At 50.0% G+C, this 60,948-nt stretch overlaps 1 protein-coding gene and 2 pseudogenes across 1 annotated transcript; 2 read left to right on the forward strand and 1 right to left on the reverse strand.

Moving 5' to 3' along the window:
* Positions 1 to 2,722: 2,722 nt before the first annotated feature.
* Positions 2,723 to 11,517, reverse strand: LOC138916306 (scavenger receptor cysteine-rich domain-containing protein DMBT1-like; annotated as a pseudogene).
* Positions 11,518 to 26,021: 14,504 nt separating this feature from the next.
* LOC111769627 (scavenger receptor cysteine-rich domain-containing protein DMBT1-like) lies at positions 26,022 to 36,166 on the forward strand (annotated as a pseudogene).
* Positions 36,167 to 36,764: 598 nt separating this feature from the next.
* LOC111772889 (carbohydrate-binding protein AQN-1-like) lies at positions 36,765 to 60,327 on the forward strand. The gene is made up of 3 exons (XM_070228101.1): positions 36,765 to 36,822; positions 58,053 to 58,188; positions 59,997 to 60,327. The coding sequence occupies exons 1-3, from the start codon at positions 36,765 to 36,767 to the stop codon at positions 60,208 to 60,210; spliced, it is 408 nt and encodes a 135-aa protein (XP_070084202.1). The 3' UTR covers positions 60,211 to 60,327.
* Positions 60,328 to 60,948: the final 621 nt, after the last annotated feature.

The following is a 60,948-nucleotide window of genomic DNA, read 5'->3' on the forward strand; positions in this document are numbered from 1 at the left end:
GCTCCTGACCCAGACGAAGCAGGGAAAAGCAGGCAGGTAATCAGGGAGGCGGGTAAAAAGGTGGAAACGGGTGTTCCAGGCAAGGGAACAGCATGTGCAAATGGACTCAGGCAGGAGAATCCCTGGCACATTTGGGCGACATCAGTGTAGATGGAGCAGGGAGACAAGGGAACCAATCAGACAAAGGGAGTGAACCATGGAGAGCCCTAGAGATAGTGCTGAGGTGTGGGATGTGTGCCCAGAACCTCCTGAGAAGTCACTCAATGGTGCCGAGGCTGGGACAGACACTACATTTCCTTGACGACCCTGGCTAAAGTGGAGAATGGGGGGAGGGGGGCCTGAAGCTGCTCTGCGGCAGGAAACCAGAGGGGACAGGAGGTGAGGGTGGGATGGAGAGGAAGGTCTCAAGGAGCCAGGAGTGTGCTGGGAACACTTAGAGAAGGTTCACCAGGAGCTCAGGAGCCGGCGATCAGGAGCTTCTGCTGGTTGCACACCAAGCTCAGCCAGGAAGCAGGTCCCATCCCACCCACACTGCCCAGGGTCTAGTGCCCGAGGGGAGAGGCAGGGCCTACACGGGTGGCTGGCCTCTCCATGGGACAGACCAGAGACCGGAATCTCATGCTGGGCAGGCTACTGAAGGACAGAGAGGAGCCTAGAGAGAGGCCTAGCTCTCCTTGGGGTGGGACATCAGCTGCAGGGGCTCCCACGTGCTGGGAAAGGCACAAGGGACAAACATGCCCTGCACGATCCAAGGGCAGTGGCAGAGAGGGGCAGCCAGGCAAGGCGATGGAGATCATGGCGCTTACCAGGGGTCGTTGCATATTGTCCTAAAAAGGAATAGAGGAAAAGCATCAGTACCTAAAGTGTGCCTGGAGAGAGGAGATGAGAGGGGCACAGCCACGCCACACATAGTCTGACCCCCTCAGTGAGTGCATGTGGGGTCCACTGAGTCTGTGCTGTGGAGCCTGTGTTGTTAGCAGGAGACCTAAGTGGGTTTCCCCAGCTCTTCCCTCAGCCCCATTGTTACTTGGGGGTCATCATCAGTGTCACAGCCAGGATCATTACACCACCATTTATTCATCATTTCCTACTTTTTGGAATTGTTCTAAGAGTTTACACACATCACCCATTTAAATTCTCTGCTCCCCGTTGGAGGCAAGTACGATCACGATCATCTTCTCTTAGTAAACGAGGAGGCTGAAACTCAGAGAGGTTAACTCACTGCTAAAGGTCACAGAGCAAATGAGAGAGAAGAACACACTCACGACTCCAGCTGTGTGTCCAGCATAATGGCCCCAGGGCCCAGAAGCTCACCAGAGATAAAGTGGCCTATGAATGGTCTCCTGGAGTGAACAGACCAAGGGAACAAGCTCCTGCCTGCCCCCAACCCCTGAACTGATCGACAGACACCATCAGCCGCCTGTCTTTAGCTCTCACTTAGTAGCAGGTCACAGGTGAATGGGCCTTCCAAGGATGGCATCACGTGGAACCTGAGCAAATGACTCCAGCATCTTCGTGGTGGGTGCAATAATGGGAGAACCAGCCTCGGTTCCGGCACTGCCAGAGAGTAGATTCCGTTCCTGAGCACGCCACGTCATCCAGGGTGATGGGGCCAGAGCCAGAGCCAAAATAGGCGTTTCCCAGGGCTGATACTGCATCACCGCACCCCAGCTGTCTGCAGACCACCTGGGCATCCTGAATGTCCCAGGAATCATCACAAACTGTCCCCCAGTTGCCACCATGGTAAATTTCCACACGCCCGGCACATGCACCAGAGGAGGAGTTGAAGTTGACTAATCTCAAGCTGGCGTCTGAAAGACATGCCGTAAATATGATGGCCATGGCCCACAACACATCTCCAAGACCAAATAACCCATGGGCCTTTCCTCATCCCCAAAGTCACCAAATGGCACTGGCCACGGTACAGACAGCTCCATGAGGGAGCTGGAAGGAGCTCCAGAAGTCACTAGAGCTCAGACCCCTCCAGCCTCCAGGGGAGGTGTGGGCTCAGCAAGGAGAGTTAGTAGGTCCCCCAGGGAGTTGGTGGCAAGCCCAAGGCCAGGTGTTTCCCCTATTCTCCACACCTGGCTGCCCTGGCTTACCACAGTCACGGTCAGAGATAGGGAGAACGGGCAGCACATTGCTGAAACCCTTCTTGGGTTTCCTGTGGGAACCACAATGCACGCAGAGGAGGGAGCTGTGAAAATACACTGAGCCTCAAAGCTCACGTCTAGTTTGCACTCACCTCTTGCAAAGGGGTTATACCAAGCAGAATAGCGAGTGTTTTGGACACCGACATCACTTGGGAATCGAAAAATCATTCGATTGTCAGGAGATGTGAATATTCGCCTGGTGCCATTACAAATTTTCCCCAGCAAATTACGGCTATTGAGTGATCCATCCATAACTGCAACAGCTGTATATCTCCAGCCTGTATGAGAAAACGGATTCATGTCAACCTCGAAGGTCCTATTGCTCCTATATTTTATAGATAGTTTGGACTTTATCGTTCATGCTATTGAATCTAAGATTTTCTTCTTGCTCTTCCTCAATCAAATCAAAGGACTCCCCAGTATTGCCTCATGCTTCATGGGAAGGATCAGAGCAACCTGAAATCTAGTCCAAGGCACACGAGAGCAAAAACCATCCCAGCCCAGGACACAGTCCGAACCACAGGATGTGTGGAGGAGGACACATCCTTCCCCAGAAGACTGAGTGTCACTTACTGCACATGGTTGAAGCCCAGGTTTATGCGATAGCCAGAGTTCACGTCTATCTCCCAGACACACTCCGCGTTGTTGGGGTAATATCCAGGATAGGAAGGGCTGGAAAATGTCCCCCCGGCATGGAATAAGAAGCCACCACAATTTGAAGAGTGTCCTAGAGAGGAGAGAGGGAGGGACATTGTCATTGTGGTGGGTCTTCAGGCGCGTTGTGACGTCGTCTGGGTAAGAGTCCTCAGGTTTCATCCTCTGCACTTAGAACGTGACTCCATTTTTCCTTAAACAAGCTGACTCTCTGGCCTGGCCATAGGCCACCCCACATTAGGGGCGTTGACTCCCCCATTGGGCCTGGAACAGTGATTCTCTGGCGAGAGGTGACCCAAGCTTCAGAGGGAGCATGTATCACCTTGTGGCACAAATGCCAAGAAAGCAACAAAGTGATTGTTGGCACTGTTCAATCGGTCACAGGGAGGGAGGTGGGGATTAATCTTGGCTGAGCAGAGAGCTGGCCCAGGGAGAGCACCCTGGAACGCTACATTTTCCCTCGTGTCTCCTGGGAGCAGGAGATTCGGCCACTTGACAAGAAGCCTCATAAAGCGGGGTCGGGAGCAGGGCTTCTGCCACAGAAGGCCTGGGCTTGTGTCTTGGCCCTGCTCTTATCAGCTCCATGATCTTAAGCAAGTAACTTAACTGCTCTGCCTCAGTTTCCTCATCTGAAAAATGGGGGTGATAATGGAACCCGCCTCATCAGATTCTTACAGGTACCCAATGAGACAATATCTGTAAACCCTTAGAACAGAGCCCGGCTCATAATAGTTAGCCCCAAACAATATTAGCTATCATTATTTACCAGAGAGGGATAAGTAACATTAAGCATTCATAATTTTTGTTGGTTGGTTTATTTTAATAGACCATTTAAAAATATTTATGTACTCAGAGAACATATAAATTAAAACTGTTTTTTTCCTTATTCATAACTCTTTCTGTTTATTTTTCTGAAGTGTACAATTCAATGGTGTTCATATAGTCAGAGCTCTGCAGCCATCACCACAGTCCCTTTTAGAAAATCTTCATCACTCTGAAGAGAGACCTGCGCCCTTAGCAGTCACTCTCCATTTTCCCTCAATACTCTCAGCCCCAGGCAACCACAAATCTGCTTTCTGTCTCCACAGATTTGCCCATTCTGACATCTCACACGGATAGAAGCACAGTTTGTGGTCTTCCGTGACCGGCTTCTTTCACTTAACAGAACGTTTTCAAAGTTCATCCATGTTGTAGCATCCATCAGGACTGAACTTCTTTTCATTGACAAATACCAGTCCACTGTATGGGTAACCACGCTTGGTTTATCCATTCGCCATGATGAACATGTGGGTTGTTTCCACTTTGGGGCTGTTAGGAGTAATACTGCCATCTATGAACATTGTATGTAAGTTTCTGTGTGGACTTATGCTGTCCTTTCTGAGAATATGCCTAGGAGTGTAACTGCTGTGTCCATGGCAACTCTATGTTCACCTTTCTGAGGAAGCGCCGAACTGTTTTCCACGGCAGCCGTACCATTGTCCATTCCCAGCAGCAGCATGTGAAGCTGCACTTGCCCCACAGCCTGGCCAACCGCGTTATCTGACTTTTTGATTCTGGCCAACCTACCGGGTGAGAAGTGGCATCCCTTTGTGGCTGTGATTTGCATTTCCCCATGGCTAATGATGTTAGGCATATTTTCATGAGCTTTCTGACTGTTTGTGCATCTTCTATGGAGAAATATCTTGTCAGATCCTTCAATCATTTTTTAATTGGGTTATTTGACTTTTATTATTAGTGAAAAGTCTTTATATATTCTAGATTCGTCTCTTATCAGATGTATGATTTGCAAATATTTTCTCTTATTCTTTGGAAAAACAGTGTTTCTTAAAGAGAATTTGGCCTTTAAAATATTCCTACCCAGAAGTTCTATTTCTACAGTGGGAAATAATCCAGGATAAGGCCAAAGTTTTAGAGACAAGGATATGCATTACAGATTTCTAAAAATATAATAAAGACAATTATAAAATAAAATAAAAATATTATTCTATGCAAATTATGTAAGTATATAAAATTTAATGAGAAAGAATAAATTCTTTCATCCTACGATTATTAATTGCTTAATAAATCATGGTATATACATACAAAGGAAAAAATGTGCAGCCAATTAACTTTATGGTGTAAAATAATCTCAATGCTATCAAAATACTATCTTTAAGGCAATGAAAAAGTATTTATTACATACTCAAATGAAAAAGGATATTACAAAATAGGTTGTAAAGCTTGCTGTAATTTGTGCGTGTGTGTGGTATGTGTATGTGGAACATACATAAAAACACCGACAGTAATTATATATGCATCCATTCATTCATTTCTTCGTTGATTCTTTCTACAAACACTTATGGAACGACAGACAGGACACTAGATTAAGGTTGCAATCATGAAAAAGGCAGACATGGTTCCTGCCCTCAGGACGTGCATAGTTTGGCAGGAAAGACAAGCATGTAGTGCAAACATACTTCTCATGTTGTAATTCCCCAGCTTAACACTTTTCAACAGCTCCTGCTGCTCTTAAGATAAAGTCAGCATGTTAACCTGTGTGCAAAGATCCAGATGATCTGGCCCTCGCCCAGCTCTCTGACAGTCCCTCCCGCCACCACCTCTCGAACTCATTCGAAAAGCCACGCTCCTTCCCGCCTGGGCCTTCAAAGCGTTCCTTCTGACTGGAGGCGTTTCAGCAGAGGACCCTGCTTCTCTTGTAGGCCTCAGCACAAGGGTCCCTTCATAAGGAACTTCCCCTAATCTCTCCATGACGAAAAGTCTCTACTAATATGGGCTCTTTCAACACTGTCACAACTGTCGTTAGATGGTTAATTTGGTATTTAGTATTTAATACCATGAGCTACCTGAGGGAGATCAGATTCTCTTTTTCATCATTCTGTAATTTTACAATAGTTCTTAATGGCAATGTGACCATACACAAAACAAAGACCTTAAAATACTTAGCGTAATGAGTTAGTATTGAATAAGAAGATTCTATGCACCAGGCACTATGCTAAATTTAGACCGGTAAATCTGTTTGTGTCTTAAAGGAAAATGCGAGAAAGCATGTGAAGATTTATTTATAAAAATATTTCTCAGCACAGGGTCATTCAGAACAACACAGAAATAGAAACAACTTGAATATCCAACAATTGGGGATTAAAAAATTTGTGGGCATGGCTGTGCAATGGAATACAATGCAGGCACTTAAACTGATGGCAAGAGAAGATTCAATGACATGAAAAAGTCACCATATCATTTCTTAAGAGCAACGGACAACTATGGAACCATATCCATGTCATGGGGTAAAAATTACTTGAAAAATCAGGATTATTAGTGAAATTCTCCATTTATCCCAAAACTTTAGAGATACTACAAGAAAAATAAGCCTTTAGTTCTATTCTCTGAAGAAGCACTTCTCTCACTTCCTTAAAAGGAGGGGAGGTAGATTTCCTTCGTTAAACCAGAAGTCATCGGCCTGCCAGGACAGACACAAAGGCTGCACGGGCACAGCCTGGATGTGGGCTGGGTGTGCCCACACTGGGTGCAGGGTGTGGAGGGGCAGCCGGGGCTGGCTGTGCGAGCAAAATGAGGTGGGCTGTGCCTTTGTAGGCATCTGCTGCATGGAGAGCCAAGCATGGACTAAGACGTCCATGCCCGACGGTCCAGGTGGGAAAAAGTGATACTTAACCTCAGCGCTTGTAGGCAATGGGTGCCACCAATCTAGGAAGAAAATGAAGCGATTTTAGCATTAAGCATTTAGCATTTTAGTAGATCCTAAGTAGATCCTTTAGTAGCATTAAGTAGATCCTTTTAGTAGATCCGTTTTCAATTCCATGGTCATTAGTTGGACAGAGAAAGGTAGATGCTTGTCCTTACTGTGGAAGGCCCTTGACCCTCTCGATGTGCACTGGGAATGGCCAAGGAGGGCAAGCCCTTCCCAGTGAACTGAGCACTGAATATTTTCACTACCCCTTAAATAACACTAGGGGGTGGCTCTCTCCGAGGGAAGGAATTCTTTAGCAGACAAATATTTGTAGGTGGGTACTCGGCCCTGTTTCTAAAATGGTCACATTCTCCATGGGATGGCTAGGACAGTCGTCTTCATCTGAAATCAGCAGAGGCCACAGGGGCTGTCCAGCCTGAGCTCAGTGAGAGCAATGGTTCTGGGGACTCGGCTGGTCACCAGAAGCAAGTCCAGGCCGTTGAGGAGAAATCATTGCCCAGGAGGAGGCTGCCCCTCTCCTCCTCGCTCTGGAAACCTGACAGAGCAGAATTCCAGGGAGGACTCTGACTGAGTCAGGCGGCTGCGACTCACCTGGGATAGTGGAAGAGATTAGAGCATCTGTAAGACGGAGAGGAAACAAGTCAGCCTCCGAGCCCAGGACATGTGGGAACAAGTCCCCTGGGATGCTAAGAAGGAGAAATGCCTGTCCCTGCATCACTGAGAAGGGCTTTCTGGGTGTTGGCCAGCAGACCTGAAGAGGAGACATACATCTCAGGGGACAGTCTCCACAAAGAGATGTTGGGGAATTTGAGCTTATACCTTCATGTCCATTAAACCCTATTTGCTCCGGTGCCACCTACAGAAGATGCTACAGCCCACCCAGAACGTTCAGGGACAGCAAGGGCTATCGGTGAAGTGATCAGGGAAGCTGCCACCTTCCAGCGAAGCTCAGGGTGAGAGGAGATCCTGAAAGAGGTGCCAAGTAGAGAAAACCACACATTAGAATAGAGGCCCAGTATCTTGGAGGACCACCTGAGCAGCGATGCAGGAATCCTGCCCATGACCACAGTTGTGCGAGAGCCAGCAGTTAATTAATTACCCCATATATAGTCCAAATGAATGCACCCACCATGGGGTGAAGGTGGACCATTATCCAATTGCAAAGCTGTGCCCTGAAAAGCAAGCAGGGAAGGGAGCAGAGACGTAATATCCAACCCAGGTCTAAGGATGCCCAAATAGGGGAAAACACTGCTTGAAGCCTGATGGAGGCGAGCAGTAATGGAACCCCCAAGCCACACTGAGCACCCCCTGGGGTAGAGTTGCATGGAGACCAGTGGCAGGCCAAGGTGGTGACAGCGTTTGGAGCTTGTGGTCCCCTGTGTGGTCCTGCCTGGGTTCTCCCAACTGCTAGGAGATCAACGAAGCTGGGCCAGATGCCTGTGGTACAGGCATTCTCCACTCCTCTTCCCAGAACGGCAGCCCGTCGCCTGACAGCCAGGACCCAGGTCCTGGCAGGACTCCCGAGGACTCCCGGGCTTCCCCTGAGATCCCAGAGGTGGCCCTTTGCCGAGCATCGGGACAGGGAGCCCGCTCGAGACAGGTGGCTGGCCCCTCAAGATCAGACCAAAGCCATGGGCTTCAGAGCCTGCTCCCTCTGTCCCACCCCACCCACAGTGCCAACGATAAGCAAGGGCACACCCTGAACCTCCTCCCATCACTCTCCCACCCAAAATGGACCCCGAAGCAGAGAGGGAGCCCCAGGGAGTGCAGACAGGAAGACTGACCCAATGGCGATGCCACATCTCAGGTTGTTATGGGCCACGGGGCTGGAAGTGCAACAGAGGGAAGGTAGAGTTACAAGTCATGTCAAGAAGGACTCAAAAAAGGCTTTGGTTGGCCTCATGACAACAGTCCCATGTGTGGAGCCCGCCACTTGCTGCCTGTGTGTGCCACACCAGCCACCTGCTCAGTGACCCCCCCCTTGGGACCAAGGCCCTGCTGCACATCAGCCTGCTCCCGCCCCTCTCTAAGCCTGGCATGTCCTCTTTGCCGTGGGAAGACCTTTGCTGCTGCCCTCCTCTGCGTCATGGACTCGCTGGTGCTCCCGAGGGCATGCCCAGTATCTGCAGCTTGCACAGAAAAGTCAGGGGCTGCAGAGGGTGGACATTGAGCCCATCAGGTATCCTGCTACACGGAACCCATGATGACTCAGCCCCTTCCTATCCCTTGGGTACCATCCCTGACACTTTAGGATGCCAGTGGGACCCTGCTGGAACTGAGGGTGCTGCAAGGAGCGAGGGTTGGAGGGAATGCGGCCTGCTCCAACAGCCCACCAACAGAAGGCCAGCGGTGATCAACATTCTCCTCCCACAAAAGCCCCCTCAGCCTGGGTGGTACCGGGGCAAAGGTCCCAGCACATGTGGCTGTTTCCCTGAGTTGCTTGTGACGCTACCAAAGTGTTGGAGGAAAGCTCGGATTGCCTGATGGGAAGACGAACGTCTTGGGAGTCCCATGATGAGTTAAGGAGCAGGTGTCGGGCGTCTTGGTGACAGAGGGGAAAAGCCACGTGACCCGTAGGTTCTGCCAAGAGCAGTGGTTCATCTAGAGTGAGGGGAAAAGGGACAGGTGGCCAGGGAGAACAGGGACATCCTGATGAAGCCACTGGGTACTTACTCGGCAGGGCTGTGGTTGGGGGCTGAACAGCTGTGAGAAAGAGAAGGAAAGTCAGACCCAAAGAGCACAGGGGCCCCCCTGGACTCCAAGCTTGAGCAGACTCAGCGGGGATAGGCTGAGCTGCAGCTGCTCACGTGCCCCCCGCGTGGACACTGCCAGCCACCACCTGCAGCTCTCGGGGCCTCCGGGAGCTCCACCCTCTGTCCCACCCCCAAGGCCTGCCTGGCTGTGCCCGAGGGCCTCCTTCCCACAAGAGGAAAGCCCCTTGCCGAGCCCAGGACAGGCCACCCCGGCCGCGGCGTGGACGCCCCACGCGAGCAGCAAGGGGGAGTCCCAGCAGCTCTGGAGGAAGACCCCTTTGCCGCAGCCCAGGGACAATGTTTTGGAGACTGATTGAGGCGTCCCCGAGTCTCTGCTCAGGATCGAGCTCCAGCTCCAGGGCCCTCACTGGCTCGTGAGCATTCTGTGCTGCAGGCACTTGCCATGCCCTACACCCCACCCCACTTCTCTGCTGCTCCTAGTGCCCTCCCCAAGTCACAGTCTAGCCACGAATCCTGTCCTCTGAGTTGGCTTCTGGCAAGACCCAAAGCGATGCTCCCATCAAGGAGTGAGGGCGCTCCACTGTCCAACCGCCCCTGCCAAAGCCGTGTGCCCCCAGAAGGAAGCCCCAGAGAAAACCAGGTGTGGACCCGGCAGTCAGTCCTGCCGAGAAGGCGGGGGCTCGCTTGGTCTGCCCACGCACGGCGCGGTGGACGCTTTCTGGGACCCACTGTGCGGTCATTGCTCCCAAGCAGTCCTGGTGCCTCACGGTTGGCCAAAGAGGAGAGATCGAGCTGTAGGGGCCAGCTGCCCCTAGGAAACCTCAGAGCTGCACAGGATCTCTGGGAGAGGCTGGGGTGGGGAGGGGCCCTAGAGTGGGAAGTGCGTCCGTTCTCAGCAAACGTCCCGCCAGAAGGGGGTCCGGGGATCTCGGAGGCCCACCTGAGCAGACGACACCGGCATCCTCGTCGTGACCACAGTTGTGGCTGTTCCAGCCGTTGTGGGTGCAGCTCCACAGGTAGGACTCCTGGCCTGAGCAGCGCACGTCGTCCAGGACAATTGGCCCCGAGCCCTGACCGAAGTGGGCACTTCCTGGGGCTGACGTGGCCCAGCCACAGCCCAGCTGCCGGCACACCACATTGGCATCATTGGTGTCCCAGTCGTCGTCGCACACGGTGCCCCATGAGCCTCGGTACAGGACCTCCACCCGGCCCTGACACCTGTCATCTCCGTTCACCAGCCTCAGGGCCAACCCTGATTCAGTCCCTAGGGGGAGCACAAGAACACCTCCTCTGTGTCTGGCTTGAGGACCCGGGCCTAAGGCACATTCCACACTCAGGGGAGATCCTCACAGCTTCGTTTCCGGGGCCAGCTGCCACCTTGGCAGGTGCCCAGAGGGGAATCTTCTTCACAGGGAAAGGAGCAGAGACACACTGTGCAGCTGGGGTCTCAGGAGGCCCAAATAGGGAGAACTACCCTGTGAGGGCCACTGGAGGTGGGCAGGAAAGGAACCCCCAAGCCACATTGGGCACCCCTTGGGGTGGAGCTCCGTGGGGATCGGTAGCAGGCCAAGCCCATCACCCTGTTTGGAGCTTGTTGACTCATGTGCGGTCCTGCCTGGGTTCTGCCAAGTCCCAGCAAACGAGGGGACCCGTCAAGAAGCCAGAGGCTTGCTTGGTCTGCCCACGGGGAGGTGGACGCTCTCTGGGACCCACTGTGGTCATTGCTCCCAAGCATTCATGGTGCCCCATGGCTCGCCAAAGAGGAGAAGGGAGCTGAGCCCACCGTTCCCCCGGAGGCTGCGCAGTAGGGGCCAGCTGCTCCCAGGATCACGGGCGGCACAGGATCTCTGGGAGAGGCTGGGGTAGGGAGGGGCTCTGGAGTGGGAAGTGCATTTGTTCTCAGCAAAGGTCCCACCAGAAGGGGGTTTGGGGATCTCAGAGGCCCACCTGAACAGATGACACCGGCATCCTCGTGGTGACCACAGTTGTGGCTGTTCCAGTCGTTGTGGGCACGGCTCCACAGGTTGGACTTGTATCCTGAGCAGCGCATGTCGTCCAGAAAAATATACCCTGAGCCCTCACCGAAGTGGGCACTTCCCGGGGCCGACATGGCCCGGCCACAGTCCAGCTGCCTGCACACCACGTTGGCATCATTGTTGTCCCAGTCGTCATCACACACAGTGCCCCACCAGCTTCGGTACAGGACCTCCACCCGGCCTTGACACGGGTCACCTCCATTCACCAGCCTCAGGTCTGAACCCGATTCGGTCCCTAGAGGAAGACACAGCATTCCTCTTGTAAGTTCCTCGTGAGAGACAAGGTCTCAGACCTCTAAAGAATTCCTAATTTTTCCCGTTACACAAAGATCCTTGAGAGAATCAGTAACTAGGTTGGATCCATAACACTCCTTGAATTAGGGTGCTTCACCGTTAAAGGTACAGTGACTGCTCTGCCAAAACCCAATCCACCAGAGCTGAAGGAAAAGAATACCTCTCAGGTGGATCCTGGAGAGGACCTGGAAACTATTCACAGGTTCCCTCACTGAGCACACATGGGCAGAGCTCCAACTTGCTTGAATCTGGGACGCATGAATGCTCATGCTGAAGAGTAGCCTGATGCCCCAGGATGTCATAGCAGGAGCGCTGACACTCGTCTGGGGCTCTGAGCTTGGCTTAGAGAGCATTTCACCACTGGTCCTCTTGGCCCCACAGCCGGGTCTTTGGGGCCACTTTGGCCAGGGTCAGCACAGAGGAGTTCTGATGGGAGCACTGGCACTGTGGACAAGAGACGGATCCCACTGGACACTGAACCAAAACACACTGATTCTTGGAGACCCCATGTTCAGGCTGACCACTCCTCACAGGAGGATGGACCAAGAAGGAGGCTCCCACTCAAGCCAGGCTCCCTGGTTCACATGGGATGTCCCTTTGCACAACATGCTCACAACACTCACTCTCACCCCATCCCCTAAAAGTTTCCCTTGAATGAGAGTCACACCCTTGGTACACTCCGCATCATGAGCTTCAGAGAAGGACCCATATGAAACTATCCATTACCTACTGCAGCCGGAGTCTCAGTGCTTGTTATAGTAGTCCCTACATATACAGATTGTAGAAGGGGAAAGAAACAGAAGCTACAAAGTGAGGACTCCTCTGAGGCACTCAAGGACCGAAAATAAAGTAGAATCTGCCAAGGAGATGTTATTTAGGCCTTGAATTTTATTTTGGTGTGTGACTTTGCAAAAGTCAAGAAACCCGTTTAGACTCGAGGTCTTCCACTCTAAAAGACTGTTTTTGGGGGCAATATCTCTGCGACAACATATGGACCCTGGTTCTGACCTTCCCACAGGGACCTATGCAGGGCTCCAGGGGTGGATACAAAAGACTCTTCCCATCCCGATGCTTCTGATTGATTTCTCTTGTCTAATCATTGGCTAGTACATATGGTATTGACATGTGTACCATCAGGATTCCCAGCTGATGCATGCTGACTCCTGGGCAGGGACCTTGGTGTGGAGGCTGTCCTTCCTCTTGTCCCAGGGCCAAAGATTCCCCAGGAGATGGGCAGTGACTTTCCTTCCCAAAGCTGAGTTGCCAGAACCTCAGGCTATATTGACTGTACCTCCCAGCGCTCCCACTACAGGCCCCCAGGGGGATGCCCGAGACCTCTGATGCCAACAAGCTGAAGGAACACGGGTCCTCTATGTTGAGAAGGAACCAAAGTGGCCTAATATGGGCTCAGGAAAGGGCACAGGCAAGGATGCTGGCCCAGCTGGTTTGCACCTGCCTTTCCAGGCCCTGCAGCCAGAGACCCAGCACCACAGCCCCGCCAGGGGTCAGCGTGCATCATTCAGACCACAGTCTGGGCACTGAGCATGGGTAACAGGACCTCCCTGGAGACAGGACTCCAACCTCCAGCCTGGACGTCCTTGGAGATGCCTCTGCTGCTTGATTCCTTCCCAACCTCAGGGACATTGTCCGTGGAAAGGATACCCATTCAGGCCTGAGGCCTTGTTCAGAGGGCCCCCCTTTGGGACCGGAGTACTCCCACCTCTTACACCTTTGGCACCCCTTCTGGATCAGAGATCACCTATGGGTGCAGTGGCATAATGAACCCAACAGGGATTCCATGAAACAAATGCCTTCCACAGCAGCTGTCGGTGGTGCCTCCGTGGAAATCAAGGAAACTACAAAACAGAGAAAAGAAGAGGTCATTCGATGCTGCCCCTCATTTGGGGAGGGCTGGCCCTCTGCTTCCTCAGCTCTAAAGCAAGAGGTGGATGCAGAGTTTCAGAAGCCCCACCCACTCCTAAAAGGCTATGTTTCTTTCTTGTGAAACTCATCTCTTGGTCACTTTGCCAGCGCTCGTTCAATGCTGAGATGCCACCAGGGACATTCTTTGCTCCTGTCATCATCCTCCCACCCCCTCTGCTTCCACAGTCGCCATCCAAAAACTCACCCCGTTGATTAACATCCCCGCCTGATTCACAAGATTGGACTTCAAATACTAACCGCCTACTTCTGTGGCTCAAACACACCCTCAAATGACAAATGTCTACTGTCGCTGAGATATCCCTGAAAGGTGGTACCAACTAGGAAGGATGACAGTTTCCAAAAACGCATCCTCAAATGCTGAAATAAACCCGCTCCAAAGTGACAGCTTGGAGGGCCACATTCTCTTGGGGAGCCCATACTCCTGTGGTGGTTGGATTACCAGGGTCACATTCTACGCATGGTGGCGTGTGCACAGCCCAGGCCACATGGCAAATGCCAGACGTTGCTCTGAAGATGGACAATTTAACTAGAAACTGCCCCTTGGCGGACACACACCGGGCAGTATCCTCGGAGTTTCTTTGTGGCTTTAAGGACCCCTTGGTGCCCGAGCACCGACAGCACTCTGTGAACCAGGGAGGAATGCGGCACTGGGATTTGCTTGGTTGAGCCAGGGAGAATTTCTCTCTTCCGCTGAGGATGTAAATACCTATTGCTTGTCATGTAATCCTCAGTATTGAGAACACACTGGTTACTCCTCATTCCGATTCTGGTATAGATTTAAGAGTGAAGGACCAGAAGTCCCCCATCCTTCTCCCCTCCTTTAAAAGGAGAAGAAAGGGCCCCTTAGGAAGGCATTGGGTCATCTCAGGACGGGGACGGCCATGATGCTGCTCATCGGAAGGTGTCCAGTGGGTGATTGTGTCAGCAAGTTCTGAAGGGGACTGAGTTTGAAACCCGCCTTCACTACCTCCAGCTTCGGAATTTAGGCTAGTCACTTGCGCTCTCTGGGCCTCCATTGCTTTATCTGTGAAAAAAGGACAGTGAAACCAGATCTCTGACCTCAAAGAAGACATGACTTTGAGTACTTCAAAGCATTATGCGCATGCCCCATGTTCTGGACAGCAGGAGCCCCTGTCCTCAGAGTAGCACAGGTGACAGCATGAGGCGATGCCTGCACTACCTGAGGACATGACTCCAGCATCTTCCCTGTGGCCACATTCATGGTTGTACCACTCGCTGTGGGGGCAGCTTGACAGGTAAGGCTCCCATCCCGAGCGGTACAGTGCACCCAGGAGAATATTCCCTGAGCCCTGACCAAAGTGGGCCCCGCTCAGGGCTGACACTGAATGGCCACAGCCGAGCTGCTGACAGACGACATCTGTGTCCTGGGCGTCCCAGCTGTCATCACACACGGTGCCCGTAGCTTTGGTCCAGGACCTCCACCCCGCCCTGACAGCGGTCGCCTCCATCACCAGCCTCAAGGGAAAGCAGCATCAACACAGTGGATAGCCCTCGTCTTCACGGTTTCCATCCCTGGTTTTTACCACCCGGCACTGCCTGTTCTCAACCTTCCTCTGACTCCTGCCCCGTCTCCTTCACTGATTTTTCTCCTCTCTCGGGACCACACGTATGGCTGCTCTCCCAAGCACTGTCTCAGCCCTCTTCTTACTCTATCTTTTCCCACTAAAGGACCTCATGTACTCTGAGAGCTCTCCAGGAAGAGGACCCCAAATCCGCCTCTCCAGGGCTGATCAGCCCTGACAACCCCAGTCTTAACTTCTACACCAACATTGTCAACGGCCTCCTGGATACCCCACCCCCCACCCCATGCTCAACACAGACCCTCTCCTCCTACTCGGTGCCCAATCCCATGCTGAGACACCTCGGAAAGCATTTTTAGGAAGACACAGATGTCAACTGGTAACTAAACTCTGGGACTGGGAGGTTGTGGGACCCAAGGCCATCCCCAAGGGCTCAGGAGGGGCTGCTGCAGAGAATCCTGCTGGGTTTTGGATATAGGACAGGAAGGACCTCCTCTGACGGGGTCCACCTGGGCCCTCAGCCCCTTCCTTGCAAAGGTCCACGCTGACCAGAACACAAGCCCAGGGCCTCCATGCCAGCCTCTGCACAGCCGCACGTCTTTCCTAAAATCTCTGCCCCCCAGGCTGCCCCACTGACCTAAAGTTGAGTGCTCATAAGAATCAGCTAGGACGTTTGAATGCAGGTCCTTGGAATTCTCCTCATCCCCCTCTAGAGACTGATTGCTAGCGTTTGAGGTGGGGCTCAGCAATCTGCATTTTTATATAACCAAGAATAAGGATGGTCTCTAGACCACACACTGAGCACCTGAGCTGCATGGCCCAGGACTGAATGCAGGTTTCATGTTTGTGATGTAACTACGGAAGCATGACTTTGCCAAGACTTTCCAAAGGAAGTGACAGAAGATATGTGCATATATTTTAAGAGCTACTTGCTCTTGCTTATTTTTTCTTAATGCCTATATTTGCCTTCATGTCAAGTGAACTTAGGTTTTCAGCATTTTGCCAAATGGTTCTTGGCTACATCGTAGGTCAGACTTGTTGATATAAAGACTTTTCCACAAGTGCATTGCTAGCCTTAACACGCCTTTCACAATGGCCTCGATCTCCTTTCCACCTTATTTGGCCAGAACCAGTCCTCCCAGGACGCTTCTAAGCAGGAGAAACCACAGCGTGGACTCGCTCTGTGCTGTTTCAGGGGATCATGTTCCCTGCCTTCAGGGACTTAGGGTCTTACTGAAAGACAGACTCTAATCAGCTGATCACTCAATTATAATCAGATCTGTGATAAGTGCTGTAGCCATTTACCAGCCATCAGAGAGAGCAGTCCCGAGAACGTCACAGGTGAACTGAGGCCCAGAGCCGGTGTGGGAGTGAGCCAGACAGAGCAGGAAGGAAGAGTGTTTCTCAGGGAGTCACTGTCACTGCTGTCAGGAGCTTGAGGGGACAGATACAGACTTAGATTGATGGTAGCCACCCTCCCCCAGCAGTCAGATGCTGCCCTCCTCCATGGTTTAGCCATCCTCAGATCATATCCAGCCAGGGTAGTGCCCTGATGGGTAGTTATATGTGGGTCCCATTTCCCAAATTGTGCCCTTGACACAATTTCTGAAACTCTAGAGAAAAAAGACTTCTGAGGAAGGAAGTTTTGGAAGTGTTGCCTGCCATTGGCGGCGGAAGCCCTTTTGTCTTCTGGGGGAAATGCGTGACGAGCAGGTGTGGGGACAGCTGCAGTTGGTCGCAGTTCCTGTTTGCCTTCTACGTCCTCGTCGGAATCTGGATGAAGATGGAGGCAAATCCAGAGGTCCATCCATGAGTAAATCTCTGGGGCTCATCCTTGGTCATGTCTTGAACTGACCTGCTAAGCAATGGGCAATCTGGCACAGTCTCCACCTGTGGCACCCTCTCCCTTTGTACCACCCACGTAGCTGGCCATTTGCTTGGGGACATTGAGACTCCACAGAGAGGGCTCTGATTAGGCTCCCATCCACCAAATCCTTAAACCCCACTCTCTGGGAGAGACTCTATGGCAGAGAAGAGACAGTACCCGAGAGGCTGAAATCACCTGGCTGCTTATGACAGATGAAAGGTGAAAATCTTCTTAAAGATGAAAACCACGATGATGAAAAGGTTCTTACCCTGGAATGGTGCTGCAAAATCCATGGAAAAACAGTATGGAATCTTAGTCAAGGCTGCCGGGTGACTTCCCTTTGAGAACCCAATTTGGCGAGTTTATGGAAAGTAGATTAGCGTGGACCACCTTCCTTGCAAGGACTACAGGGAGTGGCTGGTAGCAGGCAGCGGCTGTGACAAAAGGCAGCACAGGATGATAGGTAACAGCATGGACAGTAGAGTTGGGGTCTGGGTGTCCCTGGGCTACCTTTATAGCGTCTGTGCCTCAGTGTCCTCACATGTAAGTGAGGATGGGGTTGGGGGAAGGATTAAATGAGACCTTGCATATAAATAGCAAGACATGGAATTCTCTTCACCAGCCACGAAGATGCAATAACTCTTCAGTAGACATTTGCTTCAGTTCCAGAGCACTTTCCAGAGCGCTGTTGGAGCCACGACACAATCTCCTTAGGCTTCTCTTCCAGAGTCACGGGAGTGGCACAGCTGGTAGATATTGGTTAGGTTGATGATACTCTGCTTTTTTTTAATGCAAAGCTCTTCAGTCTTACCCCAATAGAGCTCTAATGTGCACCATGTCCAAATGTGCACAATAGGTGCTTTGGGAGATTTGGGGCAATGGCTGAGTCCAGATGGAAAGGTACCAGCTCCCTCGGAAAGGGACTAGGTCTTTGTGGAATGTCTTGAGAGATGTCTTTGTGGCTTTTCCTAGTTGGTCCCTCTGACAGCTTGACTTTCTTGGACACTTATCCCCAGTGGCAGGGAAGAGTCTGTTTCCGCATCTAGAAAACAAATAAGCGGAAGCTTCTTTCTCCACATGATTTACCCCCATTCCTCAACTGGCAGCCAGCATCATCTACAACTATGTGGCCGATTATTGGAAGAGTGCAAGTGGGTGTCAGTAAAACTGTGCAAAAGAGTTTATTCAGAGTGCATGGACATAGCACAACTGGAGACAACTTCAATGTTCTGTTTAATGTAATGGATGAGTATTGTCAAGACCTGGGAGCTCAGAGCTTCTGATTCTGATGCAGATTCTGACACTGACTGCCCTGAGACTAAGCAAGATGCCTAGAGCCTGTCCAGCGGAGTTGCATGGTGTCATGTGTATGGTGTTCAAGTAGCAGAGTTTTGAATGTAGGAGTCTCTCAGGCCTGTCTGTCAGCTTGTCCTTGAATGTGGGAGCAGGGATGGTGTGTCAGAAATGAGGAGGGGGTGTTCTGGTGCAGATGTTTCCAGTTTTGTGGCCTCTGTTGAAAGAATATTCCGGCTGTCTGTTTCTGTTATGAATTTCTTCTTCATGTTCAGGGTGTGTAGCCACCGGCCTCAGTGGCCCTCTTGTGGCCATCAACAGCGTGGAGCAGGGCAGCTGGAAGAGACCATTGTGGACCCCACGTTCAGGGTGTAGAGACAGGGGGTGGCGTTCTCTCACAGCCAGTACCCCACCGACCTGTGGTTCCGTGAGAGAAATTCAGGTCTCTGGCCGCTGACTGCTGATCCTGGCTGGCCTTGCATTTCAACAGTAGCTGAGAAGGTTCGCAGATGCCTTAGCCCTCCCTGTGTCAGGAAGCAAGAAAAAAAGGATTATGAAAGCAACCTTCCTAGAAATTCCCGTAAGAATTTAAACATAGCAGATCTCTTTGTATTAAGGACATTGTGGTACATGAGCCTCATAAAAGATGAAAGTGAACCATTGCACGCCCCTTAGCAAAATGCGGTGGTCCAAGTTCTTGCTGCCAAATATCATGGATGAAATCCTTTGCGTGGAGGTGGGTGAGAGCACTATGTTTTATTTCTGCACTTAGAATTATATTACTGACTCCTTGATTCTTGGATCTGAGGAAATTCATCTAAGATATTGTCATCTGAAGCCTCGTAGTGTGAGATTTCAGGTGTACAGTCAATTTCACCATTATCGTCAGCATCCAGGGTGCTGTTTTCTGTCTCTTTGCATTTATCTTCTGCTTCACCAATTATTGTGAAACATCTTCCTTCATCAATTTTCTTCTCTCTGCCATTGTGAATAGAAAATGAAAAATTCTGGATTCCTAACTGCATTCATGAAAGCAAAAAGCACACTGTAATGACAATTTCTCCAGCCTTTAAAAAAATACCTTCTTGAAAGATAATGCAATATTTTGGGCACTGAGGAATGATGGTCTATTTCACCATTTCATCTTCCTTCTATGCAATGCCACCACTCTTCCATATTCTGATCATGTGTCTTTTTTATAATAGTAATTGATGAATTAATAAAGGACGAGCTATTTCCTTGAATGATGAAGTAGAAGCACGTTTCAAGATACAGGAAAATGAGATCACTGAGAATCCATAATGCATCTTGGATTTGCACAAGGGTCCAATGAATCCAGATAGTGACTGTAAGATAGAATGAGGTTCGTTCCAGTTTTTAAATGAATAAATATACTTTTTGAACTTGGGAGACCTTTCAAAATATGTAAAAGCCATGAAATATCAATCATCACAAATATTGTCAAACCTGTTTAACAAAAGATACTCAAAAACTAAAATTGAGTCCAATGGACCTGACGGTACACTGAGAGTTAACCTGAAGTGACGGGGACGTGGAGAGCTTTAGTGTGGCCTCACTGATGATAAAGATCCAGAGTTCTCCAGATTTGGGGTTTCTTGAAGATAGAGTGAAAATTTCTCAGGGTATGGATCAGAAGGAACAGGAGATCTGACATCCAAATATGTACTTATTTATGGGGCACGGAGCGGCTGTTGACTCTAGTCAAATTTCAGACTCAAGGGTGATTCAACAGCCCCCCGAAATCCCTGACCCCTGCTTAAGCTCCCTCTCTTGTCCAGCCTTTCTTTCTGAGCATAGATTGCGTCCTGTGACTATAAACTGTAGTGTTAGAGGGGCTGGAATAGACACATGTACTCTATTACATATAAAATTATTGAGCATCTCGTATCCAACCCACTTGTTTTAATCTCCTATTGCAAAACCCCAAACCTTAGCAAGAACACTGGAGGCACACAAACCTAAGATCAAACCACAGGGCCACCTGGCATGATTGTGAGTTGAAGCTCTAGTCAGTATCAGCAGGAGATCATTTACCAACAGCAGACCCTCCTATCTAAGATGAATTTGGTTTCTTTCTAGGTTCGTGGAACCCGCAGACTACCACTTATGGTAGGACCTTTCTCCTTCCTTGTCTTCCCGGGGTTTTGCTCATTGGCTGGGTCTGTCAGGTCTGCTGCTGCTGCTGTTGGCTAGTTGAGGGTGAGTTTAATCTTGGTCATGGAGCAAGTGCCTGCCCTTGAGAAAGCAGGGATGGAGAGGGAAGGGTCAAGGGGTGCCAAGATTCTAGGCACATCCCAGCTGAGCACTCAACCAGTCCCATCTTTCATTCTCCTTCCTTCTTGTCTCCCCTCACACCCATCCATCCATCCATTCATCCATCCACCCATTCATCCATCCATCCATCCATTCATCCATTGCACGACATTGTCTTCAGTCTCGTGTCAGGAGTTATATGAGAGTCAGTGCCTCTCCTCACTGGAGTGACAGTCTTGAAGATAGCTGATATCCTCCCAGGGCTTGTTATTTACCCTGCACAAAAGTATTTTCATACATCAAATGAGTTAATGTATTTAAAAAGCACTTAAAATACTGCCTGGCACATAAGGCTCAACTAATGCACATAATTAATGCTGTTATCGTGAAATCTTCCCAACAGCACTTTGCTGTGAGAAGTATTATGACCCCATTTTGCACATGGGGAAACTGGGACACAGTCAGGTAAGTTGTCAGTAGTTCCACGTCTAAGGTCACAGGGTGGGTAAGTGTGTGGGCAGAGATTCGAATCCGAAACAGGTGCCTTTGCCTTTGTGCGTGCTTCTTACTAAATGTATCCGTCTCTCCTTCTTCTCCACTGTGAGAGTGTGACATTGCTCCGAATTTGACATGTCAGGGTCCTTTACGGGCTCACTTAGCACAGCTGACCCTGCCAGAGCGTTCTTGGCTCCATGAGTTGAGGCCGCTCCCTGCCCTTTCAGAGCACGCCCTGAGAGCTGAGAGCGTGCCCGGGAGAGACTCGAGGGGCAGCTTTCTGGGGATTGACGCCCAGCAAGTGCCAGGCTGAGGCAGGGAAACTGAGAGCTCTTCCGCATTCTCAGGAGTTACCAGAAGGGGGCAGCAAGGAGGGCTGACGAAGTCCAAATGCACCTTGGGAATACCCCAGAGACAGTCCAATTTGCCTTCCCTCCCTCCTTACCTGACCCCTCCTCTTACAAGAGACACAGCAACCACCTGTCCCCTTATCTTCCATCCCATTCCAACCTCTCTGGTCACTCCCTGACCACAAGTCTCTCAGACCCTCAAACTAACTGGTGAAAAGCCAGAGTGAGGATTTGGCTCCTTCTGTCAGGATGTTGGGCTGGATCCCTGACGACCTGCTGCCTGTTTTCCTTGGATAATCAGTGATTTAGCAGGACCGTGTCAAGCAGGAACAGTGTACCTCCTGACTCCCTAGGTGTGGTCATCTTCATGGTGAGACTTAGGCTGTCTAAGATCCTCACAGGTGGCTTAAGAGGGTAGGTCGAGGCCCAGTCTTGGACGAATGCTGTCTTAGACTTGATTCTGATGCGAGTGGACAGTACCTTGAGGTGTTTTGAGCCAGAAAGTGACTTGAAGATATCTGCACTTTCTAAAGATAAAATTTGGGACAGTCTGAGGGAGAGAGATAAATCATCTCAGCATGGGCATGGGCACCCAGTAGGCCCTCCACAAATGCTGGTTGAATCAATGAAGGTGAATGAACTAGAGAAAGGAGGGGCAGGGGTAGGGAGATCAGTGGGAGGCCCCGGAGTAGGCCAAGTTCAAGAGAAGAAAGGTCTAGCCTGACAAAGTGGTGGGGGGAATAAAAGGAAAGACGACCTTGGCAATAGGTTGGATCTAAGAGGTGAGGAGAAGGAATAATCAAAGATGACAAGCTAATTTCCAGCACAGTTGAAGGGGAGCACGGTGATGTCATTGACTGAAATGGAGGAGAGAGTCTGTGTTGAGCATGGGGTGGTGGGCTGGGGTATCCAGGAGGCGTTGACAGTGTTGGTGTAGAGGTTAAGACTGGGGTTGTCAGGGCTGATCAGCCCTGGAGATGTGGATTTGGGGTCCTCTTCCTGGAGAGCTCTCAGAGTACATGAGGTCCTTTAGTGGGAAAAGATAGAGTAAGAAGAGGGGTGAGACAGTGCTTGGGAGAGCAGCCATACGTATGGTCCCGAGAGAGGAGAAAAATCAGTGAAGGAAACGGGGCAGGAGTCAGAGGAAGGTTGAGAACAGGCAGTGCCGGGTGGTAAAAACCAGGGATGGAAACCGTGAAGACGAGGGCTATCCACTGTGTTGATGCTGCTTTCCCTTGAGGCTGGTGATGGAGGCGACCGCTGTCAGGGCGGGGTGGAGGTCCTGGACCAAAGCTACGGGCACCGTGTGTGATGACAGCTGGGACGCCCAGGACACAGATGTCGTCTGTCAGCAGCTCGGCTGTGGCCTTTCAGTGTCAGCCCTGAGCGGGGCCCACTTTGGTCAGGGCTCAGGGAATATTCTCCTGGGTGCAGTGTACCGCTCGGGATGGGAGCCTTACCTGTCAAGCTGCCCCCACAGCAGGTGGTACAACCATGAATGTGGCCACAGGGAAGATGCTGGAGTCATGTCCTCAGGTAGTGCAGGCATCGCCTCATGCTGTCACCTGTGCTACTCTGAGGACAGGGGCTCCTGCTGTCCAGAACATGGGGCATGCGCATAATGCTTTGAAGTACTCAAAGTCATGTCTTCTTTGAGGTCAGAGATCTGGTTTCACTGTCCTTTTTTCACAGATAAAGCAATGGAGGCCCAGAGAGCGCAAGAGACTAGCCTAAATTCCGAAGCTGGAGGTAGTGAAGGCGGGTTTCAAACTCAGTCCCCTTCAGAACTTGCTGACACAATCACCCACTGGACACCTTCCGATGAGCAGCATCATGGCCGTCCCCGTCCTGAGATGACCCAATGCCTTCCTAAGGGGCCCTTTCTTCTCCTTTTAAAGGAGGGGAGAAGGATGGGGGACTTCTGGTCCTTCACTCTTAAATCTATACCAGAATCGGAATGAGGAGTAACCAGTGTGTTCTCAATACTGAGGATTACATGACAAGCAATAGGTATTTACATCCTCAGCGGAAGAGAGAAATTCTCCCTGGCTCAACCAAGCAAATCCCAGTGCCGCATTCCTCCCTGGTTCACAGAGTGCTGTCGGTGCTCGGGCACCAAGGGGTCCTTAAAGCCACAAAGAAACTCCGAGGATACTGCCCGGTGTGTGTCCGCCAAGGGGCAGTTTCTAGTTAAATTGTCCATCTTCAGAGCAACGTCTGGCATTTGCCATGTGGCCTGGGCTGTGCACACGCCACCATGCGTAGAATGTGACCCTGGTAATCCAACCACCACAGGAGTATGGGCTCCCCAAGAGAATGTGGCCCTCCAAGCTGTCACTTTGGAGCGGGTTTATTTCAGCATTTGAGGATGCGTTTTTGGAAACTGTCATCCTTCCTAGTTGGTACCACCTTTCAGGGATATCTCAGCGACAGTAGACATTTGTCATTTGAGGGTGTGTTTGAGCCACAGAAGTAGGCGGTTAGTATTTGAAGTCCAATCTTGTGAATCAGGCGGGGATGTTAATCAACGGGGTGAGTTTTTGGATGGCGACTGTGGAAGCAGAGGAGGTGGGAGGATGATGACAGGAGCAAAGAATGTCCCTGGTGGCATCTCAGCATTGAACGAGTGCTGGCAAAGTGACCAAGAGATGAGTTTCACAAGAAAGAAACATAGCCTTTTAGGAGTGGGCGGGGCTTCTGAAACTCTGCATCCACCTCTTGCTTTAGAGCTGAGGAAGCAGAGGGCCAGCCCTCCCCAAATGAGGGGCAGCATCGAATGACCTCTTCTTTTCTCTGTTTTGTAGTTTCCTTGATTTCCACGGAGGCACCACCGACAGCTGCTGTGGAAGGCATTTGTTTCATGGAATCCCTGTTGGGTTCATTATGCCACTGCACCCATAGGTGATCTCTGATCCAGAAGGGGTGCCAAAGGTGTAAGAGGTGGGAGTACTCCGGTCCCAAAGGGGGGCCCTCTGAACAAGGCCTCAGGCCTGAATGGGTATCCTTTCCACGGACAATGTCCCTGAGGTTGGGAAGGAATCAAGCAGCAGAGGCATCTCCAAGGACGTCCAGGCTGGAGGTTGGAGTCCTGTCTCCAGGGAGGTCCTGTTACCCATGCTCAGTGCCCAGACTGTGGTCTGAATGATGCACGCTGACCCCTGGCGGGGCTGTGGTGCTGGGTCTCTGGCTGCAGGGCCTGGAAAGGCAGGTGCAAACCAGCTGGGCCAGCATCCTTGCCTGTGCCCTTTCCTGAGCCCATATTAGGCCACTTTGGTTCCTTCTCAACATAGAGGACCCGTGTTCCTTCAGCCTGTTGGCATCAGAGGTCTCGTGCATCCCCCTGGGGGCCTGTAGTGGGAGCGCTGGGAGGTACAGTCAATATAGCCTGAGGTTCTGGCAACTCAGCTTTGGGAAGGAAAGTCACTGCCCATCTCCTGGGGAATCTTTGGCCCTGGGACAAGAGGAAGGACAGCCTCCACACCAAGGTCCCTGCCCAGGAGTCAGCATGCATCAGCTGGGAATCCTGATGGTACACATGTCAATACCATATGTACTAGCCAATGATTAGACAAGAGAAATCAATCAGAAGCATCGGGATGGGAAGAGTCTTTTGTATCCACCCCTGGAGCCCTGCATAGGTCCCTGTGGGAAGGTCAGAACCAGGGTCCATATGTTGTCGCAGAGATATTGCCCCCAAAAACAGTCTTTTAGAGTGGAAGACCTCGAGTCTAAACGGGTTTCTTGACTTTTCCAAAGTCACACACCAAAATAAAATTCAAGGCCTAAATAACATCTCCTTGGCAGATTCTACTTTATTTTCGGTCCTTGAGTGCCTCAGAGGAGTCCTCACTTTGTAGCTTCTGTTTCTTTCCCCTTCTACAATCTGTATATGTAGGGACTACTATAACAAGCACTGAGACTCCGGCTGCAGTAGGTAATGGATAGTTTCATATGGGTCCTTCTCTGAAGCTCATGATGCGGAGTGTACCAAAGGTGTGACTCTCATTCAAGGGAAACTTTTAGGGGATGGGGTGAGAGTGAGTGTTGTGAGCATGTTGTGCAAAGGGACATCCCATGTGAACCAGGGAGCCTGGCTTGAGTGGGAGCCTCCTTCTTGGTCCATCCTCCTGTGAGGAGTGGTCAGCCTGAACATGGGGTCTCCAAGAATCAGTGTGTTTTGGTTCAGTGTCCAGTGGGATCCATCTCTTGTCCACAGTGACAGTGCTCCCATCAGAACTCCTCTGTGCTGACCCTGGCCAAAGTGGCCCCAAAGACCCGGCTGTGGGGCCAAGAGGACCAGTGGTGAAATGCTCTCTAAGCCAAGCTCAGAGCCCCAGACGAGTGTCAGCGCTCCTGCTATGACATCCTGGGGCATCAGGCTACTCTTCAGCATGAGCATTCATGCGTCCCAGATTCAAGCAAGTTGGAGCTCTGCCCATGTGTGCTCAGTGAGGGAACCTGTGAATAGTTTCCAGGTCCTCTCCAGGATCCACCTGAGAGGTATTCTTTTCCTTCAGCTCTGGTGGATTGGGTTTTGGCAGAGCAGTCACTGTACCTTTAACGGTGAAGCACCCTAATTCAAGGAGTGTTATGGATCCAACCTAGTTACTGATTCTCTCAAGGATCTTTGTGTAACGGGAAAAATTAGGAATTCTTTAGAGGTCTGAGACCTTGTCTCTCACGAGGAACTTACAAGAGGAATGCTGTGTCTTCCTCTAGGGACCGAATCGGGTTCAGACCTGAGGCTGGTGAATGGAGGTGACCCGTGTCAGGGCCGGGTGGAGGTCCTGTACCGAAGCTGGTGGGGCACTGTGTGTGATGACGACTGGGACAACAATGATGCCAACGTGGTGTGCAGGCAGCTGGACTGTGGCCGGGCCATGTCGGCCCCGGGAAGTGCCCACTTTGGTGAGGGCTGAGGGTATATTTTTCTGGACGACGTGCGCTGCTCAGGATACAAGTCCAACCTGTGGAGCCGTGCCCACAACGACTGGAACAGCCACAACTGTGGTCACCACGAGGATGCCGGTGTCATCTGTTCGGGTGTGCCTCTGAGATCCCCAAACCCCCTTCTGGTGGGACCTTTGCTGAGAACAAATGCACTTCCCACTCCAGAGCCCCTCCCTACCCCAGCCTCTCCCAGAGATCCTGTGCCGCCCGTGATCCTGGGAGCAGCTGGCCCCTACTGCGCAGCCTCTGGGGGAACGGTGGGCTCAGCTCCCTTCTCCTCTTTGGCGAGCCATGGGGCACCATGAATGCTTGGGAGCAATGGCCACACAGTGGGTCCCAGAGAGCGTCCACCGCCCCGTGGGCAGACCAAGCAAGCCTCTGGCTTCTTGATGGGTCCCCTCGTTTGCTGGGACTTGGCAGAACCCAGGCAGGACCGCACATGAGTCAACAAGCTCCAAACAGGGTGATGGGCTTGGCCTGCTACCGATCCCCACGGAGCTCCACCCCAAGGGGTGCCCAATGTGGCTTGGGGGTTCCTTTCCTGCCCACCTCCAGTGGCCCTCACAGGGTAGTTCTCCCTATTTGGGCCTCCTGAGACCCCAGCTGCACAGTGTGTCTCTGCTCCTTTCCCTGTGAAGAAGATTCCCCTCTGGGCTCCTGCCAAGGTGGCAGCTGGCCCCGGGAACGAAGCTGTGAGGATCTCCCCTGAGTGTGGAATGTGCCTTAGGCCCGGGTCCTCAAGCCAGACACAGAGGAGGTGTTCTTGTGCTCCCCCTAGGGACTGAATCAGGTTTGGCCCTGAGGTTGGTGAACGGAGGTGACCGGTGTCAGGGCCGGGTGGAGGTCCTGTACCGAGGCTCATGGGGCACCGTGTGCGACGACGACTGGGACACCAACGATGCCAACGTGGTGTGCCGGCAGCTGGGCTGTGGCCAGGCCACATCAGCTCCGTGTTGTGCCCACTTCGGTCAGGGCTCGGGGCCAATTGTCCTGGACGACGTGCGCTGCTCAGGCCACGAGTCCTACCTGTGGAGCTGCACCCACAACGGCTGGAACAGCCACAACTGTGGTCACGACGAGGATGCCGGTGTCGTCTGCTCAGGTGGGCCTCCGAGATCCCCGGACCCGCTTCTTGCGGGACGTTTGCTGAGAACGGACGCACTTCCCACTCTAGGGCCCCTCCCCACCCCAGCCTCTCCCAGAGATCCTGTGCAGCTCTGAGGTTTCCTAGGGGCAGCTGGCCCCTACAGCTCGATCTCTCCTCTTTGGCCAACCGTGAGGCACCAGGACTGCTTGGGAACAATGACTGCACAGTGGGTCCCAGAGAGCGTCTGCTGCGCCGTGCGTGGGCAGACCAAGCGAGCCTCTGCCTTCTCAGCAGGACTGACTGCCGGGTCCACACCTGGTTTTCTCTGGGGCTTCCTTCTGGGGGCACACGGCTTTGGCAGGGGCGGTTGGACAGTGGAGCACCCTCACTCCTTGATGGGAGCATCGCTTTGGGTCCTGCCAGAAGCCAACTCAGAGGACAGGCTTCGTGGCTAGACTGTGACTTGGGGAGGGCACTAGGAGCAGTAGAGAAGTGGGGTGGGGTGTAGGGCATGGCAAGTGCCTGCAGCACAGAATGCTCACGAGCCAGTGAGGGCCCTGGAGCTGGAGCTCGATCCTGAGCAGAGACTCGGGGACGCCTCAATCAGTCTCCAAAACATTGTCCCTGGGCTGCGGCAAAGGGGTCTTCCTCCAGAGCTGCTGGGACTCCCCCTTGCTGCTCGCGTGGGGCGTCCACGCCGCGGCCGGGGTGGCCTGTCCCGGGCACGGTAAGGGGCTTTCCTCTTCTGGGAAGGAAGCCCTTGGGCACAGCCAGGCAGGCCTTGGGGGTGGGACAGAGGGTGGAGCTCCCGGAGGCCCCGAGAGCTGCAGGTGGTGGCTGGCAGTGTCCACGCGGGGGGCACGTGAGCAGCTGCAGCTCAGCCTATCCCCGCTGAGTCTGCCCAAGCTTGGAGTCCGGGGGGGCCCCTGTGCTCTTTGGGTCTGACTTTCCTTCTCTTTCTCACAGCTGTTCAGCCCCCAACCACAGCCCTGCCGAGTAAGTACCCAGTGGCTTCGTCAGGATGTCCCTGTTCTCCCTGGCCACCTGTCCCTTTTCCCCTCACTCTAGATGAACCACTGCTCTTGGCAGAACCTACGGGTCACGTGGCTTTTCCCCTCTGTCACCAAGACGCCCGACACCTGCTTCCTAACTCATCATGGGACTCCCAAGACGTTCGTCTTCCCATCAGGCAATCCGAGCTTTCCTCCAACACTTTGGTAGCGTCACAAGCAACTCAGGGAAACAGCCGCATGTGCCGGGACCTTTGCCCCGGTACCACCCAGGCTGAGGGGGCTTTTGTGGGAGGAGAACGTTGATCACCGCTGGCCTTCTGTTGGTGGGCTGTTGGAGCAGGCCACATTCCCTCCAACCCTCGCTCCTTGCAGCACCCTCAGTTCCAGCAGGGTCCCACTGGCATCCTAAAGTGTCAGGGATGGTACCCAAGGGATAGGAAGGGGCTGAGTCATCATGGGTTCCGTGTAGCAGGATACCTGATGGGCTCAATGTCCACCCTCTGCAGCCCCTGACTTTTCTGTGCAAGCTGCAGATACTGGGCATGCCCTCGGGAGCACCAGCGAGTCCACGACACAGAGGAGGGCAGCAGCAACGGTCTTCCCACGGCAAAGAGGACATGCCAGGCTTAGAGAGGGGCGGGAGCAGGCTGATGTGCAGCAGGGCCTTGGTCCCAAGGGGGGGTCACTGAGCAGGTGGCTGGTGTGGCACACACAGGCAGCAAGTGGCGGGCTCCACACATGGGACTGTTGTCATGAGGCCAACCAAAGCCTTTTTTGAGTCCTTCTTGACATGACTTGTAACTCTACCTTCCCTCTGTTGCACTTCCAGCCCCCTGGCCCATAACAACCTGAGATGTGGCATCGCCATTGGGTCAGTCTTCCTGTCTGCACTCCCTGGGGCTCCCTCTCTGCTTCAGGGTCCATTTTGGGTGGGAGAGTGATGAGAGGAGGTTCAGGGTGTGCCCTTGCTTATCGTTGGCACTGTAGGTGGGGCGGGACAGAGGGAGGAGGCTCTGAAGCCCATGGCCTCGGTCTGATCTTGAGGGGCCAGCCACCTGTCTCGAGCAGGCTCCCTGTCCCGATGCTCGGTAAACGGCCACCTCTGGGATCTCAGGGGAAGCCCGGGAGTCCTCGGGAGTACTGCCGGGACCTGGCTCCTGGCTGTCAGGCGACGGGCTGCCGTTCTGGGAAGAGGCGTGGAGAATGCCTGTACCACAGGCATCTGGCCCAGCTTCGTTGATCTCCTGGCCGTTGGGAGAACCCAGGAAGGACCACACAGGGGACCACAAGCTCCAAACGCTGTCACGACCTTGGTCTGCCACTGGTCCCCATGCGGCTCTACCCCAGGGGGTGCTCAGTGTGGCTTGGGGGTTCCATTACTGCTCGCCTTCATCGGGCCTCAAGCAGTGTTTCCCCTCATCTGGGCATCCTTAGACCTGGGTTGGATATTACGTCTCTGCTCCCTTCCCTGCTTGCTTTTCAGGGCACAGCTTTGCAATTGGATAATGGTCCACCTTCACCCCTTGGTGGGTGTATTCATTTGGACTATATATGGGGTAATTAATTAACTGCTGGCTCTCGCACAACTGTGGTCATGGGCAGGATTCCAGCATACCTGCTCAGGTGGTCCTCCAAGATACTGGGCCTCTATTCTAATGTGTGATTTTCTCCCCTTGGCACCTCTTTCAGGATCTCCTCTCACTCTGAGCTTCGCTGGAAGGTGGCAGCTTCTCTGATCACTTCACCGATAGCCCTTGCTGTCCCTGAACGTTCTGGGTGGGCTGTAGCATCTTCCGTAGGTGGCACCGGAGCAGAGAGGGCTTAATGGACATGAAGGTATAAGCTCAAATTCCCCAACATCTCTTTGTGGAGACTGTCCCCTGAGACATATGTCTCCTCTTCAGGTCTGCTGGCCACCACCCAGGAAGCCCTTCTCAGTGGTGGAGGGACAGGCATTTCTCCTTCTTAGCATCCCAGGGGACTTGTTCCCACATGTCCTGGGCTCAGAGGCTGACTCGTTTCCTCTCTGTCTTACAGATGCTCTAATCTCTTCCACTATCCCAGGTGAGTCGCAGCCGCCTGACTCAGTCAGAGTCCTCCCTGAAATTCTGCTCTGTCAGGTTTCCAGAGCGAGGAGGAGAGGGGCAGCCTCCTCCTAGGCAATGATTTCTCCTCAACGGCCTGGACTTGCTTCTGGTGACCAGCCGAGTCCCCAGAACCATTGCTCTCACTGAGCTCAGGCTGGACAGCCCCTGTGGCCTCTGCTGATTTCACATGAAGACGACTGTCCTAGTCATCCCATGGAGAATGTGACCATTTTAGAAACAGGGCCGAGTACCCACCTACAAATATTTGTCTGCTAAAGAATTCCTTCCCTCGGAGAGAGCCACCCCCTAGTGTTATTTATGGCGTACTGAAAATATTCAGGGCTCAGTTCACTGGGAAGGGCTGTGGACCCTCGCCTCCTTGGCCATTCCCAGTGCACATCGAGAGGGTCAAGGGCCTTCCTATAGTAAGGACAGGGATCTACCTTTCTCTGTCCAACTAATGACCATGGAATTGAAAACGGATCTACTAAAAGGATCTACTTAATGCTACTAAAGGATCTACTTAGGATCTACTAAAATGCTAAATGCTAAACGTTAAAATGGCTTCATTTTCTTCCTAGATTGGTGGCACGCATCGCCTACAAGCGCTGAGGTTAAGTATCACTTTTTTCCACCTGGACCGTCGGGCTTGGAAGTCTTAGTCCATGCTTGGCTGTCCATGCAGCAGAGGCTTACAAAGGCACAGCCCACCTCATTTTGCTCGCACAGCCAGCCCCAGCTGCCCCTCCACACCCTGCACCCAGTGTGGGCACACCCAGCCCACATCCAGGCTGTGCCCGTGCAGCCTTTGTGTCTGTCCTGGCAGGCCGATGACTTCTGGTTTAACGAAGGAAATCTACCTCCCCTCCTTTTAAGGAAGTGAGAGAAGTGCTTCTTCAGAGAATAGAATTAAAGGCTTATTTTTCTTGTATTATCTCTAAAGTTTTGGGATAAATGGAGAATTTCACTAATAATCCTGATTTTTCAAGTAATTTTTACCCCATGACATGGATATGGTTCCATAGCTGTCCGTTGCTCTTAAGAAATGATATGGTGACTTTTTCATGTCGTTGAATCTTCTCTTCCCATCAGTTTAAGTGCCTGCATTGTATTCCATTGCACAGCCATGCCCACAAATTTTTTAATCCCCAATTGTTGGATATTCAAGTTGTTTCTATTTCTGTGTTGTTCTAAATGACCCTCTGCTAAGAAATATTTTTATAAATAAATCTTCACATGCTTTCTCACATTTTCCTTTAAGACACAAATAGATTTACCGGTCTAAATTTAGCATAGTGCCTGGTGCATAGAATCTTCTTATTCAATACTAACTCATTACGCTAAGTATTTTAAGGTCTTTGTTTTGTGTATGGTCACATTGCCATTAAGAACTATTGTAAAATTACAGAATGATGAAAAAGAGAATCTGATCTCCCTCAGGTAGCTCATGGTATTAAATACTAAATACCAAATTAACCATCTAACGACAGTTGTGACAGTGTTGAAAGAGCCCATATTAGTAGAGACTTTTCGTCATGGAGAGATCAGGGGAAGTTCCTTATGAAGGGACCCTTGTGCTGAGGCCTACAAGAGAAGCAGGGTCCTCTGCTGAAACGCCTCCAGTCAGAAGGAACGCTTTGAAGGCCCAGGCGGGAAGGAGCGTGGCTTTTCAAATGAGTTCGAGAGGTGGTGGCGGGAGGGACTGTCAGAGAGCTGGGCGAGGGCCAGATCATCCGGAGCTTTGCACACAGGTTAACATGCTGACTTTATCTTAAGAGCAGCGGGAGCTGTTGAAAAGTGTTAAGCTGGGGGATTACAACATGAGAAGTATGTTTGCACTACATGCTTGTCTTTCCTGCCAAACTATGCACGTCCTGAGGGCAGGGACCATGTCTGCCTTTTTCATGATTGCAACCTTAATCTAGTGTCCTGTCTGTCGTTCCATAAGTGTTTGTAGAAAGAATCAACGAAGAAATGAATGAATGGATGCATATATCATTACTGTCGGTGTTTTTATGTATGTTCCACATACACATACCACACACACGCACAAATTACAGCAAGCTTTACAACCTATTTTGTAATATCCTTTTTCATTTGAGTATATAATAAATACTTTTTTCATTGCCTTAAAGATAGTATTTTGATGGCATTGAAATTATTTTACACCATAAAGTTAATTGGCTGCACATTTTTTCCTTTGTATGTATATACCATGATTTATTAAGCAATTAATAATCGTAGGATGAAAGAATTTATTCTTTCTCATTAAATTTTATATACTTCGATAATTTGCATAGAGTAATATTTTTATTTTATTTTATAATTGTCTTTATTATATTTTTAGAAATCTGTAATGCATATCCTTGTCTCTAAAACTTTGGCCTTATCCTGGATTATTTCCCACTGTAGAAATAGAACTTCTGGGTAGGAATATTTTAAAGGCCAAATTCTCTTTAAGAAACACTGTTTTTCCAAAGAATAAGAGAAAATATTTGCAAATCATACATCTGATAAGAGACGAATCTAGAATATATAAAGACTTTTCACTAATAATAAAAGTCAAATAACCCAATTAAAAAATGATTGAAGGATCTGACAAGATATTTCTCCATAGAAGATGCACAAACAGTCAGAAAGCTCATGAAAATATGCCGAACATCATTAGCCATGGGGAAATGCAAATCACAGCCACAAAGGGATGTCACTTCCCAGCCGGTAGGTTGGCCAGAATCAAAAAGTCAGATAACGCGGTTGGCCAGGCTGTGGGGCAAGCACCACCTCACAAGCTGCTGCTGGGAACGGACGACGGTGCGCCTGCCGTGGGAAACAGTTCGGCGCTTCCTCAGAAAGGTGAACATAGAGTTGCCATGGACCCAGCAGTTACACTCCTAGGCATATTCTCAGAAAGGACAGCATAAGTCCACACAGAAACTTACATACAATGTTCATAGATGGCAGCATTACTCCTAACAGCCCCAAAGTGGAAACAACCCACATGTTCATCATGGCGAATGGATAAACCAAGCGTGGTTACCCATACAGTGGATTGGTATTTGTCAATGAAAAGAATTTCAGTCCTGATGGATGCTACAACATGGGTGAACTTTGAAAACGTTCTGTTAAGTGAAAGAAGCCGGTCACGGAAGACCACAAACTGTGCTTCTATCCGTGTGAGATGTCAGAATGGGCAAATCTGTGGAGACAGAAAGCAGATTGGTGGTTGCCTGGGGCTCAGATACGGAGGGAAAATGGGGAGTGACTGCTAAGGGCGCAGGTCTCTCTTCAGAGTGATGAAGATTTTCTAAAAGGGACTGTGGTGATGGTTGCAGAGCTCTGACTATATGAACACCATTGAATTGTACACTTCAGAAAAACAAACAGAAAGAGTTATAAATAAGGAAAAAAAAGTTTTAATTTATATCTCCTCTGAGTACATAAGTATTTTTAAATGGTCTATTAAAATAAACCAACCGACAAAAATTTTGAATGCTTAATGTTATTTATCCCTCTCCGGTAAATAATGATAGCTAATATTGTTTGGGGCTAACTATTATGAGCCGGGCTCTGTTCTAAGGGTTTACAGATCTTGTCTCATTGGGTACCTGTAAGAATCTGATGAGCCAGGTGCCATTATCACCCCCATTTTTCAGATGAGGAAACTGAGGCAGAGCAGTTAAGTTACTTGCTTAAGACTATGGAGCTGATAAGAGCAGGGCCAAGACGTAAGCCCAGGCCTTCTGTGGCAGAAGCCCTGCTCCCGACCCCGCTTTATGAGGCTTCTTGTCAAGTGGCCGAATCTCCTGCTCCCAGGAGACACGAGGGAACATGTAACGTTCCAGGGTGCTCTCCCTGGGCCAGCTCTCCGCTCAGCCAGGATTGATCCCCACCTCCCTCCCTGTAACGGATTGAACAATGCCAACAATCACTTTGTTGTTTTCTTGGCATTTTTGCCACAAGGTGATACATGCTCCCTCTAAAGCTTGGGTCACCTCTCGCCAGAGAATCACTGTTCCAGGCCCAATGGGGGAGGCAGAGACTCAGGTCAAGGCCCCTAACGTGGGGTGGCCTATGGCCAGGCCTGAGAGTCAGCTTGTTTAAGGAAAAATGGAGTCACGTTCTAAGTGCAGAGGATGAAACCTGAGGACTCTTACCCAGACAACGTCACAACGCGCCTGAAGACCCACCACAATGACAATGTCCCTCCCTCTCTCCTCTCTAGGACACTCTTCAAATTGTGGTGGCTTCTTATTCCATGCCAGTGGGACATTTTCCAGCCCGTCCTATCCTGGATATTACCCCAACAACGCGGAGTGTGTCTGGGAGATAGACGTGAACTCTGGCTATCGCATAAACCTGGGCTTCAACCATCTGCAGTAAGTGACACTCGGTCCTCTGAGGAAGGATGTGTCCTCCTCCACACACCCTGTGGTTCGGACTGTGTCCTGGGCTGGATGGTTTTCGCTCATGTGCCCTGGACTAGATTTCAGGTTGCTCTGATTCCTATCACGAAGCATCAGGCAATACTGGGGAGTCCTTTGATTTGATTGAGGAAGAGCAAGAAGAAAATCTTAGATTCAATAGCATCACTGATAAAGTCCAAACTATCTATAAAATCTAGGAACAATAGGACCTTCGAGGTTGACATGAATCCGTTTTCTCATATAGGCTGGAGATAAACAGCTGTTGCAATTATGGATGGATCACTCAATAGCAATAATTTGCTGTGGAAAATTTGTAATGGCACCAGGCGAATATTCACATCTTCTTACAATCGAATGATTGTTCGATTCCCAAGTGATATCAGTGTCCGAAACACTGGCTATTCTGCTTGGTATAACCCCTTTGCAAGAGGTGAGTGCAAACTAGACGTGAGCTTTGAGGCTCAGTGTATTTTCACAGCTCCCTCCTCTGCGTGCATTGTGGTTCCCACAGGAAACCCAAGAAGGGTTTCAGCAATGTGCTGCCCGTTCTCCCTATCTCTGACCGTGACTGTGGTAAGCCAGGGCAGCCAGGTGTGGAGAATAGGGGAAACACCTGGCCTTGGGCTTGCCACCAACTCCCTGGGGGACCTACTAACTCTCCTTGCTGAGCCCACACCTCCCCATCTGGATGGTGGAGGGGTCTGAGCTATGTGATGTCTGCAGCTCCTTCCAGCTCCCTCATGGAGCCGTCTGTACCGTGACCAGTGCCATTTGGTGACTTTGGAGATGAGGAAAGGCCCGTGGGTCACTTGGTCTTGGAGATGTGTTGTGGGCTATGGCCATCATATTTATGGCATGTGTCTTTCAGACGCCAGCTTGAGATTAGTCAACTTCAACTCCTCCTCTGGTGCATGTGCCGGGCGTGTGGAAATTTACCATGGTGGCAACTGGGGGACAGTTTGTGATGATTCCTGGGACATTCAGGATGCCCAGGTGGTCTGCAGACAGCTGGGGTGCGGTGATGCAGTATCAGCCCTGGGAAACACCTATTTTGGCTCTGGCTCTGGCCCCATCACCCTGGACGACGTGGTGTGCTCAGGAACGGAATCTACTCTCTGGCAGTGCCGGAACCGAGTCTGGTTCTCCCATAACTGCGCCCACCACGAAGATGCTGGAGTCATTTGCTCGGGTTCCACGTGATGTCATCCTTGGAAGGTCCATTCACCTCTGACCTGCTACTAAGTGAGAGCTAAAGACGGGCGGCTGATGGTGTCTGTCGCTCAGTTCAGGATTTGGGGGCAGGCAGGAGCTTGTCCTTTTGGTCTGTTCACTCCAGGAGACCATTCATAGGCCACTTTATCTCTGGTGGGCGTCTGGGCCCTGAGGCCATTATGCTGGACATATAGCTGGAGTCATGAGTGTGTTCTTGTCTCTCATTTGCTCTGTGACCTTTAGCAGTGAGTTAACCTCTCTGAGTTTCAGCCTCCTCGTTTACTAAGAGAAGATGATCGTGATCGTACTTGCCTCCAACGGGGAGCAGAGAATTTAAATGGGTAATGTATGTAAACTCTTAGAACAATTCCAAAAAGTAGGAAATGATGAATAAATGATGGTGTAATGATCCTGGCTGTGACGCTGATGATGACCCCCAAGTAACAATGGGGCTGAGGGAAGAGCTGGGGAAACCCACTTAGGCCTCCTGCTAATAACACAGGCTCCACAGCAAGGACTCAGTGGACCCCACATGCACTCACTGAGGGGGTCAGACTCTGTGTGGCGTGGCTGTGCCCCTCTCATCCCCTCTCTCCAGGCACACTTTAGGGACTGATGCTTTTCCTCTATTCTTTTTTAGTACACTATGCAACGACACCTGGTAAGCACCATGATCTCCATCGCCTCGCCTGGCTGCCCCTCTTTGCCCCTGACCTGGGCTGTGCAAGGTGTGTTTGTTCCAGCATGTGGCAGCCCCTGCAGCTGATGTCCCACCTCAAGGAGAGCTGGGCCTCTCTCTAGGCTCCTCTCTGTCCTTCAGTAGCCTGCCCAGCATGAGATTCCGGTCTCTGGTCAGTCCCATGGAGAGGCCAGCCACCCAGGTAGGCCCTGCCTCTCCCCTCGGGCACTAGACCCTGGGCAGTGTGGGTGGGATGGGGCCTGCATCCTGGCTGAGCTCGGTGTGCAACCAGCAGAAGCTCCTGATTGCCGGCTCCTGAGCTCCTGGTGAACCTGCTCTGAGTGCTCCCAGCACACTCCTGGCTCCTCGAGACCTTCCTCTCCATCCCACCCTCACTCCCTCTCCCCCTGGCTTCCTACAGCAGAGCAGCTTCAGGCCCCCCTCCCCCCATTCTCCACTGTAGCCAGGGTCGTCTAGGAAATGCAGTGTCTGTCCCAGCCTCGGCACCTTTGAGTGACTTCTCAGGAGGTTCTGGACACAGATCCCACAGCTCAGCACTATTTCTAGGGCTCTCCATGGTTCACAACCTTTGTCTGATTGGTTTCCTTGCCTCCCTGCTCCATCCACACTGATGTCCCCCAAACGTGCCAGGGACTCTCCTACCTGAGTCTGTTTGCACATGCTGTTCCCTCTGCCTGGTACACCCCTTTCCACCTTTTTACCTGCCTCCCTGATTACCTGTCGGCTTTTCCCTGCTTCATCTGGGTCAGGAGCCAAAGCTCTGGGCTCCCACCATTGCCTGGGTTTTGCATGGTCACAGCCCCATCCCACTACTTTGGGGTTCGCTCTTTTCCATCGTCTCCTGCAGGCTGTGAGCTCCATGAGGGCAAGGCCTGTATCCAGCGTCCCTCTGTGAGCCCAGGGTTGGCACATTCTGGCCCAGGGGAAGCCAGCACTCAGCAACTGCGTCAAGAATGCCAGGAAACTGGTCATTGTCTTTTCTCTTTGTCAACAGCTCCTGTTTACAACATCACCCTTACACCCAGAGAGTTCTGAGCTCCTGACAAATCCCCTTTCCCTTCCCCTCAGAGGCAGGGACACTGGGTTGGCGATGACGAGAATGAGGAGAGGCTCCCTAAGTGCAGCCTCCCTGGCAGGGGGCCCACTGGCCCTCGGTGGCCGGTCTGGGTCCAGGCCCCCTCCTGTCAGGATCCATCTTGGGTGTTGTTTAAAAATTTCCCCCAGTGACTGTGCAGTGTGCTCTAGGGGCATCAGCATTTCCATTTTGTTCTGACAGCAAATTATTCCTGCAGAGCCTTCTTGTCCCGACCTTCAGGGCACTTTTCCAGGCCATCCTGTCCTGGGAACTATCCGAACAACGCCCAATGTGTCTGGGACATTGAAGTCCAAAACAACCACCGCGTGACTGTCGTCTTCAGAGACGTCCAGTGAGTGAGGGTGCAAAGCAGAGCATGGGGGACCTCGCAGGCCTTCTGGAGGGAATGAACGGGCACCTGCTGGCCCTCAAGAACATGCGACATGGGGTGTGGGGGACTCTGACAGCAGCTGAAGGTGTTGACATTTTGGGGAGATGGTTACATGGGCAAATTAATACATTTACTAAATAAATAAGTAATGAAAACCAAAGGTATTTAAATACATGGAATGGGGAAAGAAGGGAGAGAACTGAGATATATTTGATTACAGTGGAAGTTACGTTATTGTAGCGATACATGTAGAACACGCATATGTACCCATACTTACATAGGTATAGAAATCGTTATAGATAAATGTTTGTATATGTGTGTGAAGACACATACATACATATGTATATTCCCAGCTCTGCCCACTCAGAGGGTCTAGAAGCAATGATGCCCCATAGTAACGAGCATACCCAGCACCATACTTTGGTTTTTAAATACCATGTCCCACTTAAAGGAACAAAGAATCCTTGCAGAAATGGCTGATTCCGAGGATGAGGAAGTATAAAATACGCCCGTAACATCTTCTTGCACCGGAAAATAAGCAAGTGCACAAGGAATGAGGGCAACGTGTTAAAAAGACACAGGAGCCACCTAGAAGAAGCCTCAACTGGTCAAAAATGGTATAAATTGAACATCAAATAAAGAATGATAATAACGGACTGGAACCCATGGAATAAAATTGCAACCCACAACTTCATAGCGATATTAATATAATAGTAATAAATCAATAAGACAGCAGAAAGGGGAAACGCTTCCTTACGGTAGAAGGCCAAGTAATCAATGGAAAGAATGATGGAAATAGAAAATGACCGTTTGGTAACTCTCTCCCTCATCTGAGATATTCAGGCTGGAGTTGTCTGAACTCAAACAGCAGTAGCCAGTAGAAGCCAGTGCTAGTGAGGGAGGTTGAAATAGAAAAAGGATATTGGCAAGATCTCTAATATCTTCCCACAAAATGCTAATCAACTGCAAAGGCAGAGATGGGCCTTTGCCATGGAGACGCCTGACGGCCGCCAGCATGAACAGGTGAGGAAGGGTAGGGCCACCATGGGAGGGACGGGTCAACGTCACGTGCCCCCTGACGTGACGCACTAATGGAGCAGAGCCTCATTCCCATGAGTTTCCTGCCAAGAAACGTCAGACGGACCCAGATGGAGGGCCGTCCTGCTCACTGCAGGGCCCGCACGCTTCAAAACTATCAAGGGCGTGACAGGCAGGCAGAGACCAGGGAATCTTTCAGATTCACAAACGCTAAAGAGACGCGATAACTAAGTACAACGTGTGTCTCTGAGTGGCATCTGGACCAAAATGAAGGAGACATGCGGGGGACAGATGGCAGAGTCCTAATGGGGTCTGAGGCCTGGACCGGGGGTCCTCTCAGAGTGGATTTCTTGAGTTAGTGGTGATGCGGGAAGGTGTCTTTGTTTGGGGAAAACGCATGCTGGTGTCATGGCTCAACTTAGCAACATTTTGCTTTTGGGGAACTTGTCGCCCTGTTTCCTTTGGGGGCTGGAAGTCTCTATTATAGGAAGCTGTTCCATCATTTTTCACTCTAATAAAGAAGAACTCCTGTAAAAGCCTACCTTGGCCCCTCTCCTGTCTTTAAGGAAACAGAATGCTCTTCTGATCTCAGACAACAGAGGGGTTGTTCACTCCACTTTCACCCTGGTCTCCAAGGCATGCGGAAGGCAGCTGCCCAGCAGCCACTTGAAATCCTACGGCGAATCCTGTTCCTGGCTCACGACCACTAGCATGTCTGGCATGGGGTTCTGCCCAAGGTGGGGGCTCCTTACCAGGCAGGTTTGAAGACATCAGGGAGGATTCCAGCTAATCAGACAGACGTTTGTGTGGCAGGATCTCCCAGAGGTCGAAGCTCCAGAGTGAGGGGGGGAGGCCTGTGGGGGCCTCCATGGCCTCTGGCAGCCGAGGACTCAGCCTGGGGCTGCTGCTCAAAGGAAAAGGGAGAGGTCAAGGGCCAGCACGGCCACTGAGCTGAGTCAGGTCCTTCCACTGAGGTCTGAGGTGAGTGTGGAGTCAGCCGAGGACAGAGAGGGTGAGGCGGTTTCACGCCATCCTCCATTCACAGCCACTGAGAGGTCTTCACGGTAAGGGGGCTGAGAGGGCAGACACCCCACTGAGGCTTTCCTGTGTTCTGACGGAGTTAGACTCTCTCCATCCACCTGACCCCTCCACCCTTGGACCGTTAGAGCCTTCTGCGTATGTGGCTGTAGGAGGCAAAGCGGAGAACTTTCGCCTCCTAGCACTTGTCCTCTGTTGACGGTGGAGATATAGCAGGGTGAGGTTGGCCTGAGGTGCCTGTGGTCGTGCCAAGTTTGGACTCTTCTTGCTTATGGTGGTGGGCGGGGGGCACTGAGACTGTGCAATGCCAGGAGCTCACCAGGGGGGCACAGGAACCTCTCAGACAGAGAGCCACGGTGATCTCTTGACATGTCGCATCCCTCCCACGTGGCCTCCTATGTGGTGTCAGCAGAGGAGTGGAATTGGTAGGAGGAGTTAGGAAGCTCCTGGAAGTCAGGACCTATAAACTCTTTGTGAAAGCCTCTCACTAGGTTGGCAGGGGACCTGTTGACACTGTTGCATGAGGTTGGCCATCTAGCCAATAAGACCTCTGTCCCCTCTCCTTGGACCACTGGATGCTCATTTATACTTGCCTTGGACTCTGGTGAGGGACCAACTCATCCCTATTTTCCTGGGACCATCTTGGTTTTTGTTCTGCAAGTCTCATGTCCTGGGAATGCCCTCAGTCCCACACAAACTGGGAGGTTTGGTTACCCTGGATGACCAAGGCTGCAGGAGAGCAGGGGTCCAGGTTCCCATGACAACCAGCAAATGCAGCAGACTGGATGGAGACTGAGGCTGGAGCCCTGGCCAAAGCTGCAGCAGCCAGGTGGCTCCTGCCTGTCTTGAGCCATGTACACGGGACTTTGGGAGACTGCCCTTGGTCAGGGTGGTGTCTGCTCATTTTCCTGATTTTGCTCTCTAGGGGCAGAGACTCAGATGGGTGAGAAGACTTAAGGTTTTACTCAGGACTGGACTGAGACCCTGAGTTACAATAACCTGGGCCTTCGTCTGTATGTGTGTGTGTGTATCCAGAGTAGACTGGATTTGAGGAACTGGTGAAGACCTCTCCTTATTCACCCTCCAAGGTGGGAGAAATAATGTCACCTCTGACCTCCAAGAGAAATGGAAAAGGGAAAGTCTCTGGAGGGGGATGGGCACCCATGGGCTGGGAGTCACAGGACCAATGGCAAGCCCACCTCAGGAAGAGGTTCCTGGAAGGAAGGCCAGCTCCTGGGTTGACTTCTTTGTGAAGGGTGGGTCAAACTCAAAGAGGAAAGGTGTTTGGCATCGTCTGCCCTTTTCAGGAGGACGGGCTGGGAACTGCACCCGGGCTGCATCAGCGAAGCCACGGGCACCAACCCCGGCCCTGGGCTGAGCTTCGTGGGAAGGACGGACAGCCAGATGAGTCCCAGGGCTTGTCTTTCAGACCCACGCTCAGTTTGTAACTGGGTCTGCAACGTGCGCCGAGCTCTCCCTGTAGCACAGGAAAGAAATTGACATCACTCCTGGAGATAAATCGCTAGAGCAGAATTAAGGTTTGGGTTGTCAGGGAGGCAAAACTTTATCCTACCCTCTTAGGGTTTCATTGGGCTGGGCCAGTGAATTGAATTGACAGAAGACAGCACAGCAGGAGAAAAGCTTGCAAATCTGTATTACACAAGATTTACGTGACATGGGAACCTTCATGAGGCATGAAGACCAAAGAAACAGGGAAACCTACTTGCTTTCATATGAAGTTGAAACAAAAGACGCAGTTTTGAGAAAGTCATTAGACCTTGCGGGGAGGCTGAAGGAAGATGGGAACTATTTTAACAGGATCTGTTTGTATAAAATTCTCTCCATCTCAGCTTCTCGTCCTTGATAAGAATGTTCCTTCCTTCTGGCACAGGGAGAACGTCTCTCAAGGGCAATTTCATCTCCTGCTTTTAAGAGAAAGAAGGAAGGTCAGAGTGTTTTTCTTTATTTGCTGTTTTACGAGTGCCTGTAACTCAAAATAGTCATAATGGGGCTGGCCCGGTGGCCTAGTGGTTAAGTGCCGTGAGCTCTGCTTTGCGAACCTGGGTTCATGGTTTTGGATCCTGGGTGCGGACCTACGCCACTCATCAGCCATGCTGTGCTGGCGATCCACATACAAAACAGAGGAAGATTGGCACAGATGTTAGCTCAGGGCCAATCTTCCTCAACCAAAAAGAAAAACGAAAGATTGGCAACAGGTGTTACCTCAGGGGTAGCCTTCCTCAGCAAAAAAAAAAAAAATCATTATGCCAGATTGTCATATTTTGGGGTAGCATGCTCTGAATTTATTCAGGATCAATGATAAAAACAGGTTCAAGACATAAAATTGCTTAGTCGTATTAGAAACTAAGTAGTTTTCAAACTTTACAGTCACTCGGAGCTCCTTTGCTTGGCCTGGTGCAGGGCAGCGGTTCACAGGGGTTGACAATCCTCTCCTCTCCACCTGTGCCTCTGACACAAGTGCCTTCCCAGCCACTTCGAGAAACACTCTGACTTTGGGTGAAGAGACTGCATCGAGCTCCTCCTAGCAAAACCTCCCTGCATTCCCACACAGCACTGTGGATACCACAGAAAAAAAGGGAAAGCTCATTATGGCTTCAAACAGAAGGACAATGCTTCCAAGGTCCAGTAACATTGACGAAACACAAATGGCCAGCAGGGTGAAGCTCAGGGTCACCGGGGGAGCTGAGAGCTCCTGCGTCCCCAGCTGACGCCCTGGAATGGCCCAGAGCCGACTACGCAGTCAGGGAGTGATGTGCGTTGAACCACCTGCCTCCAACTGGCTGAGGGAGGTGGATGAAATCCTTCTGCCCAACCTGGCGCCACCACCGTGGGAGGAAGAGGACACACACAGACCAGAAGCTTCTGCATCTCTGACTAGATCTGCCCTTTCTTCAGTATCTCTGCAGTGGTTCCATTGGTTCTGGGCTCTGAGCCCAGGAGAGAGCCATGTGGAGGCAACTGTGAAACCATAGAGACTGGAGAGGGGAGCGTGGGGCTGAGGGTGGGCAGGGTCAGGGGAGTAGAGGCAGAGACACAGGGACTCCTAAAAACATCCCGCTCCAAACAGATCTGTAAATCAACGTTAAAACACGTGGAATGAATGAAATGATCAGCATCACGGCCAACAAAATCAACGATTGGAACAGAAATTCACTTCAGATTAATTTGTTTTGCAACTGTTTTTATTGAGGTAAAATTCATATAACAAAATACTGTATGAACCACCTTAAAGTGTATAATTCAGTGGAATTTAGTACAATCATGATCTTGTGCAAAGACCACCTCTATCTACTTCCGAACCGTTTCCATCACCGCTGATCAAAGCCTGTTCCCATGAAGCGCTCATCTCCACTCCTCCCTCCCCACCAGGCCCTGGCAACCACAATCTGCTTCAGTCTCTGTGGATGTACCCCATCACTCCAGATTAATTTTAGAGAGCAATCCTGCAAAGACTTCAGTAAGAATCTTGAAGATGACCAAAGGTTTGTTGAAGGTGCATCTTCAGTTGTTTTTTTTAAATAACTTGATTTGCAATAATTTCAGACTCAAGGAAAAGTTGTGAGAATTGCACAGAGAACTCTCGTATTGCCCTAAGTCAGATCCCCACAATCAGCATCTCGCTGCCTTTGCTCCCTCACCCTCTCTCCGTCTCTATTATTCCCGTTCCGTTAGTCTTTTCTCTGAACCACTTGAGGGTAAGCTGTAGACAAGCTGCCCCGTCACCCCTGAGGCAGCCAGCATGGATTTCCCCAAACAAAGACACCTACCTGCATCACCACTAATTCAAGAAATCCACTCTGAGAGGACCCCCGGTCCAGGCCTCAGACCCCATTAGGACTCTGCCATCTGTCCCCCGCATGTCTCCTTCGTTTTGGTCCAGATGCCACTCAGAGACACACATTGCACTTAGTTATCGCGTCTCTTTAGCGTTTGTGAATCTGAAAGATTCCCTGGTCTCTGCCTGCCTGTCACGCCCTTGATAGTTTTGAAGTGTGTGGGCCCTGCAGTGAGCAGGACGGCCCTCCATATGGGTCCGTCTGACGTTTCCTGGCAGGAAACTCATGGGAATGAGGCTCTGCTCCATTAGTGCGTCACGTCAGGGGGCACGAGACGTTGACCCGTCCCTCCCATGGTGGCCCTACCCTTCCTCACCTGTTCATGCTGGCGGCTGTCAGGCGTCTCCATGGCAAAGTCCCATCTCTGCCTTTGTAGCTAATGAGCATTTTGTGGGAAGATATCAGAGATTTTGCCAATATCCTTTTTCTATTTCAACCTCCCTCACTAGCACTGGCTTCTACTGGCTACTGCTGTTTGAGTTCAGACAACTCCAGTCTGAATATCTCAGATGAGGGAGATAGTCACCAAATGGTGATTTTCTATTTCCATCTTTCCACATGGATTAGTTGGCCTTCTACTGTAAAGATGCATTTCCCGTTTCTGCTATTTTATTGATTGATTAGTATTTATTAATATCGGTATGAAGTTGTGGGTTGCAATTTTATTCCAGGGGTTCTAGTCTGTTATTATCATTCTTTATTTGATGTTCAATTTATACCATTTTTGACGAGTTGAGGCTTCTTCTAGGTGTGTCTTTCTTAGATGTTTCAAACATTCTTTGTGCACTTCCTTATTTTCTGGTACAAGAAGATGTTCCAGGTACATTTTGTACTTCACGTACCTCAACCCTTGGAATCAGCCATTTCTCCAAGGAGTCTTCATTCCTTTCAGAGGGATTTGGTATTTAGAAACCAAAATATAGTGCTGGTAAATTCACACACATATCCGTGCATATGTCTATAACTATTTATATACCTACGTTTGTATGAGCACATATGTATGTTAATATGTATATATCACTATGATAACATAACTTCCATTATAATCCAGTACATCTCAGTTCTTTCTATGCTTTCCGCATTCCATGTATTTAAATACCTTTGGTTTTCATTGATCTCAATATATTTACTTATTTGCTTAGTAAATGTGTTAATTTGCCCATGTAATCAACTCCCAAAAATGTCAACACCTTCAGCTGCTGTCAGAGTCCCTCACACCCTGTGTCCCATGTCTAGGGCCAGCAGGTGCTGCCTCCACTGTGCCCCCTCCTTCCACAGCACCCTGCGCCCTTGGCCCTGATGGACAGGGCGCTGATGCCTCTCTGTGGCAGCACTTCCTGCCCTGCATTGGGTTCCAGCTCCCGCATATCGGGAAATAAAGAGAAGGAGAGGATGGCTCAGAAGAGGGCGAGCTGTCAGTTCTCTTTTAAAAGAAAATAATTAAATTGCTAAATATCAGCAGTACAACAGGTGGATATGTCATATAATCAATTGGAAATGCTAGAAATATAAAAGCACTCATTGAAATAAAAGCTGGAGTAGATGGGATGCACTCTAGGTTGTACGCGCCCCAAGACCAAAGTGACGATTTGGAGGATACTTTGGAATTAATCTAAAATGAAGCACTGAGAGATAAAGAGATCTTTTTTAAAGAAGGGCATGTAGAGGATGGAGTAAGAGACATCAAAATTTATTCAACAGAAACAGTCAAAGATGAGGGGGACGGAATGACTCACCAAAAAATATTTGATGACTGTTGGTCAGGAATTTTCCAGAATAGATGGAAGTCATGAATCTTCATATTGAAGATGCCCAGAGTAGGATAGATTAGAATAAATAAAAATAAATCCCCAACTAGATGCACTGCACTACATCTTAAAATCCAGCAGAGTAAAGATACAGGTGACATACAAAGGAACGGGAGCTAAACAGACAGTGAACTTCTCATCAGCAGCAACAGGAGGCAGAAGACAATGAGCAACACCTTCAAAGTGCAAGAGAAAATAACCAGAACGTTAGAATGTCCAATCCCACCAGAGAGAGACCATCAACGATAAAGTGAGCTCCTGACCCACAGACCCTCACCGACAGGATTATTGAAAAACAGTTCTGGGAGTAGCAAAGGTAGGAGGGAAAGACAGAGAGAATATCAGAAACAATAGTGAGCACAAAAGCTAAGTAAGTATTTTAACTTTAGTTAAGCGTTGTTGGCAGAAATAATAACTTTATATGTGTTTAATGATAAATTGTTAAATTCTGATTGTGGTAACAAGATGAGGCTTATTGAATGCATAGCTAATGCATACTAAATTCCATGTATTTGGAAGGATGCTAGAAACGTGAAATGACTGCAGACTTTGTAAAAAAAAAAAAAAACTATAATTATGCTTTTATCTTAAAAAACCTTAGGTAACCACTAAAAAAATGTAGAAATTCTCCCAAATCATCAGAGGTCGGTAAGGTAAAACGGAAAAGTATCAAGTAAACTGAAGATGTGAAAAAAGTGGAAAAGAAATTAAAGAGAAGAAAAATTAACAATAGACAGGATCTAAGAATGTAGAAATAAGTCATAATATGCAGGGAATCCTAAAAAATGTAAATGTGTTATATTAATCCATCAAGATACGAATCATTGTGTGCACCTGTCAGGGCATGAACTGGAATTGTTTGCAGTCCCCATAAAACTGAAATAGGCAGACGCAATAATTCTACTCCTGACTATATACCCAATGGAAAAGCTTACGTCTGATCACCGAAAGATATGTATTAGAAGATTTATAGCAGGTTAGAATCAACTTGTTCATATTCACAGAATAACTTGCTAGGATTTCGATTGGGATTGCATTAAACCTATAGATCAAGTCAGGAAGAACTGGAATCTTGATAATTGCTAAAACTTGGAAGCTACTGAGATGTCCTTCAGTAGAGAAATAGTTAAATAAACTGTGGTACATGCAGACAATGAATATTATTTGACGCTAAAGGGAAACGAGGTAGAAAATTATTAAAAGATGTGGAAGAAACTTAAATGCCTATTGCTAAGTGAAAGAAGGCAATCTGAAAGGGCTACATATTGTCTGATCCAACCAAATCACTCTCTAGAAAAGGCGAAACTGTGTGACAGTAAAAAGTTCAGAGGCTGCCAGGTGTTGGGGGTAGGGATGAACAGGTGCAGCACGGAGGATTTCTAGGGCAGTGAAAATACTATGTATGATTTTATAATGATGGACACATGTCATTATACATTTGTCCAAACCCATAGAACCGACAACACCAAGAGTGAACCCTAAGGTAAACTATGGACTTCGAGTGATTATGCTGTGTCAATGTAGGCTCGTGAGTTGTAGCAGATACACCGCTCTGGTGAGTGATAAGGATAATGGGGAAAGGCTATGCGTGTGTGGAAATATGGGACACAGGGGAAATCCTGGTACTTTTTCTCAAATTTTCTGGGAACACAAAAATACTCTTCAAAGTAGTCTAAAGAAAGCAAGAGTAATGACAGAGATTTCTTTAAAAATAATTCTTTAATCCATTCATCCATTCGTTAATCCCTTGATTCAATAAATATTTATTGTTTCTATTCTTTCATAATCAAAAATTTTCTACTCCACAAGACTGTAGGTCCATACAGTTTTACAGGGAAATGTCACTGTCTTCAATAATCCTTATCTTATTCAAAATATCTTAGAGGAAGTGAAAAGCCTACTCGATTCATTTTCCAAGTTTAGAATGATCTGATATGACTATAATCTGATATGAGTAATGGGCATGGACAGTGCAGGAAAGAAATTTCAGGCAATCTAATTTATGAACACATTTGCAAAGATCAGATAAAATAAAATGACAGATTAGAATTTTAGGAAATTGAATTTAGTAATGTAAAAAATATTCTTAAAAACTAAGGATTTATCCCAAGGATGCAAAGATAATTCAAAATCAGAAAAATTATTAATGTAATTTCTCATATTAACAGAATAAACACTAAAATCCACATTAATACCTCAACGGATTCAAAAACAAGTTCACTGAAATTCAACAGCTATTAACGATTCCAAAAAACTCTTAGAACCTAGTCATTGAATGGAACGTGCTTAATGTCATAAAGTACAACTATGAAAACTCTCCAGTAAGTGGCTAATCTATGATTGAGATTTCAGAAGCAATTCCATCAAAGTGAAGAGCAAGACAGAATGGGGTCAGCATCTCTTTTAATCAACCTTGTATTGGAGGCTTTAGCCATTTTAAGAGAATGTGCACCTACCGCCCGTTAAGGATGTTATAAAGCTGTGGTCATCAGCCTGTCATATTACTGGCACAAGGAGAGACAGTAGAGCAGTGGCAGAGGGACAACTGGCTATCCACATAGAGCTAAATCAAATTTGCATCTTACCTTACACCATTCGCAAATAATCAGTGACAATATCAGTTTCCATCAACAGGAAAAGGCATAAATAAGTTTTAGACTTTTCCTGCAGTGAAATACTTTGCAGTCATTAAATAACATGGAGCTATTTCTGGCAACATGGACAAATATCAAAACAAATAATATTGAGCAAAAAAGAAAACCCAATAGTTTGCAGGTGAAACCATTCCATAAACTTTAAAACCAGGGACACAATACTCTAGAGAGTACATGGATACATCAGTACCAGGAAAGTTTGGACAGTTGCATAGGCATCATAAAAATGGAATTCCTGGTATAGGACAGTTCTGGGGAGCAGTAGGCAGGAAGCTTTACTTGAATCCGTGGTATTTTACTTCTATTTTTAAAAAGCTCTGAAGCAAATCCACCATAATGTGAAGACCTGACAAACGGCACAGTGAGCACACAAGTGTTACAGTATAGTCTAATCCTGGAGGGAATTTTGAAATGCTTCACATCGACCCAAATAAGTGTTTTAAGGAAGGCTCATATGAGAAATGCTTTCTATAAGTTGTTCAGTTGGAACACAGTCTTGAGTTGTGCAAACCTTGAGAATCGTAATGAGAATTCTGTAGCCCGACACGTGTGTGCGCAGTCAGCTGGGTGTAGGGGCAGTGTGGAAACAGGTGTATGTTTCCTTCCTTCCTTTAGCTATTGGAGGAATCCTTTCTAGGGTTTAATGTTTATCTTTTGATGGTTATGAAGCTGGTACTCATTGAGATGAAAACATAATTAGCTAACATATTTTCCCCCCCTCACATTAGCTGCCCTTGAATACCACCGTGGTTTTGAAACCAAGAATGCCTTACAAATCTTTAAAAACAGTGGTCCCCTTCTTTGACTGTGTTTCAAATTTAAATGGAAAAACCTCTCCTCTAAGCAGGAAAGAATATCTCATACCCTCGCTTTCAAAAATGGCTGAAACAACCCCTGACAGGAGGGACGAGATGAATTGTCAAAAGCTGACATTGAGGGGCCAGCCCGGTGGTATAGTGGTTAAGTTGGTGGGCTCTGCTGCAGCAGCCTGGGGTTTGCAGGTTCAGATCCTGGGCATAGAGCTATGCACGAAGATTGGCACAGATGTTGGCTCAAGGACAATCTCCCTCAAGCAAAAGGAGGAAGATTGGCAACAGATGTTAGCTCAGGGCCGATTTTCCTCACACACACACACACACAAAAAGCTGAGATTGAAAAAATTTCAAGGTAATGGCTGCCTCGATGCTAAAAGCAACGCTACCCGCCAGGAATAGCACTTACCCAATGGTGAGTAGTGGGTCTAATGGGAATGGAGTGAAATTCAATGATGCATTAGGATATTTTTATGGATCTTAAATCTTTTGTGCGGAATCTCCCTGGTAGCTATTACCCCAGAACACAAAAAAACAGAGAGGTACAACCAGTGTCAATTAATCCATACAGGAATTTGGATATTTTCACTGAAAATAAAGTCCTTTGTACTTTCTTGGACTTTTCATTTGATAAATCTGGGTTTGTACCAAAGATGAGAGAAAATTACTCAGAATGGTATCACAGTTCCCTGTCGCAGTGTGAATATGAGATCGCAGCTGAAGGTAGCAACGTGCGGTCACGGCTTCTATGGTGTCACCAGTTCTGTGATTTGGTTTTTGAAAGTGCAGTTAATAGAGTTTGGATCAGTAAGAGTCGTTTCATGTAAACCTTTTCAGCATGGGTGTTTTTCAAGTATATATTTTGCATATTTCCTTCTGATTTTCCTGATATTTTTCGGGTTTATTTTCAGACAGCTTTGACCAGCTTTTGGAGACTTTGAGAACGCACTAAACGGAAGTAGGAGATATGCGTGTATAACCAGGTCCTCTGAGAAGCTGCAAATGACACTTGCCCAGGGGCCCTGGAAAGGTTTCTAGTGACAACCTGCCCGAGTAGTCTGGGTCTCCGAAAGGGAAGAGCGGGAGCAGGTCCGCTCAGCTGGGTCTCTAACAGAAGTTGGACTGTTCTCGTGCTTCTAAGACGCCCTGAGGGGCAGGCATCTTCTTTTCTGGGTTTCACGGGACCTGTAGAGGTAAGGATGTTTTCAGCTTTATGTGACAGAAACCCCATCTCTGATTGCCTTAAACCACGAGGCCGGCGTTGACCCCTTTAGTTGGAGGTGTGGAAGGTTCAAGGCTGGTGTCACCCAGTGGCTCTGGATTGGTGTCCCCGCCATCTCTTGCTCTGCATCCCTGTGAGTTGCCTCACTCTCCGTTGGCAGCACGTGGAGAGCAGCCGTCTCGCATCTCCCTCTGTGGTCAGAGCTGTTCTTTCTCTCACTGGCCCGTTTGGGTCACAGCATCATTCCTGCACCAGTCACTGACAAGGAGGGCGAGCCTCCTTGTGACATTCATGTCCCCTCCTCCATGACTAAGGCCATGTCTGAGAGCTGGGTCTGGGGTCAGCTTTTCCCAAGCTCCGTGGGACACACAGGGTGGGAATAGAAATCTGGATAACACTATGGTTCTCTGTCAACAAAAGGGAATCCATGCTGACGAGGCAACTTACAAAGTGCCCAAAGGACCCTTGAACTCATGTTTATGAAGTAAGAGCCTAGCGACTGGGAAGGAGATGACAGTTGACCACGGGACAGAACATAAAGAGGGTAGTTGGAAAGTTCTGCTGAGGTGGATGCAGTTGGTCAGGGGTCTGTGAACGAGGCAGAGAAAACTGCTGAATGTCAGTAGAAGGAAAAGAAAGATCTACAGTGCAGCAGTCCCCGAGACTTATGAAGGGGAGAAAAACAGGTGTCTTTATGGTCACTCAGAAACTAGTATCACCTTTTGGGACAAAAATCTGTGGGACACAAAAGCTCAAAAGCCACTGTCAACCTACATTTTTCTTCCAGAGGACATTGTGACGTTAGGTCCCTAAGACTTGATTCCTGAGTGTCCCCCAGAAAAGGGACTGTGCCTTCTTTTCTCCCCAGGCAGCACAGCTGTGCTTGGACACGCTGAGGCAGGACAGCGGGCCTGACCCCTTGGAGCTGATGGCAGGATCCTTGGGCCGAGACATAAGATGAAGTCCTGCCTTCTCTCTGTGGTCCCTGCGTTTGCTCCACCTGGTCATTTGCATCCAGCTGGGACCTCCTCTGGGCTCTCTGCAGGCCAGGCGCAGGTCGTATCTTGAGAGCAGGGTACTTGTAAAGGGTATGTGGGGACAGTTTACCAGAGGGACATTCTAATTCGAAGGACAACCGTGAGGAATATTGCATGTTATATGAGTAACAACCAGGGAGCATTACCCTTAACGTAGAGTTAGCACTGTGGTCGCCCCTATTTCGCTTTCTCCTCCACCATCAGCTAGGAGAGCTCTGCGGGACCCGATGGTTCACGGCAGCTTCCCTGTGTTCTAACTCAGGTAGGATGCCTTTTCGCATTGCAAACCCATTACGGTTCTCTGTAAAGAAAGACACGGGGTGGAAAGGACAGGAAGTTTCACAATCTGTAAGAAAAGATAAGCAATGCAACAGAATAGGAACAGAAAATTAGCCAAAAGATATGAACAGGCATTTCCCAAAAGAGATGCACTTGTGAAAAGAGGCCAACCCCACTGGATGCTGGAGAAATGAATGTTATGTATTATATCTAGCATACCTGATTGGCAAGGTGTGTTGAAAGATTTGGCAAAATCCAGAGTTTTTCGTATTTCTGGAAAATGGACACTTGTGTTCTCCTGCTTGGTGTATAAGTTGTTAAAACTTCTTGGTCCACAACTTGGCCACCATTCATTTTCATGGCCAAATGACTTCCATTATATGGATAGATTACATTTTATTTTATTTTATTTATCCATTCATCAGTGGATGCACACTTTTTGGCTATCGTAAGTAATGCTCCTGTGAACATTAGTGAACAAGTATCTGTGTGAATATTTCCATTTCCTTGGGTATATACCTAGTGGAATTGCTGGGACATATGGTAACTGCTGCGTAACCCATTGAGAAACTGCCAGACTGTCTTCCTTAGGGGCTTCCACTGGGTTCTTGTAACTGTGACTCTGCCCTGGGATGAAGCCATATGGTCTTGGTATGATAGATATAGCGTAAATGTAAATATGCATACACATGTCATCCATGTGGACATCCCCACGCACAGGCTGATCTGCCCTGCAGCTGTTCCATCAATGCCGACACACACCTGGAGCAGACTGACGGCCTGTTCATGTACCTTTGCCCTAAGTGACGCAGAGAGTGCTCTTAGAGAGACTGGGCAGTTAGGAGGTCAGACTGGTTCTGCCACGGCCACCTTGTGACTTTGGGCAAGTCTCTTGATTTCTCTGAGTCTCGGTCACTCACCTGTCCAAGGCATTATGGGGCTTGTGCAAGTTAACAGAAGTGAAAGTGCTATAAGTTAACCCAGGCAGGAGGGCTCCCCAAACAGCAGGTCCTGTTTGCCTGTGGCCAGCTTACCACTTGTCATCCAGGACCACTGGAAGAGGAGGTGAAAAGGAGAAGGTGGCTATTATTTCTCTCTCTAGGTGAGACAGGACACAGAAAGAGGCTGAGAAGGATAAGTGGTAATTAGAGGCAGACACATTTCCTTCTATAGAACCTACTGGATCCTGTGGCTCCTTCAGCTCCTACAGCTTCCTCAGCTCCTGCAGCTCCCTCAGCTCCTGCAGCTCCCTCAGCTCCTGCAGTTCCTGTAGCTCCCTCAGCTCCCTCAGCTCTCTCAGCTCCTGCAGCTCCCTCAGCTCCTGCAGCTCCCTCAGCTCCCTCAGCTCTCTCAGCTCCTGCAGCTCCCTCAGCTCCCTCAGCTCTCTCAGCTCCTGCAGCTCCCTCAGCTCCCTCAGCTCCTGCAGCTCCCTCAGCTCCCTCAGCTCTCTCAGCTCCTGCAGCTCCCTCAGCTCCCTCAGCTCCCTCAGCTCCCTCAGCTCCTGCAGCTGTGCTGGCCTTGGCTGCAGAGGGAGGCAAGGAGATCAGATTTCAGGAACTGCCTCTATATAGCCCCAGGCCTCCAGAGTCAACCTCACTTCTGAGGCTGGTTCCAGGGCTGCTCAGATGAGGCTGTCCAGCACCTTCACCTGGGCCTTGCTGTTCAGTACAGGTATCGCACGGCCCAGGAGCCCCTTTCTCCTGGGGCTCTCTCTGCTCTCCTGTTCAACTTAGAGACTTCTGCAGTTTGGGTGTTGCCAACAAAGAAGCCCATGGGTGACAATCTCTCCTCCAACAAGATGCCACACCTCACCCTTAGGCTTTGGAAAGAGGGATAAATGGGAATGGCCATGTCCCTGGGCTGAGGCTGTCTCGATTTTTAAACATATTCTGGGCTCCTAAGTCCCTGTCTTCACATGTGTTCTGTGGGCCTCCCTGCCTCCTTGTCTCCCTCCAGCCTTAAGCAAACCTACACCAGGATCTCCTGTGGGCCAGCCCTGGGCTCAGCCCAGATGTGGCGGAGGTGAACCTGGCAGGGCTTGCTTTGGAGGCATTGTCAGTGGTGTGACTGTGGGCAGTCTGGGAAGGGGGACTCTATTTGACAAGAGTTGAGGTGGCATCTGTGGGAGAAAAGGGGTCCCTGGAGCAGCCCCACAGTGGGTGGGGTGCTCTGCCTCTGCCCAGAGGATGAGACGCGGCTGCAACAGCAACAGTAGGAAAGAGCAGCTCCCAGCAGGGGCTTCCGATGCCCTGAAGAGGGGGTGTCACTAGCCCTAGGGAGAGCTGGGTGCTGGGACTATGCTAAATGCACAAGGGAGACCAACTCTGATTCCGGAGGCTGGGGGCGAAAAAAGGCCTGCATTTCTCCAGAGAAAGCTCTACCTTTCTCCACCCCTCTCTCTTTCTGTCTCATTCTGTCCCTCCTCTTCCTCTCCCCCTTTCTTCTCCACCTCCTCATTCCATACCCTCCTCACTTCTACTCTCTTGCCCACGCCCAGTGGCTCCTAGCCTGGGGCATTTCTCCTTCCTGCTCACCTTTGCCCTCTTTTCAGGTCACATCAGGGGCTGCCCCCATCATCAGGCACTCTGCTCTCTTCTCTTTTCCTCTCCTCTCCTACCCTCTCCTCTCCTGTTAGGATTCCAACAAGGCACCAGTCACCTCCTCCGTCTGTTCTCTTCTGCCTAAAGACTACCAGTCAGCTGGAGGGCCTGTCTCCAGTCCCCACCCAGAAAACAGCTAAGGCTTCTGTCCAAATCCGTCCTATCAGTAGGACTTTCAAGCTACAGATCATGGGAAACCAGAGGGATTAAGAATGCAGATGTTGCTTTTTTGATCCTGATGAAGTCAGTAGACAAAAAGGCAGCTTGCTGCAAAAGAGGCAGGTGCCCCTGGCTTGCAGCCAGAAACTGGTTAAGTGCTGTGTGACCTTGGCTGAGTCACCCAAACTGTCTGATTCTCTGAGATAGAATAATAGCACCCAACAGGGCTGTTGTGAAGACTGGTAGAACAGGAAAGTCCTTTGAAGGTTTTAAAACCTGTGCAGATGTATGGGGAGCTCATGATTAAAGCTGAAGTGCCACTGAGCTGATTGTTGATCTCATAGCCTGAGTGGTGGTGTTAGTATGATTGAGGTGCAGGGGAGGGAAATCCCTTCCTCTACTCTCTTAGGTTCTCTGCTGGGCCTGAGAACTACCCTGACATTATCAACAGGGGAAAACATACACATTATTAAACTTTCTTACATGTTCCTGGGGGCCGTCACAAATAAATGAAGACCCAAGGAAGTGACCAGAGCAGAAAGCTTTATCCCTTTTAGAGAAAGAAATTACCTGTTTGTGAAGAAAAGACAAGACCCAGTTTTGGGCTGGGGGCAGTGAACTATGGGCCACGACTAGGAGCTGTACGGGGGAACTGAGCAGAGAAGGGTCAGTGCCATCAGTGTGTGTGCACAGACCCGTGTCAGCGCCATGCCAGCCTCTGGTGATGAGCGCCTTACTGTCTCCTGGTACAGGGAGGGCACTGTTCTCTGGGGAAACGTTATGGACTGTTTTTAGGTAGAAAGGGGTAAATCAGAGTCCTTCCTGCATCGCCTGTTTCTCAAGTAGCTTCAGCTCAAAATCAGCAATATGCCATTATTTGTGGCCTACTGTACAAAGTGGCATGCTTTGAGGTGACGTGTTCTGAACTCCCTCCAGGGGCAACGCGTTCTCTGGCCTCCAGCCTGGCCCTGAGGTCAGGTCAGCGGAGTTCACTGCAGATGTGGTCCAGGCCAGAGGAGGCCCTCAAAGTGACAGGGAGGTGTCAGGGTTCAGCACTGGAGGCCTGCTGTCTGGCATCCATGATTTATATCTTCCCAGGCAGGGCTGATGGACACCCAGGTGTGGGGAGACCCCTCATGGTGCCCCAAAGACCGACGCAGCCTCAGGGCGACGGGGCAGCTGGAGACGGACTCACAGGGTCCTGGTTGAGCCTTCTTGTCAGACAGGCTCTAGAGCATTGGTTGATTTCTAATTTCCCGAGGAAAGCACTGTCGTCTAGTTTGGGGATGTTGACAGTGACGGTAACCTTGGAGAGCTCCCCTGTGCGGGGCCCTGAGCCGTGGGCTGTCAATGGTCCTCCTGAACCCTATGAGGGTGTCACTGCTGAGATTCCCATTGTACAGGTGAGTAGCCTGAGGCTTAGGGAGAGGAGATCACTCGTTCAAAGCCACCCAGCTCTCGTGTCCCCAGGACTGTGACCCGGGGCGGTCTGATCCCTCAGCTTTGCTGTACCCACTGCGCCGCATCATGAGGACGATCTCCCGTGCAGGTGACCCATGGGAGGCCGTGTGACTGCAGTCAGGTCTCTTGGATCCAGGCACCTAACTCGGGTCCCTGACACAGAGAAACTTCCATAATTCAGACGCTTCATTTCTCCTCAGATGAAATTCTCTTCAGTCCGTTTTCTCTAACATCAGATTGGTCATTGGTCTCATTACAGAATCTACAAGAAATGTTCGTGTCCTGTTAGGGTGACCAGCTGTCTTGGTTTGGCCCGGACTGACAGGTTTCTTGGGAGAAGGGACTTTTAGTGCTAAAACCGGGAAATTCCTAGGCTAATGGGGCACGTTGGTCACCCTCCTAAGACTGACCTCTTGGACTTGGCTCCAGAGTGGGGACATTGTACTTTAACTGAGTGGAACTGGAGAAGAAGCAGAAAGCAGCTGACTGAGCTAGTCATTGAACGCTGAGGGCCAGACCTTCCTGCTGCTCTTCCCTCTGTGTGCCCAGGACTATCCCCAGCAATGAGGACAGCGATGCTGTCTCCTATTGGTGCTCAGCACCAGCCCTTGGCGGCAGCTCCTCTCCACAGTGTGTGCATTTTCCACTCTCCAGCCCTGACCATCAGTACCTTCCAGCTTTTCATTTCATTTTTCTGTTTTGATCTCTTTTCAGCTGCCCTGGGTTCACCTGCACAGTACAAAGGTAAATGAAGATGGTATTACATCCACCTTTCCCTCTTCACACAGAAATGGGCTTGGGGGTTGGAGTCCGACGGCTGTCTGGGAAATGCATGTACCAGGACCCGTTCTTGAGCGAAAGGACTGCAATTACTGGACGTGATAGTCTGTTTCATCTTAACAATCCCTACACCCCCTCTCCCCTGACCCCTCCAGGCTCTTCCCTGTGGCTCCTCCCCACCCGCTGCAACTCCTCCACAGCCCAGGGGGCCTCCTCCCTCCCATCTGCACAGCCTCACGGGGCAGGGAGACGAGCCACCTCTCCACAGGGCCTGGGTCACAGGAGGATGGAGCTTCCTCCAAAGGGCTTGAGTCCGGAGAGCTGAGGCCTCCATGTCTGCCGTGTCAGCAATGAGAGCTTTGCAGGGAGGGGGACGCACTGCAGCACGAGGGATGTGACCCAGAGGGAAGAAAGGTTTCTCATCATGTCGGGGGCTTGTTGGTTGATTTTTGTACCTAGCAATTTCCAGGTCCAGGCACTGGCTAAGCACTTTACAGACGTGAACATATTGTGTCCTAAACAGCCCTGAGGAAGGCGCTGTTTTCATCCTCACTTACACATTTGGAGGCTGAGCCGTCCCTGAGCAGGGTGTGGAGCCCCTCCTGCAGGTCTTGATAGGAGGGGGATTCTCATCTCTGAGGACCAGGCCTCTCTGGGGCAGGAGAGCTGCCCATTTGCCACTTCTCAGGCTGCACCAGGACCAGGTCTTCAGGGAGGAGGAAAGGAGGTGTTTGGGGTGACTCTGCTCTGCATCTGGCAATGCTGTTGAGCATAAGCAATGTTTGGCGAAGAAGTGTTAAATTTCTTTTTACACTTGTTTAAAGCAATGTGTAGTAATGAGAATAGGTCCCTAAAGAGTTCTGAAAAGAGTAAAAGACAAAAGCCACCTGATTGTGGGATCAGCAGACTTGGATCATCGGTGTTGGGTTGTGTGTGGGGACCCAGAAGTCGGGACCATCAACAGCGGTGTGGGGCCCAGGGATGACACAGTCCCTTGTGGGCCTGGAGCTCTTTCTGGGCAACCTGGAACCCTGTCTTCTGTTGTAGGGTATAGTGGCTGTGGTGGCCTCCTCACAGACCTGTCGGGCAGGATCTCCAACTACATCGGACCAAAAACTGTCTGTGTCTGGACCATCCAGATGACCCCAGGTCTCCACGTTGTTATGGCAATACCGGGCCTCAAGTGAGTGCTCAGGATGTGTTTTCGGTGCTGATGCTGCTGTTTTATAGGAAGGAGTCCATCTTGGCCTCTTCCGGTGCACCCTTCACCATCCAGCACACACATCTACAGCACGTTCTCTCTCCATTTCACTGCCTGCTGAACACCCTTCAGAGGCTCCCTGTCTTCTGGATAAAGTTCACTCTCCTGCATGGTTTTCCAATTCCTCCACAATGACTGCTGGATCTGCCCTCCCTTCTAACCACTTCTCCCCTCTGGCCTCTCTGTGTTGAGCCATCACACACTGAGTTGTGGACACACCAGACGATTCAACAGCTCCTTGCCTTGTCACACTGTCCCCTCTGCCTCCAATGCATCCTTCCACCTCCTCCAGACACACCTGCCCACTGCTTAGGGTCCTCATTTTTATTCCCTGATTTCGCTCCAGGACAAACGTTTCCTTAACACCCCTGTCCTGACTCTCCACAGCTGTCCTGATCGTTCTCTCATTTGTGCCCCATCTGTTACCCCATGCCAAACTCTGGATGGAATTTAGAGTCATAGTACTCTTGCCTATATGATTGTTTGAGTCTGCTAGAATAGAAATCTATTTTCAGAGTTCAGGGAATATTTCTTTAACTAATGAGTGAACGAATGAATGAAAGGGTGAATGAAGTGATAAGGTGTCAGTAGGCATTTGCAATGTAGCAATGAGTAACTGCATTAATATCCCTGAACGTCCTTCACACATTTTAACATGGGAGTCACATTTCCTTCACTCCAGACCAAGCCAAACACAGCCCACAATGGTGGCTGAGACAGATGATGTAATCTTGTGACTAATGGCCCCTGCCCCTCCAGACCTGCTACAGGGTTGGGACTCCCACTGGGTCACATAGGTGCTCTGCGGGCTGAAGGACAATTTAGAGATGGCTGCCTCAAAATGAGGCTTGGGCCATCTCCACAAACCATGCCCCAGGGACGAAGGGTTCAGGCACTTTCTGCCTCAGCATTTCTCTAAGGCTCAAAGGGATGGGTCATTCTGAAATCTTCCACTTGTTGTCTCTGTCCTTTTCAAAGATTGACATTGGCTGTGACTGTCCTTGGCACCCAGAGTACTCAAGCCAAGAGCAAACTAGTATAAAGGGTGCTGTGAGTGTCCTGGTGGGAGGTCCCCTCCTTGTCTTCTTGTAAATCAAAGACACTCTGGCCCCTCTCCTGTGTGTGAGACATGCTGCGGCAGAGTGAGGATGAGGATTGGGAATCAGGTCTTGAAGGGTAGAAGGAAGGGTTGGGAGACCTCAGCAGAAGTGTGACAATCCCCTGAGCAGGTTCTCTCACAGGAGGTAGAGACGGATGCCCCCCTCACCTCTGCTGGTCATGGAGGCCACACTTGGGTTGCTGGGCCCATCTGCCAGGGTGGTGTAGGGCAAAGCAGGAGTGGCATCCACACACTCATGTCTGGGGCCATTCAGTGTGACACAATTGTCAGTGACCCGTTACACTCAAGGGGCCTGAAAGACAAGTGGCTCTCATCCAAATTTGCTGTGTGGGCAACCCGGAGTCACAAGGAGGGCTTCCCAGGACATCTGGAAGTCACGGTGCCCTGCAGCCCAGGTAGAGGGGAAGACTTCCCAGGGAGGCAAGAGAGTCCTGGGATGACTGTCGTCTCTTCAGAAGAATGGATGACTTTCCCTCCCTTGTCACACCAGGACTGGCACTTCTCATGAGCAAATGGTGCAACTGCGTCCTGCCCCTGGTGGAGAGAGGCTGCCTGCTGGAGGGAGGGCTATTCCAAACGCTGATGCCTGCCTTTCCCTCTGCCCCGACAGCCTCACCTGTCATAAAGAGTATGTGGAAATCCAAGATGGGCCTCCAGGATCTGCTAGCTATGGGAAGATTTGTGAAGGTCTAGGTCTCACCTTTCGATCTTCCTCCAACATCTTGACTGTCAAGTACACCAGGAAACCCGACCACCCAGCCTCTTCTTTCGATGTGTATTACTATGGGGAACCAGAAGGTAGTCGGGGGCAGGGGTACTGCTGATGCACTCCCCCCTTCCATGCCAGACTACGTGGCGTGTTGGGCATGTGGCTTTTTGTGTGACCACTGAAATAAGCTTGAGCCAAAGTTCCACTGGACCATCATCAGGTGAGGGAGAGTTGGGGTGGCCCAGTGACCCTCGCAGAAACATCTACAGATTCTACCCCTACCTCTCTGCAAGCCCAGATCTTGGGATGGAGACTGCCTGATATGAAAACTCCTTTTGGGATTGTACCTTGATGTCGTTGATTCATGTGGCCTATGTGTCTGAGAATAAATATTCTTTCTGTTTATTGATCGTATTATAATGCCTTTGGCATTTTCTGGTGTATTTACATAAATGTATAGTGTATATAGTATTAGTATACAGAATTTTTACTATATGTATTCTATGTAAAAATATATGTGTATACAACCACATATACACATTTACCTATAATGTATCTATTATAAACAAGAAGGTCACCACTTATGGAATCTGATTACAGTCTGGGTTTCGACGAGTCATTTACCTCTTGTGACAACTGAAACACACAACGCACGTTCTTCATCCCTAAGAGGCTTTTCATTTGAGAACTGAAGGGAACTCACATAAATAGTCAAATAGTGGCATAGAAAGCCCAGGCTCCATGATGCCACCATCAGACAGTGGGTGGGTGACAGCTGCAGACACCATGAGATACCAGAGGGGTTACTCCTTGGTTGGAGGGATCACCAAAGGCTTCACAGCAAGGTGGTGCT

The sequence above is a fragment of the Equus caballus genome, chromosome 1, assembly GCF_041296265.1.
Source record: "Equus caballus isolate H_3958 breed thoroughbred chromosome 1, TB-T2T, whole genome shotgun sequence".
NCBI classification, from domain to species: domain Eukaryota; kingdom Metazoa; phylum Chordata; class Mammalia; order Perissodactyla; family Equidae; genus Equus; species Equus caballus.

What these genes read in the sequence shown, in the direction of transcription:
- LOC111772889 (XM_070228101.1), top strand. Translation starts at nt 36,765, where the DNA reads ATGATCTCCATCGCCTCGCCTGGCTGCCCCTCTTTGCCCCTGACCTGG. An exon ending in CCTGACCTGGGCTGTGCAAG is followed by an intron (nt 36,823 to 58,052) that starts GTGTGTTTGTTC and finishes CTTCTGTTGTAG; the next exon opens with GGTATAGTGGCTGTGGTGGC. An exon ending in ATGGCAATACCGGGCCTCAA is followed by an intron (nt 58,189 to 59,996) that starts GTGAGTGCTCAG and finishes CTGCCCCGACAG; the next exon opens with CCTCACCTGTCATAAAGAGT.